The sequence below is a fragment of the Xenopus laevis genome, chromosome 1S (genome assembly GCF_017654675.1).
Source record: "Xenopus laevis strain J_2021 chromosome 1S, Xenopus_laevis_v10.1, whole genome shotgun sequence".
Classification (NCBI taxonomy): domain Eukaryota; kingdom Metazoa; phylum Chordata; class Amphibia; order Anura; family Pipidae; genus Xenopus; species Xenopus laevis.
This window is the reverse complement of record NC_054372.1, coordinates 93,275,591-93,336,538: the sequence shown is the minus strand read 5'-3', so window position 1 is coordinate 93,336,538 and position 60,948 is coordinate 93,275,591. Positions and strand designations below refer to the sequence as shown.

At 39.9% G+C, this 60,948-nt stretch overlaps 1 protein-coding gene across 1 annotated transcript; it reads right to left on the bottom strand.

The window, feature by feature from the left end:
* Positions 1–656: 656 nt before the first annotated feature.
* On the bottom strand, positions 657–57,363 carry lingo3.S (leucine rich repeat and Ig domain containing 3 S homeolog). The gene is made up of 2 exons (XM_041579921.1): positions 57,024–57,363; positions 657–2,714 (listed from the first exon to the last, which is right to left on the bottom strand). The coding sequence occupies exon 2, from the start codon at positions 2,680–2,682 to the stop codon at positions 865–867; it is 1,818 nt and encodes a 605-aa protein (XP_041435855.1). The 5' UTR covers positions 2,683–2,714; positions 57,024–57,363; the 3' UTR covers positions 657–864.
* Positions 57,364–60,948: the final 3,585 nt, after the last annotated feature.

The window sequence follows — 60,948 nt, the reverse complement described above, 5'->3', positions numbered from 1 at the left end:
TCACTAGCGCAATTACTCCAGCGCCCGTTTGTAAATTGGCGAAGCGCCGAAATGACGTCATGCTGGCGAATTTTCAGCAGCGTTAGACACTTCGCCCTTTAGTAAATTTGCCCCTATACGTCTATGTCAGCAAAAGCATTCACAGATAAAAATCTGAATATATAGTGGCTATTTAAAGTAAGACAAGATTATTTTGAGAGTGGTAGCTGCAAATCACTGATGTATCACAATTAAGGTCACCCTCGCAGTATATACTGAAAATTAGCTCTATTCTGCCTCTTTCTTTAATAAACAATACTGCAATTTTTTATACAACACACTCCACCCCTAAACATTTTAATTAAAACAATGCTTCTATTTAAAGTAAGTTTTCATTCTTTATAACGGAATTGTTATACTACAATTGGCCCCTGTATAATGAGCGAATATAGAGAATGTTTTATACCCATGTCATACTACTTTGTGGAAAATAAATGATGGTTGTTTTTATTAATTCTGTGTGCCTTTGCTTAAAAAATAGCTTAGCTAACACCCCCTACCAACAATTTAATGTTAACTCTTGCATTCAACAAATGTTGAATGTCATTTGACGTCTGGTATCCATTCTGTACATCTTCTTTTAAGGAAGAGGCACAAGGCTTCTGGAATGTTGACTAGTAACTACCCCATTTTGTTCCATGTAATGGGTAGAATGGCAAAGGCCTGTTCATAGCCCTTTTGGTTGGAAAAAAAGCAGATATAAAGATATCAAATGGACTGGACTTGATGTTTTAGTATCTTCAGGCACTCCTTTTAACCAACTATATTTAATGGGCAAGTATCACAGTGTCCAAGTCATTTAAATCTCTTTTGTTATAAATTGTTTCATATCATCTTCATATTAAATTTTCTTGTCCCGCCTGGTCCAGCAGCAGAGGTAGGGCAATCAACTTTACGGAAAGAATACTCCACAGAGAAATTGTTTTTGTGCTGTCCTCTTCCTCTGCTCCAGACAAAGAGGAGAAGGAAGCAGAAAAGAACAACCCCTAGAAAAGTAATACAGCCCATGGCGGTGGACACTAATATTGTTTTCAGATCTAGAGTGAATTTCAAGAAGACTTGTGTGTCATTGTGGAAAGTATCATTGTATTGTGATAAGTACATTGTTCGGTTAGAGTAGGGGGAATTATCACTTTTAACTGTTAATGTAGCAAAATAGGTGTCATTACCACCAGCATTAGTTGCAATGCAGATGTATGTTCCACTATCTTGCACTTGTGCATATCGGATCTCTAGTGTTCCCTCTGGTAATACAGTAGATCTCCCCACACTTTTACTGGTGATCATTCTTCTTTGTGGTGAGACCCATACAATAAGTGGGACAGGCTCTCCGTCTGCTCGACAGTGGAAAGACACAGGCTGCCCTTCATGTGCTGTGATGTGTTGAAGCTTTCTGTCCCTTATCTTGGGCTTTTGGCAGGTGAAATGTTCAAAAAGTATGGAGTCAGGGAAGTCACGTAGGGCATTACCTTGAATTTTGGCTGGAGAGGCGCAAACAGGTTGGTGGCTATCAAAGTTCAATGTTTTTCTGCGCTGCAGGATCCAAAGTAAACGACAATCACAAGCAAGAGGGTTATCATCCACTCGTAATGTTTCCAAAGTGTTGACTGACTGAAAAGCATTTTCTTCCAGTGTTGCCAACAAGTTATTAGATACATTGAGTAGGCGTATTTGTCGAAGCCCTAAAAATGCTTGGGACTCCACTGTACTTAGCGAGGCCCCAACTATGTGAAGCTCACGAAGTCTGACAAGGTCTTTGAAGGCGCCTCGTTGAATGGTTCTGATTGGATTATAGGAAAGGTTCAGGTATTCCAGATACACCAAGTTCCTCAGGGCAGCTGCTGGCACTGATGTGAGATTTGTGTAGGTGATAGAAAGAGAAGTGAGGTTAAGCCCTTGAAAAGCTGTATGACAAACATTCTCTAGTAATGGCCAGCCTTCCAACTCTAGTTCCTTGAGGTTGTAGAGCTTCTGAAAATTTTGCTCCTCCAATGAGTTTATACCTAAGTAACGAAGCCTCAAGACCTCTAAACTCTGCAAGTAAGACAGTGACTCTGGGGATATAGAGGTCAGATTGCATTTTTCAATGGTCAATTGATCCAGAGACACAAGTCCATAGAAGGCCTTCTGTGAAATATAGAGCAAGTCATTGTCCCCAACTTCAAGGCTTTTCAGAGTTCGCAGATCTTGAAACATAAAGTCCAGAAGAATAACAATCTGATTCTCACTAATATCCAGCAAAGTTAGGTTGCTAAGTTTTGTGAAGACTCCAGTTGGAATCAACTTTAGCTGGTTACCCTTTAGTTTAAGTATCTGAAGAAAGAAGAGATTGGCAAAAGCCCCTGGCTCAATAGTGGAGATGATATTTTCACTAAGATCCACTTCTTCCAGTAGAGAGTAGGGTGAGAAGTCACCAGGATTCAGGCACCTTATGCGGTTTTTACTGAGGTCCAAAAGCCTTGTTTCAGAGGGAATACCTTCTGGGATTGTTGTGAAGCGCTTGCGCTGACAGATGACTGAACGTTGATGGGGTGTGCAATCACACCTGGCAGGGCATCCCAGCACCTTCCATTGTGGATATAGCAGAAGAAGATGGAAAACAAGGAAGGAGTAACAGCATGATGACATTATACGGGGCATCATATATTCAAAGTAGCAAGCATCTTCCTAGGCACCTGGTAATCAGAAACATGAAAATCAAAGTTAGTCGTATGCCCTTAATAGAGCCCATAACAAATAAATGACATTCAGACATAATAATAAATACATTTAACATCTTAATCAGGACTTCACATCTAAGGCACCTCCTGAGGCAATTTACATTGGCTGACATTTTGCTAATATAACATTTATTAGAAATTCTCTATCACAGTTGCCTACACACAATATTCAATCTGCAGTTTGCAATGTTTCCATGCCATCCCACAGCACTCCATGACATTATAGCAGTATTCAGTGCTTATAGTACAGAATCAATAGCATAGACAAGTACATAACCTTTTATACTGAAGAAACTAGGCCTCTGAAACTGACAAACAAAACATTTTTGTAATGCTAAACATATTCACCATCTACAAGACATAATATAACTACTATATTTTCTGCTTAACGATGTACCGTACCATCACCTAAATCTTCAAACAGGAATAAATACAGATCAATTAAGGATCACAGAATGCAGTTTTTATCTAATATTTAGTAATGTTTAGTTTTATTGAGTAATACAAATAAGTCAAATGTAAAAAACTAATTACAAATACCAAGTAATTTTCACACACAGATTTGTATCTTAATATCGCTTTAATTACATTGCATATGAATATGTGCTTACAATGTACAAGAAGAATGTATAATTTCTCCCACTATTCTGTGCAATTTTCATGGAGTATGTTAAAGGGGAACTAACGTGAAAATGAAAACTTGATATAAGTTGGAAAATGACGTTAAGCAGATAAACATTGTCTTATGGCTATCAACCTTATGTAGTATTTTTGAGAATCAGCCACACACAGTTTTGGAATACAATACAACCTGAATATGGTTATACATTCTTCTACAAAAACTAATATAGTTATATAGTAAATGAGATTGAGAAGTTAAACTTTTCGTCCAAGTGAAATCTGCTTAAGGGCTCTTACACACGAGTGACTGCTCATGTGTTCACCTGCCATGACTTCTTTTAATGGAGCCATTCATTCCAATAGAGGCTGTACTCATGGGGCTACGATAAACTTCTGAATGCAAATGAGAGATTATATTTTGCATCTTACTTGCATTTGGTGGTTCAGCACAGCCCCATGAGTACAGCCTCCGTTTGAATGAATACACCCAATTTACTCATACTTTACCTTGCAGTGGATCACATAAAAGCCAATACAGGGGAACACATCAACAAACGCTCATATGAAAGAGCCCTAACTTCTATTTTAGTATGAAAAATAAACAATATTTAAAGCCATCTTAAATACCCTGTTGAAAAAAAAACAGACCTTGAGATATAACCTACTGTCCTCTAAACTTAAACCTCTAGTCTACAAAGGAAAAATTCATGTGTCTTTAAACCCACAAATGAAGGATTTGCAAGCTATTACGTGGGCAAGATCAACAGAATAGTTGCAGTTAGACAAAACGTGCTCAGTGATGTAATCTGCTTCATGTAGAGTGAATTGAATAACATTTAAGAGATCAAAAGCCTAGAAAGCAGACCCCTGGTGGAGGATTGCTTGTGTAAGAAGCTAAGATAAAAGCTTCTTATATGAGAAGAATGGGTCATATTCTAAAGTATTACAGGCTCAGAAGTGATGTGCAAAGTATTATTCTGAGTGCAATGCATGTATGAGTTCTGATTGCTGAAACGCTTTTCTAAATGTGCGCAGCTCATTTGGAATTAATCCAGTGATACCAAACCATACCCCACACTGACTTAAAACAGACACTACACACAAAGAAATAGGAATAAAAGGTTTCAGTTGTATGATAGTGTTTATATTTAGTGGACATTTTGTTTTTTATCACTTTATATCAGGGCTGTCCAGCATGTGTCCTCTATCTGTTGTTGAACTAGAAATTCCACAATGCCCTGAAAGCCTTCATTATTTTTATTGAAGACTGGAGATCTGCTGGTTGTGTTACAAAAGACAATTTTTGCCTTGGTCCCAGCCGCAACTAAGATCAGCCATAGCCATGCAGAATCTGTCATTCCATGTTCAAAAACTAGGTTTTACATAATAATCAATGTAATTACAAGCCTTAACAGAGAGCAGGCATTGAAACAAACTGGTAAGCTTAGGGCAATACATTCTGATAACATTGTTTTCAGCAATGCTTCAGACACAAGTCCTTTGTAAATAAGCACTAATGGCCTTATTTTGCTCTTGCACTTGCATCCACAGCATACATATGAGCTAACTCTTGAATAAACTCTGTATAGTTAGTGCTCAGAGTACAAGGAATTTATTTTTGGAGAAAATAAAAAGACAATAAGGTGTTTTGCAGGGCTTCCCAAGAAATAGTTTAACATGGAAACATTCAGAAGTCCCTGTGCCTGTAGTTTGGCTGTGCAGTACTGTTCTGCTGCACGGCAACATGGAAACTGAAATGCCAAATGCGTCTGTGCCTAAAGGGATGGAGATCAAGGCTGATGACAAAAAAAAAACCATGATGTTTTTGATCTATTTCCTGCATTGTGTGTTGGTGGTCTTTCTGTTGGGTACAGACTGTCAGGTATTGCTGGGAGTCGAGCCGGGGACCTTTGGGTTTCTGGCTCGATACCCTAACCATTTGGCCAGGTGAGCAGCCTGTAGGGTTACTCACTGTGTGTAACCTGGCCTCTGCAGTCCCAGCCCAGCTGCCGCCTGATTGGCCTCTCCAGCCCCAGCTCAGCTGCTGCCTATCTTAATCAACCAATCAGGGCTGCCTCTTCCCTATTTAAGGGCAGCTCTCAGACCACTCCTTGCCAGAGCATTGCATGGTTTTCTAGTACTGCGGCATCGCCCCTAACTAGGTTTCTAGCTCTTGCCCCTTCTCCCTTGTTAGTCTGCCTTGTCTTGTCCTGCTTACCTTTCCTATCTTGTACCTTTCTAGCCTCGACCTTGTTCCAACCCTACCTTGTACTCCTCTCTTGCTATCCAGCTCTCTAGCTATCCTGCTCCAGTCTCCCTCTCTTGCTATCCTGCTCCAGTCTCCCTCTCTTGCTATCCTGCTCCAGTCTCCCTCTCTTGCTATCCTGCTCCAGTCTCCCTCTCTTGCTATCCTGCTCCAGTCTCCCTCTCTTGCTATCCTGCTCCAGTCTCCCTCTCTTGCTATCCTGCTCCAGTCTCCCTCTCTTGCTATCCTGCTCCAGTCTCCCTCTCTTGCTATCCTGCTCCAGTCTCCCTCTCTTGCTATCCTGCTCCAGTCTCCCTCTCTTGCTATCCTGCTCCAGTCTCCCTCTCTTGCTATCCTGCTCCAGTCTCCCTCTCTTGCTATCCTGCTCCAGTCTCCCTCTCTTGCTATCCTGCTCCAGTCTCCCTCTCTTGCTATCCTGCTCCAGTCTCCCTCTCTTGCTATCCTGCTCCAGTCTCCCTCTCTTGCTATCCTGCTCCAGTCTCCCTCTCTTGCTATCCTGCTCCAGTCTCCCTCTCTTGCTATCCTGCTCCAGTCTCCCTCTCTTGCTATCCTGCTCCAGTCTCCCTCTCTTGCTATCCTGCTCCAGTCTCCCTCTCTTGCTATCCTGCTCCAGTCTCCCTCTCTTGCTATCCTGCTCCAGTCTCCCTCTCTTGCTATCTTGCTCCAGTCATGTCTTGCTATCCGCTCCTGTCTCCCTCTGCACTCTATCCCCCAGTTTGATCTACGCCCGCACCGTCCTGTCCCATCCAAGCCGTTCCACTCCTGCCACGTCCAGTCCTTTCCTGTTGAGTCTTCGCCCTCATCTACCTGTTCCTGCTTCCCTTCAAGTTTCCCCTTGGCACATACAGCCCCTGCCTTAAGGACTCGCCCTTTCCCTTCTGACTCTACAGCGCCCCCTACCTAATCCTTGACAGAATGCTCTGGCCAAAAGAGTCTGCAAGGGCTGTTCCTGTGCCTTCTGACCGGATTCCCAAAAAGACTGAATATTCTATTTTGACCCGCAGATACTGTGATGGCTCCCCAAGTAAAATTCCTATCTTTCTAGAGGAAGTCCTGCTCCTTTCAGAGAAAAAACACTTTCTAAGTGCTCCTCCAGTCGAGCAAGTTTCGGAAATCATTTTCTTCCTGCTAGAAGGTGAAGCTCGTTACTGGGCCGAGAACTTACTGTGCAGTAAATCCCCTATAATCTACGATACTGCTCAGTTTCTGTTGGCATTCCTAGATAAATTTGCTCCAGTTCCAGGGCCGGCTATCCCTCCGCAGTCTGTTCCAGGGCCGACTATCCCTCCGCAGTCTGCTCCAGTTCCAGGGCCGGCTATCCCTCCGCAGTCTGCTCCAGGGCCGGCTATCCCTCCGCAGTCTGCTCCAGTTCCAGGGCCGGCTATCCCTCTGCAGTCTGCTTCGGTTCCCGGGCCTGCCACCCCTCAGCAACTGCTTCCCCTGCAGCCTCGGCTGCCCACAGCTCCAGAGGGGCCTACCCAGCAGCATCGGCTGCCCACAGCTCCAGAGGGGCCTACCCAGCAGCATCGGCTGCCCACAGCTCCAGAGGGGCCTACCCAGCAGCATCGGCTGCCCACAGCTCCAGAGGGGCCTACCCAGCAGCATCGGCTGCCCACAGCTCCAGAGGGGCCTACCCAGCAGCATCGGCTGGCCACAGCTCCAGAGGGGCCTACCCAGCAGCATCGGCTGGCCACAGCTCCAGAGGGGCCTACCCAGCAGCATCGGCTGGCCACAGCTCCAGAGGGGCCTACCCAGCAGCATCGGCTGGCCACAGCTCCAGAGGGGCCTACCCAGCAGCATCGGCTGGCCACAGCTCCAGAGGGGCCTACCCAGCAGCATCGGCTGGCCACAGCTCCAGAGGGGCCTACCCAGCAGCATCGGCTGGCCACAGCTCCAGAGGGGCCTACCCAGCAGCATCGGCTGGCCACAGCTCCAGAGGGGCCTACCCAGCAGCATCGGCTGGCCACAGCTCCAGAGGGGCCTACCCAGCAGCATCGGCTGGCCACAGCTCCAAAGGGGCCTACCCAGCAGCATCGGCTGCCTACAGTTCCAGTGGGGCCTTCCCTGCAACCGCCATTGCCTTCAGCTCCAGAGCCGGTTCCCCAGCAGCCTCCGGTGCCCATGGCTTCAGCTAGGCTTCCCCGGCGACTGGCTCCCCACTGGCTGCCTCCTGCACTTGTGCCGGCTCAACAGCAGCTGCCTCCTGTACCCATGCCTTGTCCTGTGCCCCCAGAAGTGGGGCTTCTGCCTGATCCTGTGCCCCCAGAAGTGGGGCTTCTGCCTGATCCTGTGCCCCCAGAAGTGGGGCTTCTGCCTGATCCTGTGCCCCCAGAAGTGGGGCTTCTGCCTGATCCTGTGCTCCCAGAAGTGGGGCTTCTGCCTGATCCTGTGCTCCCAGAAGTGGGGCTTCTGCCTGATCCTGTGCTCCCAGAAGTGGGGCTTCTGCCTGATCCTGTGCCCCGAGATGGGGGGCTTCTGCCTTGTCCTGTGCCCTCAGAGGTGGGGCTTCTGCAGTGTCTTAACACAGTGACTGTACCAACCCTTAAAATAACATTCAAAACCCAGGCACTCATGTGGAGGGCACCCGCGAGGGTGGAGTTGCCTATACTGTTGCCAAGTCGCAGGGCACCCGCATGGGTGGCTCTGCCAAACACCAGAGCACCCGCCAGGGTGGCTCTTCCGAGTCCCAGAGCACCCACCAGGGTGGCTCTACCAAGTATCAGAGCACCCGTGAGGGTGGCTCCTCCAGGTCCCAGAGCACCCGCCAGGGTGGCTCTACCTAGTATCAGAGCACCCGTGAGGGTGGTTCTACCAAGTATCAGAGCACCCGTGAGGGTGGCTCTTCCGAGTCCCAGGGCACCCGCCAGGGTGGCTCTTCCGAGTCCCAGGGCACCCGCCAGGGTGGCTCTTCCGAGTCCCAGGGCACCCGCCAGGGTGGCTCTGCCGAGCATCAGGGCACCCGCCAGGGTGGCTCTGCCAAGTTCCAGGGTGGCTAATACAATAGCATTACCTTCTAGTTGGGCACCCATGTGGTTAGTTCTGCCCATAGCATTGCCAGTTCCCCAGGTGCACGAAAATGTTGGTCACTGTGGCGCCTGGGAGTCGCCTTGTGAGGGGGGGGATACTGTCAGGTATTGCTGGGAGTCGAGCCGGGGACCTTTGGGTTTCTGGCTCGATACCCTAACCATTTGGCCAGGTGAGCAGCCTGTAGGGTTACTCACTGTGTGTAACCTGGCCTCTGCAGGCCCAGCTGCCGCCTGATTGGCCTCTCCAGCCCCAGCTCAGCTGCTGCCTATCTTAATCAACCAATCAGGGCTGCCTCTTCCCTATTTAAGGGCAGCTCTCAGACCACTCCTTGCCAGAGCATTGCATGGTTTTCTAGTACTGCGGCATCGCCCCTAACTAGGTTTCTAGCTCTTGCCCCTTCTCCCTTGTTAGTCTGCCTTGTCTTGTCCTGCTTACCTTTCCTATCTTGTACCTTTCTAGCCTCGACCTTGTTCCAACCCTACCTTGTACTCCTCTCTTGCTATCCTGCTTCCAGTCCCTTCTTGCTATCCTGCTCCAGTCTCCCTCTCTTGCTATCCTGCTCCAGTCTCCCTCTCTTGCTATCCTGCTCCAGTCCAGTCTCCCTCTCTTGCTATCCTGCTCCAGTCTCCCTCTCTTGCTATCCTGCTCCAGTCTCCCTCTCTTGCTATCCTGCTCCAGTCTCCCTCTCTTGCTATCCTGCTCCAGTCTCCCTCTCTTGCTATCCTGCTCCAGTCTCCCTCTCTTGCTATCCTGCTCCAGTCTCCCTCTCTTGCTCCAGTCTCCCTCTCTTGCTATCTTGCTCCAGTCCTCTCTTGCTCCAGTCCTCTCTTGCTCCAGTCCTCTCTTGCTCCAGTCCTCTCTTGCTCCAGTCCTCTCTTGCTCCAGCCCTCTCTTGCTATCTTGCTCCATCCCTCTCTTGCTATCTTGCTCCAGTCATGTCTTGCTATCCGCTCCTGTCTCCCTCTGCACTCTATCCCCCAGTTTGATCTACGCCCGCACCGTCCTGTCCCATCCAAGCCGTTCCACTCCTGCCACGTCCAGTCCTTTCCTGTTGAGTCTTCGCCCTCATCTACCTGTTCCTGCTTCCCTTCAAGTTTCCCCTTGGCACATACAGCCCCTGCCTTAAGGACTCGCCCTTTCCCTTCTGACTCTACAGCGCCCCCTACCTAATCCTTGACACAGACACACTGGGCAAAATGAGAGTCACAATGTGTTGCCTTGTACTGAAGTTAAATGAACATCACTGCACAGCATTGTGTGGTCATTGATCTCCTCTCTTATAGGTGAAATATGTGCACATGGATTATAAATGAAAGCCCCTTCATTGCCATAAACTACATTATATATATATATATATATATATATATATATATATATATATATATATATATATATATAGAAACTATTAACCATTTTTTTCACAAGTGCTTACAATCATGACTAGCGGTGAAAGCTACAGCAAGAAGCAAGACGGTGGCCTCAATATTGATTCCCCTGGATACTTTTAATGAAGCATTGACAACCTGCAATGTGTTCCATTTAAGTGTCAGATCTGTGGTGTATCAGTGAAGGCGAGTAATACAGGTCGAGACATGAGAGATTGTTCTACAGACCTGCGTTATAGCACCAGCGGCTTTAATGGCGGCACACATGGAGTCCTCCGGCATCGGGTGAGATATATAACATTCCCCAGTCCATATTGCCTAGACTGTGTAATGCGAGCACTCTCGCAAATGGATCTTATATGCAGACTATGTGCACGAATGGTTAGCCGGCGAGTGGGTGCGAGTGGGCTTGATGTCTCTGAACCTGTCTACACTGTCTGTGATAAAACCCCATGGGAATACAGCAGCAACTAAAAGTATTGAGACCGTGATATATTGGCTTTAAGTAACTCTAACCGTATCTTTCCTACTCACTATGGAGGAAGTGTTGGGAAACCTCAAGATTGACTGACTGGCAGTATGTTCCCTGATTTGCGGGACTTTGGAACCACGGAATACAGTTCCCCTTATTATAATGAATACGGGACATTGCTTTCGCTCTATATTGGATTGCAAAGGGACGGGTTCTGTGGTTTATACATCTATAGCTATTAAGAGATATAGGGGTCTGTGAGTTTTTTTTATTATAGTTTAATAGGCACTTTATTTAATATATTATATTTCTTTTCTAACATGTTTGATATGTGGGTCTTCAGTTTCACTTGTTTTTTCTTTTAGATTTAGAGTGGGATTACTCCTTTGCTGATCATTATACATTTTTTCTTTAGTTTATTGGGGGAAATAAATATACATAGTCCAATGGGTGACACTCACTCGATCTTGGTTAACTATTTATTTGTGTATTATAGATAGGTGTATTTTAGGGAGCACATCGATTTTATATATTTATTTTTTTCATTTCATTAATTATTTTTTTCATGTTTTAATTTTTTAGTTTTACTTTCTGTAATTTGTATGCCTTAGTTTGTCTCGGGTAACAGTACCTAGGGTAACCTTAAGATAGTATCGAGTTAATACTGCCAGTAAGCGGTGACGAGCAGCCATATGACAACGGGTTGCAGGTATGAGATAATTGGGTATACGCTACACATCCTGTGGAAGAATAGGTATCGGGTTACTGGGGAGGCTCATCTCTTGCTTTCACTCTAGGAACTTCCTCAAACTAAAACATTTAGTAACACTTAGAACAAAATCAATTCAATGAAACAAATGTGTTACATTCTTGCTTTGTTTTTAAACTTGTTAACCTTTTTAAGATCATGATAATGATTAACCGTTAGGTGTGATGTAGGGGTATAGGTAATTTTTGGTTTTATCTTTTATGTGTTTATGTGTTTATATACATAGTAAACAGCTAACGTGATTTATGTTAATGATAATCACTGGGCATTGACGTGAATTATACGTCATTAAGGGTGTTGCTGTCTTTTCCCGCCATTTCATGTATTTAAAGCACGTATTTTGCCATATTCTGTACCTTGAGAAAGGCCTTGGAGGAGGCCGAAACGTTGGTCATATATATTTTTAAATAAATCTATTTTTTATTTTTAAGTCCTGTGAGTGCGGCTCATCTTTTGTTCTCTATTTGGATTTTTCTGATTCTGCACCCAGGCATCTTTAACGCTGCTGTCGAGAGTGCCGGTATCTTTGTGCATTATTTATATATAGATAGATAGATAGATAGATAGATAGATATAGACACATACAAGAGTCCTCTGCACTCAACCCATTATCAATATATTTAAGACAGAGACATTTTGTGCATACTGCTACTAAAAAATGCCTTACCCTTTAAACAAAACAGGGATTGTTTGTCCATATATTGCAATATATTTAAGCTGGCCAACTACGTCAAAGTCATCCCATATCTGGCCAGTCCTACGCTTAATTTTCATCTGATTCATTAAGAATTCTATTGCTTCATTATACATTTTACAAAGGGACTAGGTTTTACCTGCAACTTAACTTGCTGCTTTCAAAGTAAACCTCCATACTTGGCTGCCCTTTTATTAGACACCAGTGGGATCACCTGACTATAGCTGGGAAGGGTGGGAGCTACAACATAGAGCTGGTCACTGCTCTTGTATAACTATAACAAACAAGGGAAAGTTGTGCTCACCACTATTTTTTAAAAACATTAGGCGGGGGTGCAATGAGGGTGTGACCACAAAATACATATAGACACATACATATTTTGTGGTCACAGCCTCATTGCACCCCCGCCTAATGTTTTTAAAAAATAGTGGTGAGCACAACTTTCCCTTGTTTGTTATATATATATATATATATATATATATATATATATATATATATATATATATATATATAGTTACATAGTTAAATTGGGTTGAAAAAAGACAAAGTCCATCAAGTTCAACCCCTCCAAATGAAAACCCAGCATCCATACACAGACCACTTCCTACTTTCACATAAATTCTATATACCCATACCTATACTAACTATAGAGTTTAGTATCACACTAGCCTTTGATATTATGTCTGTCCAAAAAATCATCCAAGCCATTCATAAAGGCATTAAAGGGGACCCGTCACCCAAAAAAAATATTCAAAATTCTATTTTATCACATTAGTCAAGCAAAATGAACTATAATTACACAATATAAATTATTTGAATCTTGTTTCCTTTAGTCTGGGAATTTATAATTATGGCAAGTAGGCAGGAGCCATTTTGTGGACACTGTTATTAAGACAAGCCTTGTATCATCTCAGAATCTTGTTTGTGCACCAGAATGGGGGACCCGATGTCCATCCCCATGCCCTGGTTACACAATTAAATGGTAAAGAGAACAGGGAAATATGTAGAGACTGAGAGCAGTAACAACTAAGAAGTACTGAATGGAAAGTGAAAGTAATTGTCTGCCCCGCCTCTATGCCACGGGCATAGAGGAGGAGCAGACAATATTTGATTGACAGCTGAGATTTTTAAATGAGCTTACAGCAGCTATGAATGCTTTAATAAAAAATAGAAATTGGATTTCATGTTTAATTTGAAAAGGACTTTTATTATACAGATTTTGGTGTCTGGGTGACAGGTCTGCTTTAACTGAATCAGCCATCACAACATCACCCGACATTCCACAACCTCACTGTCCTGACTGTGAAGAATCACCTACGTTGCTTTAAATGAAAGTTCTTTTCTTCTAGTCTAAAGGGGTGGCCTCTGGTACGGTGATCCACTTTATGGGTAAAAAGGTCCCCTGCTGTTTGTCTATAATGTCCTCTAATGTACTTGTAAAGTGTAATCATGTCCCCTTCGCAAGCGCCATTTTTCCAGAGAAAACAACCCCAACCTTGACAGTCTACCCTCATAATTTAAGTCTTCCATCCCTCTAACCAATTTAGTTGCAAGCTCTGTACTCTCTCTAGGGTTGCCACCCGGCCGTTTTTTTACCGGCCTAGCCGGTAGCCGGGGCTGGTATTACAAATTTACCGGCAATGTAGCTGCCGGTAAATTTGTAATACGATTAAAAAGAGCCCTCGGCCTGCCCCCAATCCCCTGGAACTTATCTTTTCTTATGCTTCTTTTAGCGTCCGTGGCGTGGCCTGCCCCTTTTGACATCATGGCCAGCCCCTTTTCATGTCACGGCCCGCCCCTTTGTGTCCCCGCCCCCCACCAGCTGGTAAAGAATTTTTAAAAAGGTGACAACCCTAACTCTCTCCAGCTCATTTGTATCCCTCTTAAGGACTGGAGTCGAAAACTGCACTGCATACTCCAGATGAGGCCTTACCAGGGACCTATAAAGAGGCATAGTTATGTTTTCATCCCTTGAGTTAATGCCCTTTTTTATGAAAGATAGAACTTTATTTGCTTTAGTAGCCACAGAATGACACTGGCCGGAATTAGACAACTTGTTATCTACAAAGACCCCTAGATCCTTCTCATTTAAGGAAAAAACCAACACACTGCCATTTAGTGTATAATTTGCATTTATATTATTTTTGCCAAAGTGCATAACCTTGCATTTATCAACATTGAACCTCATTTTCCAGTTTGCTGCCCAGTACAGAGCCCGGTGGTACTCCACTAACAACACTGGTCCAATTGGAAAATGTTCCATTTACCACCACTCTTTGTAGTCTATCTTTTAGCCAGTTCTCTATCCAGGTACAAATACTATGTTCCAGGCCAACATTCCTTAATTTAACAGTTTGTGGCACTGTATCAAATGCTTTAGCAAAGTCTAAGTAAATCACATCCACTGCCATCCCAGAATCGAGGTCTCTACTTACCTTCTCATTAAAAGAAATTAAGTTAGTCTGGCAAGATCTATTACACATAAAACCATGCTGGCACAAACTCATAGTATTATGATTTGCTATGAAGTCCAGTATCTTATCCTTTATTAACCCTTCGAAAAGCTTTCTACCACTGACGTCAGACTAACTGGCCTATAGTTTTGAGGCTGATTTATATATATATATGTAGTCAGCTATGTACTGTGCTCTCGCATCGGAAAATAAATAGCCATGCAGCATGTGGATTTTACTAAAATAGAATCTTTCTTCTGTTACTGGATAAGAAGCAGCTAATAAAACTATCTTTATAAAAACAAAGTAAATAAATGCATATGAAAAAAGTTTGCCTCAAGGAGAGCATAGTTTGTATGGCAGATATTTTTCCATTCAGTACTAGCCTTTGCTCTAAGAAGGGTCTTTCATAATTACTGTATGGTTAACATTTGAGGGAAAATATCAGTGTATATTGCACTAGACTGCTGAATGTCTCTTTCTTATTATTAAAGATGAAGGCTGGCCAAGTCAGTTATGGACAGGGTTCCAGAAGAGGGTACCAGTTATATCAAGTGGATCAAATACAACTAAAAGCCTAACCCTAATAATAAACTACAGAAAAAATATTAGATTCTACTCTGAAAATCAATTTGGCTAGGCTTAGCCCTAATATTACCTTGTCCTGGCAGCAGTCCCTAAGTAGAAAAATGACATCTACTGCTTAATGCAGAAGATGAAAGCCACAGCAATGCCAACTCAGCAACATCTGTGGAGAGTACATGTAAAGACAATGAATAAGTGCAAATTATAAGCAGTCACAGCATGGGAGATGCAGGCAGGAATTGAATTGTAAAAACATCAACAACAATCTGCAATAGATTTAAACACTACAGCTGTATGTAGATATTTATTAAATATGTATTCACATTACAGCATTAATGTGCTAATCATTTTGCATACACAGAACCAGATGATTGAATAAAACTGAATATTTTGCATTACAAAATATGTGTTATAATAAGGGAAATACATGTAGAAATAAAAAAGCTAAATGGTGCTTAACCCTTTTAGTACCACTCCCTTTTTGATCTGATGCTCCCCTTGTTTCAAAATAAACATTGGTATACTCTACATCAAAAAGCTGAATAGGGAAATAGAATTGATATCACTGGCACTGTGATCTTATTACAGCATGTGCCATCGATTTTATGACCGACGGCACTAATAGGGTTAATAACCGGTTTGTTTCATGTTTAATCCATACATAGCCTAACAGATGCTTTATTTACAACAGACCATCAGAGTTAAACCAAGATAAGTTAATTAGCAGTTATCAAGCTTGTCAACCCCCCCCTGTGGATACAATATGTTGCTAGTCGCATGATGTCATTCATGGTGGCGCTTCCAGGCAGAGACCATGCATAAATAGACGCCAGCTAGTTTGCTTATCTTGCTGCAGATATGATGGGCATCTTTCAGACTAGCCCTATGCTTTTTTGATATATCTGCTGTCTTTAATACTGGACATAAGAAGGCAAAATAGTAATAAGGGTCTGGCCACACGAGCAGATTTGGGGAGATTATTCGCCCCAGCGACAAATCTCCTCTTCTTCTGGAAGACAATCTCCCTGAACTGCCTTCCCCCTACCACCGGCTAAAATGAAAATCGCCTGCGGCAATGCACGCATGGCGCTTCATTTTCCGAAGTCGCCCGAAGTTTCCTTGTGAGGCAACTTTGGGTGACTTTGGGAAACAAAGCGCCACATGTGCATTGCCGCAGGAGATTTTCATTTTAGCCTGCGGAGGGCAGGGGGAAGGCAGTTCGGGGAGATTGTCGCCCGGAAGAAGAGATTTGTCACTGGGGCGATTAATCTCCCTGAATCTGCTCATCATAGTCAAAGGGATTGTTAACCTTCCAAACACGTTTTCAGTTTATGGTAGCCCAGTACAATTTAGAGCTTTTATAGTTTTATTTGAGTGACGCAGCATGTTTGTGTTTTTTTTACTATGGCACATTGTTCATAGTATTTCTAAAATATAACAGGACTTTTACACAATTGCAGATCTCATTTTATAGATTGCTTCTTTAGATCTGCTGAAAACCTTCTTTTGTTGTTCGGCAAAACTGTTTCACATGAAGCGTGCGAATATCTCATCTTTCACACTAAAGAAATGTCTGTACATTTATTGCAGCATATTAAGTTTACTGTTGGGAATGGAAATGTAATACATTATTAGGATTGTATTTTGAAAAGAGTATTACAGCTGCAGTGAATGGCATATGTTGCGTCTTGCAGATCCCATGTAATTTCAGAAAATCTGCACTATTATGTGAGATACAATCTTAAGAGATATAATCTGCACAAAAGTATCTATCAGAATACAATTGGACTTCTGTTGGCTGATATAGGAGACTCCTGCACTGCCAAAGCCTTGCATTTCAATGTGATGTTGTAATTGTTATTTACTTATAGGCAGCAGTGTCATGTAAAGATGTTAACGGCATACATTTATTGACATTTACTGACTGTGACATATTTAGTCTTTTAAAATAGCTTTTTTGGCTATGTTTTCTAATGTTCTGTGAATCACATTGATTCAAATGAAGATCAGATATTCACACTGGGTCAAATAAGATATCTTGTAATTAACACAGCCGTTAAAATTGTCCCTATAAAAGTGAGGGGGCAGGGGCCTGGCAGAGCCAAATCCGAATCCTAAAAATCTCACGACTTTGCATCACACAAACAAGGAAGTAAAAAAAAATATTTGAATTTTTTGAACCTTCCTGGGTTTAATTCGCATATGCAAATTAGGGTTTAGATTCAGTTCGGTATTTGGCTGAATCTTTCACATAGGATTCCCAAAACTGTGGATTCAGTGCACCCCTAAGAGTTCATTTTGAAAAAGTTTTTTTAAAGAACATTTTGAACATGTTCTGATTGTATAAAAAAAGTAAAACTGATTGGGTATGTCTCAGGTATGTCTTCCTTCCTTCGTGTTCTATGGTTGAGCTATTGACGTTCTTAGGCTGATGGCACATCCTTACCCCTCTAGCCACTGTGAACTATGCAGAACACTTTGGCCATTCATTTAAATATGCTGTAACATAAAAACAGAGACTCTATGTTGTTGGCAGGGGGTTAAGTAGGGCTGTGCAAATGCTATCATGGGAATTATGAACAGCAAACTGGTGCACAGCAGTATATGTGCAATTTTCATATGAACTGACAAAGCTCCCTGATTTGTATCAAATTCAGTGTACTTCATGTGACATTAGCAAATGTAGCTAAAGATAATTCACCCGTGCAGGAAAAATAATTGAGGCTGCATCAGAAGCAGTGTTAGAAATGTTATATGCCTGGTTGACATGAAGAGCAGGTTTAATTAGTGGTTTCATAGAGAGCAACTGTATATATATATTTGGGAGGCATACCATCTTCCCTGACCAGCAGCATTAACAATATCCTCTTAGAAATTCACTGACTCCCCCCTCATTCATACTAGGCATTCCAATTACTGTATCTCTTTCAGATGAGGATTAAAACGTGGCAGTTTATTTGCTCCCAGCATCTGGATGTTCTGTGTTACTGTACAACTAAATCCCCCAAACCATTGCAGACCTTATCTCCCTGGCATTAGTGAGTGCTAGCATCATCACGCAGGTCAGGATTTTTAGGAGGGAGGGAAGGTTGCTTGAATTAATGAACTCTCTGTTCAGATTAACCCATCACACTCTTATTTTACTAAACTCCGAATGCAAAAATCACGAAAAATTTGTAATTTTTATTTAAATAAAATCGGACTTTTAAAAAATCAAGAATTTTTCGGAATTTATTAAACCCAGGGGATAGAAAAGTCTGAATCAGAAAATCCGGCATATCATCTGGAGGTTGCATCTAAGTCAATGGGAGAAGTCCCAATGATATTTTGATGTGTGCTGGGTTTCGTGCAATAGCCCGAAGTTTTCGGGCAAAACAGCATAAGAAATCAGAGTTTTCGGGTGAAATATCTAAAAAAATTATGAAAATCTGATTTTTTTTTCCTGCAAAGCAAATTTTCGGGATAATGTAATAATAAATAAGCGTAAAAAAACCAGAGCAGATTTGATCAGAGTTTGTAGCAGAAAATGTTGAGATAAAATCAGACTTTGATAAATAACCCCCTCAAAATAAACCATACAATGAGACCTAGTACAATGAAATTTGAGAGCCACAGTAACTTACTGAATATTTATCCCATAAACAACACAACCTAATAGGTATTACCCTTTCATGGTGTTTTTCCTGCGCTGCTTCTGATTTTAAGATGAATATTCAGCATATTGTGTGATGTTACAGGGGCTCATTTATTAATATTGTGCAAATTTTCAAATTTTCACCTGGGTAGTAACCCATAGAAACCAATCAGTGATTAGTATTTTTTTCAACTGTACCCCGACTGTATGATTCCCTGCTCCTGTCTGTAAATGATTAGAGTACAGAGTAACTGACAGAAATTAAGAAATATAATTAAGACATTAGCAGTTAGAATTACATCAAAATGAATGGCCTAGATTGGCAAATTAAAGGCTGTTACTATGGATACAGAAGTCATCAGAGGGCCAGCCAATAATAGCAAAAGTAGCAGGGAAAGTTTATGTAGCATATCAATAGTTAGCAGTGAGCAGACAAGGACAAAATAGAGGGGAAGGGAGGGGGAGGGGAGAGATTTTGCTTTAAGAGGTAGAACAGAGCTGAAAAATGTCATGTACAGAAACAGCCATGAGAAGGGGGAATCAGTAACTGGGTCAGATGACAGGATTTCATATGGAAAAAATCAAAAAATCATGTGCAGTTCCACTGTAAAACCCAGTTGATAGAAATTGTATTAAAATAGAAACATAAGGACAGCATATTCTGCATTCCAAATCTAATACTCAGCCCCATGTGTTAAAGAAACATGAAACCTATAAATTCACAAATATATCAGCAAATATTTCAGGAGCTTATCAGGAATATGTATGGGATAAGCCTTTGATTGTGGATAATGTCTTTTTTTTATACACATCATACATCTTGCACTAAGCCTACTCAATGTCACCGGACTTTTTTCCAGAAACTCTAATTGCAGCTTCTACTCATATTGCACAGTAGAGATGTCGCGAACTGTTCGCCGGCGAACTTGTTCGCGCGAACATCGGGTGTTCGCGCTCGCCGGAAGTTCGCGAACGTCGCGCGACGTTCGCCATTTTGGGTTCGCCATTGTTGGCGCTTTTTTTTGCCCTCTCACCCCAGACCAGCAGGTACATGGCAGCCAATCAGGAAGCTCTCCCCTGGACCACTCCCCTTCCCTATAAAAACCGAAGCCCTGCAGCGTTTTTTCACTCTGCCTGTGTGTGCTGAAGAGATAGTGTAGGGAGAGAGCTGCTGCCTGTTAGTGATTTCAGGGACAGTTGAAAGTTTGCTGGCTAGTAATCGTTTTGATACTGCTCTGTTATTGGAGGGACAGAAGTCTGCAGGGGTTTGAGGGACATTTAAGCTTAGGTAGCTTTGCTGGCTAGTAATCTACCTTCTACTGCAGTGCTCTGTATGTAGCTGCAGTGGGCAGCTGTCCTGCTTCTGATCTCATCTGCTGACTGCTGCAATAACAGTAGTCCTTGTAAGGACTGCTTTTATTTATTTTTTTGTTGTTTTACTACTACTACTACTACTACTACTATAAGAGCCCAGTGCTATTAGTCTAGCAGTGTTGGGGAGTGGGACTGGTGTGCTAATCTGCTGCTCCTAGTAGTTCAGCAGCACCAACTTTAATTTTTTTTTTTTAATATTCATTTTTTTTTATTTTACTTTTTTTTATTTTACTACCGCTGTAGTAGTGTATAAGTTGACCTTTTAGGCATTATTTGCCCTGTAGGCATTATTTGCACACTGTTTTCTTCAACCCGCCATCTAGCTGTGTGACCTTGTTCACATTCTGTCTAAATATCCATAATATTACCGTCTCCAGAAAAAACACCGGAGTGACTTTTTTCAAGCAGCCATAATATATTTTACGTAATCCGTATCCACCGCTGTAGTAGTGTATACGTTGACCTTGTAGGCATTGTTTGCCCAGTTCTTTTGGCCGCAGCCACTGAAGCACAGAGGCCAGAAAAAATATGCCATATAAATGCTGAAAATAGTCATTTTTTGCCATACGTTGACTCAACGTATATGGCAAAAAATGACTATTTTCAGCATTTATATGGCATATTTTTTCTGGCAACTGTGCTTCAGTGGCTGCAACCAAAAAAACTGGGCAAACAATGTCTACAAGGTCAACGTATGGCGAAAAATGACTATTTTCAGCATTTATATGGCATATTTTTTCTGGCAACTGTGCTTCAGTGGCTGCGTCCAAAAAAACTGGGCAAACAATGCCTACAAGGTCAACGTATGGCAGTTGTTTAAAGAGAACAGTAGATTACTAGCCAGCAAAGCTACCTAAGCTAAAATGTCCCTCAAATCCCTGCAGACTTCTGTCCCTCCAATACAGAGCAGTATCAAGCAGATTACTAGCCAGCAAACTTACTATCATCTGTCCCTGAAATCACTAACAGCTCTCCCCCTACACTATCTCTTCCAAGCACACACAGGCAGATTTTTCAGATACATTTTTGCCCTTGATCCCCCTCTGGCATGCCACTGTCCAGGTCGTTGCACCCTTTAAACAACTTTAAAATCATTTTTCTGGCCAGAAATGTCTTTTCTAGATGTTAAAGTTCGCCTTCCCATTGAAGTCTATGGGGTTCGCGAACCGTTCGCGAACCGCTCGCGTTTTTGCGCAAGTTCGCGAATATGTTCGCGAACTTTTTTTCCGACGTTCGCTACATCCCTATTGCACAGTTTTTACTGGGCCAACCTGTGTTTTCTCTGCTGGCACAGGGTGTAGCTTTTGTATAATATACTTAATCATTTATAAAGCGTGTGAAGATGAAATAAAGGTATCAAAGGACAACTGCCCTGCAAAATTGCCTCTGACCTACCATAACACAGATGATTGTAGACAGAAAATATCGTGTTGGCCATGGATGGTTGGATGTGACCCTTCTGTGGATTATTTTGCTCACCAAGCTCACCCAAAATGGTGCATGTGTAATATCAGCATGACTTCTTTTTATAAATCTCAGTAGGCCAGTATGTGGGTTTAGTCTGGAATTAAGTCCACAGAAGATACTGTATAAATAAATCTGTTCCAGCAGAATGGGAAGATCATAAATTCAGTTTTCCTTTAAAATAGTGGTCAACAAGCTGATACCTTGTACAAATTAACAAAAAGGATGTTTGGCAAAAGATTCTCATGAGGTTCTGAATAATGCACATTTATAGGTCTATATGTTCCATAATATATAGGTCTATATATCACAAAAGGAAGAACCTACATGACATAACATTTGTGCAGATAAAATGCTATATGAATCAGAGTACATTGTGGCCACAAGCAAAATTATTGGAGGTATTCCATGTCTGCATTTTGGATTCAACATATATAGTACAGGGTTTGTTTTAAATAATTTACTGGGCCCACCTACATATTTTTTGCACCCAAACCTTGGTTCTTAGATTGATAATAGCATTTTGATACATTTTATAGAATCATTAATTCAGACTTCACATTTAGTCAAAGTAAGATATAATTTAACCAGTTAACTCTTTTCTCCCCTATAAAGACACCCACACACCTTTGCTTTGACATGATTTGCATAGGCTTGGATATGAAGCCCCTGACATGGCGGTTAAAACTAATTGGGGTGCTTAAACCCAACACTTTTTGCAATGCTGTGTTGAGGAATATGTTTGTATGCAGGCATGAATCCAAGCTGTTTATTCGTCTGCTGTATGCAATATGTTCTCCCTTGTACACACAATCAGTGATTGTAGATATATGGTCTGTCTTAAATCCTGCTATGCAAAAAGGAGCCCTAAAAGCTGCCTCTGACTCATTTAACTGAGTTTTATGGCAGAGAAAAAGTAAAGTCAGACACTTATTTGTGATATCGTAGTAGGGGCTGTCAGACACAAGATACATTGATGCACATTACCAGTAATTTTTTTCCTGATGGATGCAGTCAAAGGGGATTTAAAGTCACAATGAAAGTCTACTTATTTTGTTACAGTAGAACAAAGTCACTTTATAATATACTTTCTGTGGTGATTTACAAATACAAGAGCTATTTTTTTTTTTTGCTAGATAAAACAAAAGAACTACTTTGATCCTCTTGCTGGAGGGCCTGAAGCATTCCTACTTATCAGATCAGAAGCTATAGGGAAACAAGCAGTTGTTTCTGACCAAAAGCCTGCTCATATCTACTGTAACATCACTACTAACATCAAGTTATAGACACCGCATTTAGGGAATTGTGCTCCAGAAGGGTCAACTCTCCATTTTTTGACTACCTATCTGGTCTTCAGTCTGAACCCTTCCACCCACTGCACTAGCCCCCCACAATTTGAGACTTATTGCTTTAAACTGTTTGTGCCTTCCTGCCTGTCCATCTTCACATAATTGGTGGGTTCTAATCTGGTGTCAGGTCATATAATATGGCTGTGGGTAAATGCCAGTAAACATGTAGCAATATTACTTTCATGCAGATTCTACAGTGGACAAAACACAAACCCCTTATGTAATAAAAGGCATAAAAGTTTTCCCAGCAGCAGTAACCCACTGCCCTCAACCAATCAGTATGTAGTATTCAAACACAAGATCAGTAAATGCTATCTGCAAACCTAGTGCCTTTTATTACATATTGAAATATAGTGTAGCTGGGCCTAGCATTAGAAAGCTCCGCTATACAGAAGCGCTGTTGCCATGAGGCGAGTAGAGAAACTAGCCTTAGGCAGCAAGAGGCCACAAGTTACCAGGCAAAAAAGCCACTTCTGGTAGCTTTAAAGGGGACATGTCACCCTAAGAAATAATTTCAAATTCTTTTCTATCATGTTAGTTGAGCAAAATAAACTTTACTTACACTGTATTTATTATTTAAAATGTGTTTCCTTCTGTTTTGGAATTATACAATCACAGCAAGCAGGCAGCTGCCATTTTGTGGACACGGTTATTAAGGGAAATTGTGTATCACCCCAAAATCTTGTGAATGAACCAGAATGAGGGACCTAATGTCCATGTGCAGTGCCGTACACAATTATAGAGCCTGAGGAGGGAAGTGACATCTAGGAAGTGCTGAATGGAAAGTGAAAGTAGTTGACTGCCCCTCCTCTATGCCACGGGCATAGAGGCGGGGCAGGTAATATTTGATTGACAGTTTAGATATTTAACACCTTTATAACAGGTATGGATGTTTTAATGAAAAAATTTTTGGGGGATCCATATTTAATTTGGAAAGGACTTTCATTATGCAGTTTTTTATGTGCAGGTGACAGGTCCACTTTAAGATCCAAAATACCATTTTTAAAATCTGCATTTCAGCTCTGCTAGTGCAACTGAGCTCCCCGCACTAGTGATGCGGCCCCCCTAGGCCCACTCCATCGACTGGAACAGCAAGCGCCTGGTGCGAGGGGGGACTGCTTCAGAAAGGACTCCTTTAGGGTTAGTCCACATGAGGAGATTCAGGGAGATTTAGTCGCCTGGCGACTAATCGCCTCTTCTTCTGGGCGGCAATCTCCCCGAACTGCCTTTGCGTGTCTTCCCATCCGCTATTATGAAAAGTCTGACGCACACGCGGCATTCGTTTTCCGAAGTCGCCTGAAGTTTCCTCGTAAGGCAGCAAGGACCCCCAGAACCCTGCTGCTGTTATAAAGCAACCTGCTTATCATCATTAGGACTGTGAAGACTCAGAGTATCATTAGATTATTTCCTTCAATTCCATTATTCATCTTCCAGTCATTCTTGATTAGACATACCTCATTTAGAATTGTCATCAACATTCAGCGCAGGCAAGGCTTTGAACATTACTTTGAATATCGTATGCATCTTGCTTTTGTTTGTTTGATTCCTTACTGTTATGATTGATTGAAGCTTACTTCTGTTAGTTTTGCATTTGGTCATTTTAAATACAGCTTCAGCTTTAGGTCACTGAATTTACATTTAATTGATTTGGTTTGTAGTTTCCCCAGAGTTTTCAGTTATGTTTTTTAATTTTAATTTCTTTTCATATTACAGATTTTTGGAGCCTTCATGAGAGACTTAATAAGACCATAATACATGTACTGTATATTTTGTTTCATTAATCTCATAAAACCTATTTCAAAGAAATCTTTGCTCACATAGTTACTGTATTACATTGCTTTACAATGATCCAAAGAAAGTGTAACCCCCCAACACTGCAGCCATCTGTAATTTGCCTTTGCATATAACAAATTCCTTCCTGACTCAGAAATAGCAATTGGATCAGTCCTAGGATCAACACCCTCTTATATATATATATATACATATATACATAAAACACAAGGTGACCTGGCACCATATTACATATGTATGTAATTGGGTATATATATATATATATATATATATATATATATATATATATATATATATATATATATATATATATATATATATATATATATATATATATACACACACACACATCCAAGTCCAAAAGGTGCACTCAGTAAACTCAGGAGATGCCCGGGTGCCCACAAAAATTAGGTAAGTGTATATGCAGAAGATAGCGGCACTCACGGAATTGTTTTTAGTGCAAGCAAAATTATTTTCTTGAACTTATATATATATATATATATATATATATATATATATATATATATATATATATATATATATATATATACAACTATATAAAAAGAGATATTGCCGCACAACCCTCTTGGTTTCTGGGTGCAAGTAGTCAAAAAGGCACTGCCAAAGTAGCCAATATCATAGAAAAAATAAAAACTGACACAGAACTCCAAGTTTTGTATGCAAAAAAAGATATATATTGTAGAAAAACATACCAAAGCCCATAGGGCGACGTTTCGGGGTATACAAACCCCTTTCTCAAGCCAAGGGCAGCATTCAAGTAACAAGCATTGGTTTACACCTATTTATACAAGGTAACACAGGAAGTTACATATGGAACATGACATCATTATGTCATAAAACTCGCTCTGACATCACAATTAAACCCTCAGACAAGGGAGGGGCGATTGTGGTATTAGACACTGGATACTATGAATCTGAAATACTAGGACAATTGGCAGACAGTTCTGTATATCTGGAATTAGGGTATGACCCTGTGTTTCGTATAAAGCGCAAAATTTGGGATTTTCTATCCAAGATGGTTACTAAGGGGACCATCTCCATTGAATTAAGAGATTTTTTAGTGGTTGATAAACCGGTTACCCCAGTACTATACACGCTGCCCAAGATACACAAGGATCCTGTCCAACCACCTGGTCGGCCTATAGTGGCGAGCATAGGTTCCTTGTTCTGCCCTATGGCCTCCATGTTGGACAGGATCCTTGCACCATTGGTACAGCAAGGGAAATCATGTATAAAAGATAGCAACCATTTCTTAGACAAATTGAGGTCTGTACAAGTGGAAGAAACTGAGGAATTGTTACTAGTTACCTTTGATGTGTCCTCACTTTATACGTCCATACCACATAGAGATGGTGTTGAAGCTTGTGCTATATTATTAAGGGAAAGTAAACAATATGGGGAAGAGGAAGTGGAATTCTTTTTGAAACTTTTGGAAATTATCCTGTGTGAGAACTATTTCAGACTTAAGGACAAGTATTACCTACAGCTCAGGGGAACCGCAATGGGTTCAAATGTCGCCCCTTCATATGCAAACTCCTTTATGCTTAGGCAGGAGGAGGATAACATCTATCGTGGTATATCGTTCACCATACACGTTGTGGTGTGGTGGCGCTATATCGATGATATATTTGTGATATGGAGGGGCGACACGGACTCACTCGATCGGTTCCACCAAGAGATTAATGGAGCACATCCGAATATTGCATACACTATACATAAAGATAGGGGATCTATACAGTTTTTGGATGTCACAATAAACAGACAAGGGAGTACATTTACCACAGAATTATACTCGAAGCCCACAGATAGGAACCAATTACTGCATTATACCAGCTATCATCCAGTGCATACTAGGGACTCTATCCCCATCAGCCAGTTTACTAGGGTTGAGAGGCTAGTTAGCCAGCCAAATAGACGTGATCAACAGTCAAATGACATGTATAATAAGTTTCTTGTACGTGGGTACCCGAAATATGTCCTGGATAGGGCCCAAGCTAGGGCAAGGAAAACTAAGGTTCATCGTAAGGATAAAGAACAGTCTATACCATTTGTCACTCATTATAATGATCGTAGTAATATGGTGACTAACATTCTCCGTAAACATTGGGGGATTCTTCAATCCTCATATCCTGAAATTCAAGAATTTGGATGACCCCCATTAGTGTCATATAGAAGGGGGAGAACGTTAGGTAGTCAGTTGGTTCATTCTGATACGAAAGAAAATCAGGTTTTGACACAAACATATATGGGTACAAAATCACGGGGGATGTTCCCTTGTTTAACATGTTCCCAATGTTGTTGTGTACATAAGGGTACAATATTTGAGCATCCGACCACGGGTCGTAAATATACACTAAGGGGGTACTATACGTGTTTGACTAAATTTGCTGTTTATGTGTTAATTTGTCCATGTGGTCTCCTCTATGTGGTATGGTGGATACACCAATTAAACACATTGGCCCCAAATGGGCTTAATAGAGACTATAACCTATATGTATTTCTATGATGGGATAAACATTGGTCTCATTTCTGTTTTTTATTCTTTGTTTTGTTTCTTTTTAGCTGGATTTGGATATGCAGTGGACTAACGCTGAGTTGTTATATGCCTGCATGGATAACATTAAGCAATTAAGGGGTTAATGTGTGAGGATCGTTAATGATGTCATGCTCCATATGTAACTTCCTGTGTTACCTTGTATAAATAGGTGTAAACCAATGCTTGTTACTTGAATGCTGCCCTTGGCTTGAGAAAGGGGTTTGTATACCCCGAAACGTCGCCCTATGGGCTTTGGTATGTTTTTCTACAATATATATCTTTTTTTGCATACAAAACTTGGAGTGCTGTGTCAGTTTTTATTTTTTCTATATATATATACACATATATATACATACACACATACAGGTATGGGACCTGTTATCCAGAATTCTCAGGACCTGGGGTTTTCCAGATAAGGTATCTTTGATCATGAATCAAACGTGTTTATTTTTAATGCATATCCAACGTTTTGGCCCACCTTAGGGCCGAAACATTGGATATGCATTAAAAATAAACATTTGCTTATGCTTATGCCATTTTGTCTATGTTTTGAATTCTGTTGCTCAACTAACACTTGGCACCCAGGCAGATTCATATTTTTTGGAGAGTGCCTTCCATACTATGGTATGCTATTATTATGAGATATATATATATATATATATATATATATATATATATATATATATATATATATATATGTACACATTATTATTGTAAAACCACAATGTTACCTGTGCTAACTAAATAAAGAGAAAATACATCCCAAAAATGCTTACACAATATGTAAATAAAAGCTGATCTGGGCTGATGCTTCTTTGGTCCCTATTAAAATATGTTTATGAGTGTGCAAGTGTTATACAAATGTGTATTTTATACTATTTCATATATATCATGTGTGGTGTATTCAATCCAGTGCCCTTCAAATCAATCAACAACACAAATGCTCAGCAGTGCAAAATTTTGTAAGCCACACGCACACATATAGATATCTATGCAGATCTGTATAAAATGACAGTAATTATCATATATATATATCTATATACCGTATATATAGATATATAAATATATGAACATATATTGTAACTCAGCTCTGTACTCAGTTTCCTAACTACAGCTGATTTTATAGAACATGGCAAATTTTAACTCTTTAGGCTCTAATAAGGCTTTGATATATGGGAGAGTATTAATGGGGTGTTTCACCTTTCATTTAACTTTGAGTATGCTATAGAATTGCTAATGCTAAGCCTTCATCTTGTCTATATTATAGTTTTTTTTATTATTTGCCTCACTCTCTGCATCACACTAAAATTACCCCTTGTCAGGAGCGCCCGTTGGCGCTCCCGTCTCCGGTGGGGTCCTATCCAAGATGGCGGCTCCCATGAACCACGGCATGATGACATCAAGCCCCCAGGGCAAACTTTAAAAATATAAGGACTTCCAGGTCACAGGTTCAAGTCCTGATTATAGGAATTCCTGTCTTGTGTTTCTAGGTTCTTGAATTTTTGCCTGGATTTGATGATGATTTCTCCTGATCCCTTATTGATACTGTGAAAGCAGACTTTAACCCCTGAGCTTCCTCCTTGGTCCTGACTTCTCCTGTGGGAGCCGATAGGCCCCCTGACAGTATAATCAGGCCATGGACCCCACTGAGGAAGCTATGCCTGATGTCGGAAGAGCTATCTGGGGATTGGCGTCCCGCATGGAAGCTTATGATGGTCAGAAGGTCCACATTGGGCAAATACTGGACACTATCTTTTCTCAGATGCCATTCGCCTCTTCGGTCGCAGAAAATCCTGCCGCTGCAGTGACTCTTCCTTCTGCTGCTGGTGAGTCCCACATTCCTCCACCGCCCTGCTATAATGGGGATCCTCAGGCCTGTAGAGGCTTTGTGAGCCAATGCCTCATCCAGTTCGAGTTTCAACCCTCGCAGTTCTCCAGCGAGTGGGCTAAAGTGGGGTATGTGATGAATAGGATGGAGGGTAAACCGCTAGAGTAGGCGACCACTCTCTGGGAGAAGAATTCACCCTTGACCTTTGATGCCAAGGCTTTCCTGCAGTCTTTTCGAACTGTCTTCGATGCTCCTGGTTGTGTCGCTAATGCCTCTTCCTGTCTCCTACAGATCCGACAAGGGAGCCGCAGTGCCAGTGACAACGCAATAGACTTTAGAACTTTGATGGCAGAAACTAAGTGAAATAATGAGGCTTATGGGAAAGTTTTCTATCAGGGTCTTTTGATCAGACTTAAGGATGATTTAGTCTCGAGAGACCTACCGAGCATTTGGAAGATTTGACTGCTCTTGCGATCAAGGTCGACACACGACTTTGAGTGCACCAAGCCGTCAAGGAACGCAGCAAGAGGTTCCAGCCAATATTAGCGGCAAGCTTTCAACAACCCCTTTTGACTGCTCCATCCCAGCAACCTCATGTCATTTCCCCAGAGGAACCTATGCAGATCAAAAGGGCACGTCTCTCTGAGCAGGAAAAACTTCGGAGACGTTCAGCTGGCCTGTCTATATTGTGGTGGCCAGGCTCACTTTGCCAACTCCTACCCATTGAAGCCAGGAGGTTCCTCTCGCCAAGGTAAAACTAGGCTGTCTCATGTGGGGAGTGCACCTGTTCCTCAAGGGAATTCTCGCCAGTTTATCCTACCTTTACAGATTCATCTGACCACTAAGACTATTGACGGTTCTGCCTTCCTTGATTCCGGGGCTGGAGGGAATTTCATGGACGCTTCCTTTGCCAAATACATGGGACTTCCCCTATACCCCTTATCTACTCCCTTGCAGGTTACAGCCATTGATGACAGGCCTCTAACCTCTGCTATTATCTCCAAGATGCCAGGGGAATTATCTGTGCAGGTTGTGACTTTGCATAAAGAGAGACTATCATTCCTGATTATTACCTGCCCATCCGCTCCTGTGGTGTTGGGGCTACCCTGGCTCCATCTGCATAATCCTACTATTGACTGGTCTGCCAACCAGATATCTCATTGGACTCCTTACTGTCAGAAGAACTGTTTACCTGCAAAGTCCATTCACTGGGTGTCCCTTGCTGCTGCAGACCTTCAGTCTTTGCCCGCAGTGTACAAAGACTTTGTGGATGTCTTCTGCAAGAAGTCTGCTGAGACTCTCCCTTCTGATCGTCTCTACGATTGTCCCATTGAACTTCTTCCTGGTACCATTCCCCCCAGAGGCCGTACCTAACCCCTATCACCTGCCGAGACTTCTGCGATGAAGGAATAAATTCAGGATAACCTCCAGCGAGGATTCATTTGAACTTCATCTTCACCTGCAGGGGCGGGGTTCTTATTTGTGGAGAAGAAGGATAGCGGATTGTGTTCCTGTATTGATTACAGGGGCTTGAACAAGCTCACGATTAAAAATCATTACCCTCTGCCCCTCATCTCTGAACTCTTCAATCAACTCAGAGGGACTGAGATCTTCACTAAATTGGATCTTCGAGGAGCATACAACCTTATCCAAATCCTAGAGGGCGACAAATGGAAGACGGCATTCAACACCAGAGATGGGCACTATGAATACCTGGTAATGCCCTTCGGCCTTTGTAACGCCCCTGCTGTCTTCTAAGAATTTGTAAACTACATCTTCAGAGATAGTCTGGGCCAATCCGTAGTGGTGTACTTGGACGACATTTTGATCTTCTCCAAAGACTTGGAAAGGCACCAAACCTGGGAAAAAGAAGTTCTCTCCCATCTGAGAGTCCTGACCTCTGCCCCGATTCTGATTCTTGCTGCCTGCCTCTTGAACCTTTTGCTTGGACTTGACGACGATTTCTCCTTATCCCTTATTGATACCGCAAACTCAAACTTTAACCCCTTAGCTTCCTCCTTGGTCCTGACTTCTTCCGCTGGGAGCTGATAGGCCCCCTGACACACCTTTAAGTGATACTTACAGATGCACAAATGTATGGTTTTGATTATGTATGGTTAACAGTGGTTATTGCTGTGCAATGCATTCTCCCTCGGTGGTCTTACATATGGTCAAGGCTTGTGTCTAGTGTTACTTTTCTTTCCCATTGGTAGAAGCCTACTGTGCAATATTAGATCAGTATTATTATGCATTCTACCACTTGACAAAGTATATGCTAACTGATCCTTTTTAAATACATTAAAAATACTTTAGTGTATGTAGCCGCAGGACTGACAAGTTATATTACAATCAACTATGTTTCTGTTCTGTTGAAATAAAAGGTCCATCATATAAACACCACTGCAGCAAAATATTTCCAAGCTACTGGTTGAGGCAGAATGTCATCTTATGAACTGACATCTGAACAGCAGAGAGAGACGAAGGACACTGAATATATTTGCACATAGAATAGGCCCATAAAGCGCATTATAAGTATGAGGACCATGGGAGTAAACTAGATTGCAATTCAATTTCCTTTATATAGCCACACACCAAAATGATTTCTGCTAGACTGCAGAACAAATTACCTACAGGATATATTTTTTTTATGAAGTACAGAGACAGTAAAATGACACAAACTGTTTTGAATCAATTTAAATAATGTATTCTGCAAGGGTATTGCTTTGAAATGCTTATGACTTACACATTATACATCTCAAAACTCCCAGAAGAAAATTTATAACCTACTCTAAGCACACAACCATCTAATGGGTCATGTACAGATCAGGGTGCTGCAGGTGCAGGTGCAGAGTGAAACATGGCCCCATACCCAAGTACTTACCTAATAAGGAGTGTGATTTTGCACTCTTTAGTTCACTTACCCTTTATAAATGAGGCCTGTTGTCTTGTACAAACATAGAAACCTGCAAACTAAGTAACAAATTGCATTTATTGAGACGCAAACACAAAAGCATATATGTAGATTGTATGCTGGATTGTATAATTCCAGCAAAAATAGATAAATTCATACATTAATTTAGATTCAACCTGCACACAGGCTTATCTTGATGAGTGAGTCATCTTGGAAAAGGGGAATAACTTTCATCTGTAGATTTGTAAGGCTGAAGACCACTGCCAGTCAAGACCCTTCACATTTCGTGTATGTTTTGTATGCCATTAGCCTATATCTCCCTCTGTTATTTTAAGTGCTTAATGTATACATGAACAACATCAGAAAAACATATAAATATATTAAAGGGGGCATTTAGATTTTCATATAGGGAATGATACACAATATATTAGTGTGAATAATTACATCTTTAGATCCCTATAGATCCTTTTTGGTCTGTGTTCCAAATGAACAGTTAGGGGTACATTTACTAAGCTCGAGTGAAGGATTCAAAGTATTTTTGACTACATACTTCGGCAGTTTAAACCTACCGAGGTACAATGTTAGCCTATGGGGACCTTCCCCATCACTTTTCTAAGCTTTTTTTGATCGAAGAAAAATCCTTCGATCAATGAAAATCCTTCAAATCGCTCGATTCAAAGGATTTTATCGTTCGTTCGAATGATTTTTACTTCGATCGTAGGATTTGCGCAAAATACGTTTCGAATTCGAAGGATTTTACTTCCAGGGTCGAATTCAAGGGTTTATTAACCCTCGATATTCGACCCTTAGTAAATGTGCCCCTAAGTGTGTCATAATGGTCCTTCAAAGATGCACAGCAGAAACATGAACTGTTCCCTGTCAGGTCCGTCATGCAGCTGGCTCCCTGTTCTCTTTGTATGGCTATTTGCCACCTGCCCACAAAGCAAAGCAATAAGTTCTGCTTGCTTTCCTGAACAAACTTGGGTAAGAAGACAGACAGAAATGCAATCTGTCTGTTCTTTGCCCTATATGTCACCTTAAATTAGCAGACAACTGACAACCAATAAAAACATTGCTTTCATTGTTTTACCTGCAGCTGGCTGAAAAAACAAATTGGTTGCTATTGTTTACTTTCCAGGTGCAAATTTGCCCGCTGTTGATAAATGAGCCCCACTATTTTGAATCTAGCTCGTTCAGCAAGACTAATGAAAGCATGGTCTTATTGGCTATTGTTTATTACTGCACTGCCACCTAAACTGTATTACAAAATTAAATGATATAAATATATATAATTTCGTACTGGGTTGACAGATTTCTGTTTAGGTCCCAGGCATACATTGTGCCAATGTAGATTTAAAATAATCCTCTTAATTTTCTTAAAATGTAGCATAAATAATATCTCTACTTTGTACTTTTTTTTTTATTTCAAAAACATTTATAGCTGTGCAGTATTGTAATTGGAAACAGGATGGTAAACCGTTAATTCTTTTGTCTAAGGCTGCTACAGAAAACCTGCAGTAACTCATCCATATAACAACACACCACAGCATGAAATCCGTCATCATTACAGTCTTTGTTAAAAATCAATGATTTTAATAGATTCAGCCTCTCTGTCCAAACCTACTAGTAGGCTTATTATACTTTCTCCCTGAAAGATCACAACCAAGCAAGACAACTTGATCTCTGAGTTTGCATCAGCTTCTGGCAAGCTGCACAATATGTCAATGGGGCTTTTTTATTTTAAACACTGCGGTATTAAAAACATGAAATTTCTCAGCAATACTTCTAATGAACATAAGAATAGCTACGTAGAGTTTACAGATTCAGAATAGGAAAGGCAATGTTTTTAAATTAAAAAAATATATATCTGTCAAATCCCGTTGCTTTAGTGGCAGTACAACACCCACAGTGGTCATAAACAGATGTGGCTGTTGTTTGACAGAAAAAGGCATACATAACTAGTTCAGTACAGTTGCAATCACGCTTTCGTATTTTAAGGCATGTTCCTCAATTGCACCTGTGTAGGTCGGGCAAAATGTCCAAACCACACTTTATATTTTGGACACCAAAGTGGGAAAACAATATGCATGACTTCATAAGGTGATTTGGTTGAACACCCAGGCAACTTAATAGTACAACTACTATACATTAACATTTAACTCTGCTGTGTAATGTATCCCCTTGACCCATAGCTCTAAGAGGTGACTATTTCATGTGAAGTTCTTGTGTAAACAACTGTGATCCTAACATGAAGGCATGGCTGACTTCAGGCAACACATAGAAGGAACCTCTTGGCTGCAAACTAAGGAGAATGAGATGAAGGATACAATAGCCGCCCATGTTTAGAAACCTATAAAAATTCCTTTGGTGTAATTTAAGAAAAAAATCATGCAATCATTATAAGAGCATTTTATAACATGTCCACACATATAGAAACTTTTTCCATGTCTACATTAATACAGAGACATTTGGAACTGCAATGCAGGTCCTTCACAAATATTCGCTCCGTGTCTACATGCAGTTATTTTCTGGTTATGCCTCAACACACTATAAGGACATGTTTTAGGTTGTTGGTGACAGAAAAGAATAGTGACCTGCCAGCGATCTGAATAAGTGATTTAGTCCTACTATGTTTCCAGCTCAATGCCCCCAAGTCCTTCCATCAAGCCTTGACACCAGCATTAAAACTGAATGTTTGCAGTTGATGGATAGCAGTGAGTGATGCAGAGGAAAGTTGAATAGTGCTGTTAAAAAATAACTTACATTCATTTTCAACATTAGTGGGGAAAGAGATAGGCTTGATTAAAATACAACAAAAAAAGGCATTACTTTGTGCAACCTGGGTTTTTAAAAATGCATTGTGCACATTATTTCCTGTTAGTTATATGACTACCTACTTCTTCAGACAGCTTCATTAAATCAACATGCAACAAGGAGCATCTCTGTCAAAAAACAACTTCCTGGCACTTTTTTACAGTACTGACATATTTTTAATGAGATTATTGGAAACATGCTACTGTAAATTCTCTCTGCAATTTAACAGTTTCATATTATCCTGTCCTTCATTTGACTCCACCTTTTCCAATATCTGCCATTTTAGTTGGGTAACTTTATGGCCTTGTTCAAAAAAATGCCTAGCAAGTGTGGTTTCCCGTTTCTTTTTCTCATTTTCCTCTTTTTGCTTAATTCCTGGTTGATAATTACGAATGGTTCTCATGTGTTTATTAAGCCTGGTTTTTATTGGTCTACTTGTCTGACCCACATAGGCCATGCCACAAGGACATTTTATACCATAGATGACAGCCTTAGAATCATGAACCATTTTCTGTTTAAGGTTTAAATTAATTGAACATGCAGGGTAATCCCCACTTGCATGGAGTCTTGTGTGCTGTTATTTTCTTGTCCAGTTTACTTGGGGAGGGTGCCGTTCCCTCATACTTTGCACCAGACCAGCTTATTATAAGAGGCATAGAGAAAGAGAATGTGCTGTACAGGGGTCCTCAAACTTTTTAAGCAGAGGGCCAGTTCACGGTTCCTCAGACTGTTGGGGGGCCGGACTATAGTTTAAAAAAAAAAAATGAACAAATTCCCATGCACACTGCATATATATCTTATTTGTAGTACAGGTAGTGCAAAAAAATCATGAAGAAACAATACACTATTTAAAAAATGTACAATGAAGAACAATTTTAACTAACATAAACTTACCAGTATTTCAATGGGAAGTGTGGGCCTGCTTTTGGCTGATGAGATAATCAATATCCGGTTCCATGTTTGTCACTGCAAGTCGTAACAAGTGATGCAAGTGTGCATCAAATATTGCCCCCAATCTGTACATGTGCCAGCCAGCAGCACCCAAAATATTGCCCCAAATCTGTACCTGTGCCAGCCAGCAGCACCCAAAATATTGCCCCCAATCTGTACATGTGCCAGCCAGCAGCACCCAAAATATTGCCCCCAATCTGTACATGTGCCAGCCAGCAGCACCCAAAATATTGACCCCAATATGTACCTGTGCCAGCCAGCAGCAACCAAAATATTGCCCCCAATCTGTACATGTGCCAGCCAGCAGCACCCAAAATATTGCCCCCAATCTTTACATGTGCCAGCCAGCAGCACCCCTGAAAATATTGCCCCCAATATGTACCTGTGCCAGCCAGCAGCACCCAAAATATTGCCCCCAATATGTACATGTGCCAGCCAGCAGCACCCAAAATATTGCCCCCAATATGTACCTGTGCCTGCCAGCAGCACCCAAAATATCGCCCCAATATGTATGTACCTGTGCCAGCCAGCAGCACCCAAAATATTGCCCCCAATATGTACCTGTGCCAGCCAGCAGCACCCAAAATATTCCCCCCCCCCAAATCTGCACCTGTTGTGCCAAAAAAATTCATTGCCCCCAGCCCCCCCCAAATCTGTACCTGTTGTGACAAAAAAAAATGCATTTCCACCCCCCAGCCCCCCCCAAGTCTGTACCTTGTGTTGTGTGTCCAATATCAGCAGCAGTTCAGTCGCCACTCACCAGGCACAGGCAGCCACCCACAGTTTTTCAGGAGCCAGGAGGAGGAGACTTGTTGTCAGACGAGTCAGAGGCGCCTCATGCAAGAACGCCGGCCGCACCCATACGACGCGCCAGGGCCCAGGCCACACTACACAGGCGCACAGGTCCCTGCTGACGTCACCGCGCACGCCAGCGCGGGGGCGTGCCTCTCTTTATGCCGGCGCATCATTGGATGGATGCGCAAGTCGCTGGGCCGGTTTGCTGCTGCCCTGCTGCTTCTAGACGGATCCAGCCAGCAGGACAAGTAGAGACTGCCTGGCTGGGTCTCGGAAGTCGGAAGCAGAGCGGAACTCTGCAGGGGGCCTGGGGCAGCCGCACAAAGTTTAAAATTTAAAGAAAAATAAAAAAAAAATTCCTTTTGTATATTGCGCCCCCCTATGACTGCGCCCTAGGCGGGCGCCTACTCTGCCTACCCCTAGTTCCGGCCCTGAGCGGGAGGCCAGATCGAGCTTTCTATATTTTTTTTTTAAAAAATATGGGGCAATTGCCAGCGTGGGCCGGGTAAATGACATTGGAGGGCCGTATCTGGCCCGCGGGCCGTAGTTTGAGGACCCCTGTGCTGGTAGGTCACTTTTTTGAAACCAGGAGAAAATACATATGTTTTCATGGCTAGGTGGTATAGCCATAAAAATGGGCTAATACCAAAATTTTTTTTATTTTTATGTACTATAAACTTTTTTCCAGAATTATCTCAAAAAATTGAAAACACTGTTTACCAACTGATTCTAAGATCAAGAACACGATTTCATAAAGTCAAGTCAAATATGAAATCTTCAAAAATGTGCAGAAATAACTGCTGCACCAAAACAATAACTATGTGGACCTGCATAACATGTTATTTGAGATACATTTAAGAAAGAAAATGAAAATGTTTAATTTTAGCTTCAGGAGTCATTATCAATGTCTCTGATCCTATATTTTATATTGGCTGCAGTTTATTCTCAGTAGAACGTGGAAGTCATTTTTTTTGTGGTAGAAACTGTAGTTATTTGTGGTCTCAAAATCTGCCTGCAGTGAAGCTTTAGGAGCATAAAAGTTTCAGTAGGCTGCCTGGTTCTTATGCTTCTGCTCAGACCCATAACAGTTAAGGTCTACAGAATAAAGCCACAGGAACCCTGCAGATCAATCGGAAGACATGTTGCAAGTTGTTAGTCTGTGGTCATTGGCGTGCATCCTGAAAGCTCTGCTGGTAACCATTGCTAGAAGCAAAATGCTTATTATTGTTAATGTTTGTTGTGCCAACCTAGTTAAGCTAATTACAACACTCACACTGGCAGCTATACTGTGTAGTAAGATAGATACAGAAACAGGTATAGTTACCAGCTTGCACACCCTGGCTCTCCAAATCGTATATAGCCCGGTGCCTGGCCGAGAAGGCTTCGGAAACCCACAAACTTCAGAGTAAATAATTCCACCAGCACGGTGGAATTATTTACTCGTAAGATAGATACAGAAAGATACTGGCAGCTATACTGTGTAGTAAGATAGATACAGAAAGATAGCAAATTGTGAACCACTACATCATGAATAAATAAAATTCTCAAGGACACTTCATCCTAAATGATTACCTGTGGGATAAAACACCCATGTGTAAACCTCACAGGCACGGCAGGTTTATCCCCCCATTAGACCTGACCAGGTAATGGAAAATGACAGCCAGATGAGCAGCTAGTTAATTGTAATCCAGCAGCCAATTATTATAATATTATATAATATATAACAAAATGTCCAAAAATGACAATTTGCTTTCATTAAAAAAATATATAGCTTAGTTAAGAAGAGAAATAACATTAACCAAAACTTGTCTTGTAAGCTGTGAAGTCACTAATCACCATAAAAAGTCCTTAAATCATTCCTGCTGAATTGTAATCAGTATAGGAGAATACAGGACTGGGAACTAGGAGTAGGCAGGGAAGGCACCTGCCTAGGGGGCAATCACTGGGGGCGGACTTCCTAGGAGAAATTTTTTTCAGAAAGGCACATGCGCAGTATATGCATTCTGCCGTCATTACAAAGGCTCGCGGCAGTGGCAGAGGCCGAACTTGGTGTACTGGTGTGGCTCGTACCCATTGGATAATGGAAACTCTGTCTGGACCAATTTTACTTAGCTGTCTGCTGGCACAGGTACATGGAGCAGGAAGTGGGGCCTAAATAAATGTTTTTTGTGACTGCACAGGTGTTGCCACATATTCAAGGGGGGCCTGGTTACATCTTTATGGGATGGCTCCTGGCACAGGGCTGGGAGTTTTGGGCCTGGTAATTAATATTATATGTGGCTGTGTTGAATCTGATGCTGGCACAGGTTTAAGGGGGGTCTGGTTAAATATTTTATGTGGCTGCACTGATGCTGGATGCTGGCACAGGTTTGGGGTGCAAATCATGAAAAGAGACTGCCTAAATTTTTTATTTGGCTGCACTGGATGCTGGCACCGGTTCAGGAGGGAAAACATGACGGGGGTTGGGTAAATATTTAATATGGCTTTACTTATGCTGGACTCTGGTACAGGTTTAGGGGGGCAATCAAGAAGGGGGGAGGGATTGAAAAATATATAGTGTGGCTGTACTGGATACTGGCACACAGGGGCAATCAGGAAAATGGGCTCATTTTATGTGATTAGCTGCTGACACAGTTACAAGGGGCAACTGGAAAGTTTTTTTTATTTACTGTTTATTTACATAAAGTTCAAGTTACATTCATTAATGTGTTGCAAGATTTATTTATTAAAAATGTAAATGTTACAATTACAAGGTGGGAAATGGTAATGTGTGACTCCTGTGGAGTGCCAACTGATACACTTGCCTAGGGTGCCAAAATACCTTATCCCGGCCCTGGCAGAATACCAGTGCATTTTGCTATTACTTTGTGAAATACAGTAAAACTCCTCAGGGGACCACAAAAAAGCAATGTAAAATAAGGGAAAAATCAGGGGATATAAAATTGAGCTTTCGCTGTATTTAAATGATGACCATGTTGGGCAAGGTGTCATTCCACTAGCGTCTACACTATTCAGGCAAACAAGCCTTAAACAATAGTGGAGGCCATGAGTGGTAATAAGTCACTGACAAGCTTAAGACAAAGGCAGCTTAGTCAAAACTGATTGCAAACTAAAAGTAAAAGGAAATAAATTCTCCCCTTAATATTTTAATTAGACAAATACAAAAGGACTAGAATAAATGAGAACAATATAATTCTGCAGACAGGAAACAAGCTGCATAATTCACCTGGAAGTGTGACATTTACATTCTACGTGACACAAAATAATGATGTTCACATATAACTGAGAACATTTCAGTGATGAGAACCATAATAACTTTGCTAGCAAATACCAAGCCTAGAGGCAAGAAGCATAAAAGAGATAACATCGTTATGGTCTATAGTTATAAAACTATTGCTTCATTGATGAATATCAGATGGATGAGTTCTACTGAGTGCTGCTGGCAAAGAACTAATGGGAAAGATAATACTGATGATAATCCTTGAGGTAAGCTTTCCATCCTCCAAAGAGCCTAATGTACATAGCATTTTGCATTACTTTATAAAAAGAAATCAACCATTTGAAATCAGAATAGAAAGCAAACATAATCTATATGAGTTCTAAAGATGTGGCTCCCTTAGTCTTGGGGAGGCCTATTTATCAAAATTCTGATCTGTGTAATTTTAGAGGTTTTTTTTCTACTTTAAATAAACTAACAATTTAACCCTTCAACTGCCAAGCACATAGGTACTACATGCTGGCAGGAAAATGCTCCGATTGCCAAGCACATACTACCTTAACATCTATGGCCACTTTTAGGGGCCACCTTTCTATTGTTCTGATTGTTTAGCTGACATGGTTCATTGGCAGATGACATTTCCAAACTTGACTTATCCCCAATTGATTGATAATTATAGTTCATGGATATCTGACAAGATTAGACAACCTCACTTATCTTCTGCAATTATTCAGTTGCAGATGCTTTGAAGCAGTACATTTTTCAATAAACATATTGATTCCATTATATGTTCTAAGCACAAATTTACCTGCTGGCTATTGCCAAGTTCAATGCAAACTTTTTATGCAGAGATTTAACATTAAAGTTGGCACATTCCCTTTCTTACCGTAGATACCCCTCTGTTTCTCACTAATGGAAAAACAGTTGTGAAATGATGGTAGAATGGCATGCACATCTGCTCTCATTACACCAATGAGCATCCAGACAAATGAGCTTTGATTTAATATCTTCGTCTGAGATCTCGATTCACAGACTGCACGAACTAATTGCCATCATGCTGCCAATTAGGCTTCCTATTCTTAAATGTGCAGTAAAGCTGATATTTTATAGTTGGCTCAGGAGTCCACTTGATTTTTGCACAAGAATTAACACTGGCTTAATCCAGAATCACCCTTATAGTTCTACAGATGAGTCCTTGCTAAATGCTGCCACTATTATTTACAGTATCATGTTTTTTAAATGTGACCTTAAATATTGTCATTTAGCTTTTTACAATAGTCCAGTTTTTATTCTTATTTTATAGGAACTTTTCAAGTCACAACAAATACTAGGATGTCATCAAGACTGGAACACAGCGTTTTCTCCACAAGTGTTGAATGCAGGTAGAGAAAGCAGCCATGTACTCCAAATCCACATGTTTTGCAGCAGCACTGACAGGCATAGCCTCTGCTATTTGCACATGGGGGGATTTTGGCAGGTGGAAAAAACAGGAAGCAACAACATTCACCCTGCCTACACATTGGCATCAGACAGGTAATGTAAAAGCATTGTACAAATACTTTATGGCAAAGTTATAAGTTGCTTTTAAAGGCAATATTATGATAGATGTAAAAAAGAGTCATTTCTGGTGTCAGTTCCTTTTTAAGAACTTTACCATTATGAGCTCACAGGTGCCAATTCTCACTAGAGTTATAGGATAGCTCTGTCTTTCTAGGAAACAAGATCTGGATACATGTGTTGCCCTGAAATCTTTACTTGTAATCAATACACAGACAAGGATTCTTATAACAAAGAATTAACAATTTGGAGAAAGAGAACAGGGACAGATGAAAGACAGGAGATGGAGGTAACAAGAAAGCGAGAAAGGAAAAGTTTGAGGGATAAGGGCAGAACTGATGGGGGAAAGATGGGTTCAGATAAAATGCAGATTAGTACGATTGAAATACAAAATAGTAAAAAGACAGACCGTCTTTTGTGGCAACAAGATGGTATGGACAGATTGCAACACTGATTAATGGTTATCTAAGTTAAATTTACCATCATTAAATAAAGATCTGGATTTGTGCCTGTGTTTGTTTAGGTTAGTCCAGGAACAGACAGACAGAGAGGAGCTGGTAAAAGAACACTGATAATAGTAAAGAAAATGGCATACCAATTCTTTTTTTATTACAATAAAATGCATTACACCAGCTCTTGCAAAACATTACAATACAACATTAATATTGTTTTTTCAAATACAAACTGGTCAAAAAAAAATAATTCTGTTTGGTATCAGGAACATAAACATCCCATGCTCAATGAACAAAGTCATGCAATATATCCATGGATAAACTAGAGCACAATAATGAAAATGCATGGATATTTTGTGATAACCAAAGTATATGAGCAACCAATGGGAAACAGGACTCTCTTAGAGACATGCTTTGCATAGACCTCTGGCTGGGCAGACCTATGTTAGGGTAATTGGTTATAAATTTAGATGAACTGGATGAAAAAACTCTGTCCATACCTGACCAGTTTTTTCGATTTAAATGAAAACTATGCCCCCAGAATGAATACTTAAGCAACAGAGTTTATATCAATGCTGTCCAACTTCTGTGGTACCGAGGGCCAGAATTTTTGTGGTATACATGGGGGAGGGCCAATAATGGAAGCCAGTGTTATCCACCCACTGTTTTTAGACCACACCCACTTTAAACCACACCCATGTTACCCCATGTCCACATTATAGCACACCAAAAAACCAAATGGTTGATGCTAGCTGCAGAGATATCACTCATATGTGAAAAAAAGTTAAGTCATATTAAGATGTACCCTTAAATACAATAAAAACCCCAGAACAAATACCAGGCTTATGTTCCACAGGTAGAGCAGGGCACACACAGGAAGCACAGGGAAGGCAGAGTATGGCAGACACTGGCAGAGTATGGCACACCCAAGCACAATAGGGCAGGCAGAGTATGGCACCCCCAGGGAGCATAGGGCAGACATAGACTGTCACACACAGGGAGAATAGGGTGAACAGAGTATGTCACACACAGGGAGCATAGGGCAGGCAGAGTATGAAACACACAGGGATCAAAGGGCAGGCAGAGTATGACACACACAGGGAGAATTGGGAAGGCAGAGTATGACACACACAGGGAGAATTGGGAAGGCAGAGTATGGCACACACAGTGATTGTAGGGCAGGCAGAGTATGACAAACACAGGGAGCATTGGAAAGGAAGAGTATGGCACATACAGGGAGCATAGGGCAGGCAAAGTATGACACGCACAGGGAGCATTGGGAAGGCAGAGTATGGCATACACAGGGAGCATAGGGCAGGCAGGGTATGAAACACACAGGGATCATAGGGCAGACAGACTGTGACACACACAGGGAGCATAGGGCAGGCAGAGTATGGCACACACAGGGAGCATAGGGCAGGGAGAGGATGACACATACAGGGAGCATAGGGCAGGCAGAGTAAGGCACCCACTGGGAGCATAGGGATGGCTGAGTATGACACACAAGGAACATAGAGCAGGCAAAGTATAGCACACACAGGGAGCATAGGGGAGACAGAGTATGACACACACAGGGAGCATAAGGAAGGCAGAACAGAGCAGGAGACAGGGAAACCCATCAGGACCAGTCTAAGATGTACTACATACAGTGACACAGTGCTGGTGCTCCATTAGCATTTTGAATAAGGTGTAAACATGTGAACAGTTTCAGTCTGGGTCTCAGGTGTGAACAGTACAGGGGTTTAGGATGTGAACAATAGAGGTGTCACAGATGTGAACAATGCAGGGGGGACTACATGGGTGAACAATACAGGGGATTACAGTCTGAATTTAAGGTTTAAACAATGCAGGGGCCAGTTATCTCTGTTGTGAAACCTTTGAAAGTTTACACATGGTAAGCAGACACAGCAGGCAGACTTCACGTGGGGCCACACAGAGGGGGGTGCAGCCTGCGGGCCTCCAGTTGGACAGCCGTGATTTATATCATATGAAGAAGCATATTAAAGAATCGTACCAAACTGGAATATATATATTTAAGTAAATATTGCTCTATTATATCTCTTGCCGTGAATCATCATTTTGTGATGGTCTCTGTGCTGCCTCAGAGATCAACTGACCAGAAATACTATGCTAATTATAACTGTAATAGGAAGAAGGGTGGAAGCAAAAGGCAGAACTTTGTCTGTTAATTGGCTCATGTGACCAGTATGGTTTGTTTGTGTGCACAGTGAATCCTAGGATCCCAGTCCTTAATTTTCTATTTATGATTACCCAATGGCACATACTACTAAGAGAGTATATTATTATGAAAATGGTTTATTTACATGAAGCAGGGTTTTACATATGAGCTGTTTTATATATTTTTAAAGAGAGCTAAATTGTTTGGGGGGGTATAGTTTTCCTTTAAGGAAAGAAACAGCTGATGTATGAATGCACCCCTTAAGTGGGATCATAATCCAGCCATCTTGCTCTGCTAAACCATTTGCTGGCTTTCATCATTTATCATTAAGAAGAAAAACGGTCTTAAAAATGTCAGGAATAGATTATTATCTCACAGCCTACGTGCAGCTAACAGGTCTCTGACATGCACAAGGATAAAATAGATGGGCAATGTTTTTGTAGTTACTGAGCACTAAAGGGGGTGTGTCACTGTAAATTTATGTCACATGAGAAGCACAAAGCCAGCTGGTAACTTAACTCCTGGCTGCAACACAAAAGGCCTAGTGAGGGAAGCGTAAAATAAATTATTCATGTTTGACAGGCAGGTTGCTCTAGTGCCAATGCTGTATTGTGCGAGCAGCCAACAGAAAACCAGAGATCATGTAATACATGAATTAGATTGAAACTGTATATCTGCCCCTGCAGTGTACCTTGTACTGAGACACATACAGTACATATAACCTACAAGAACTGTAAATATAAAGCAATAACAGTTGGTATGCAGTCGGTATGCACATGCATTTACGTGAGAAATTATCTTAACTGGGATTCATATCTAGCATATGTACCTATATACAATTTATATAAATCAGATTTAAGATTTATTTTCTGTTAAAGACCATCTAAAATGCTTTGTAAACTGCCAATGCCATACTCAACCATGACATTACAAAGATTTCAAACTGGTTCCAGTGCTTAATGCATATTTACAGCATGTGTGTTTGGGATCTACAATAAAAAACAACAACAAATATGCATTAGCAAAAATTAAAGTTTTATTTGTGTTACATGTCATTAACAAGCCTTAAAATTGTCTGTGGTATGAGTTGCTTCTTTGCAGGCACATATACTGTATACTAATAGCCGTTACATGTTCATGGACCAATTACTTCTAATGCCAAAATTAACTAATGACAATGGGATGCTTATTGAATCAGTTGTTCCTAATAATTTAAGTGTTCTAATGTCAGTAACATGTTTATGGCTCAGCTCCTCTTAATACTAAAATGCACTAAGGCATGACCCAATAAACAAGACATGTTTATTAGGTAGTACCCCTTAGGGCCAAAGATACAACCTATTGTATTTCTCCTCAACTAAATGTTGTTTATACATAATCCTTTCAACAATAGTTCCATTAACATTGTCAACTGTTCATAGTGGCCTTCCCATTAATCTTTCATCTTCACTTACATCCTCATACCCATTGTAGTATGCTTTTACTGCAGAGTTTATATACATCAGAGATTTATTTGACCACCTATTCCTTATGCAACCCACACTGTGATTGACACTACGACAGGGAGAGCAAAACAACTGATACGGGGATAACCATGTATGTACACTGCCTATAATCCCCGTAGCCTAGTGACTTCATATTTTGATTTCTATTCTAACTTCACATAATTATCTGACTTGAGTTCCTTTATGGAATGAAGAATAAAAGTGAACAGCGTAATCATCAAGAATTAAAAGAATACCTTCCTACCTTCCAGTGTTTAGTAAAATATATTTCCCCAAAAAAATTGCTAAAATTCTATCCAATTTCTTTCCCTTTCTATATTCACTAGATGATGTTTATTTTGGGTATCTTCTCCATATTTTCAGTACAGACAAGCCAATAGGAAACACAATAATTTATTGCCATACTTTGCCATACTTTGATGAAAAATCACATCAAAGAGATGGACGCTCCTTAGATTGTAAAAATAAATTGATGTTTATTTCATAAACAACATGTCTCTTTAAGAGAGACTCTTAAGAAAGGAATAAAGTGTCTGAAACATTGAGGTAATAAACATAAACCTAGTTTTAAGCTAAGGAGAGTGGAACTTTGTGCTTCTATATATATATAATATATGTATTACTTATTTAAGCCTTTAAGCACAACTAATTCTTCTCTTACTGTTCTTCCATAGTTCACATTTTCCTTTACATCACCTCCTCCTCCTCCTGCATTCATTTCTAATCTTGATTCTTGCCTCAGCATCAACAACTTGCAAACCTCTCCCTGCACTTTACTGGACAGCCAATTTTAACCTGTACATTTAACCTTTATAGAATCATCTTTAAAAAAATAATAATGTTTTTGTCCGCTACAGATCCATTAGTATGCAAATTAAAATCACATTTTTTTTTTATAGTTCGCTATACTGTCTCTAGGTTTGCATGCAAGTTTCCCCCATTAGTAGAATCCTACTATTTCTTTTTTTTGTGTAACCAGGAACACAAAATATATTGTTGTTGATTACATCACTGCATGGCTTAAGAAATAGCTGAGAAATTACATAGGAGCAGCAAGCACTCCAGATCATAACACTGTCATATAAAATAAAGTGCATATGAGCTAAACCAATTAAACTTCCATATGCTCCCAAGTTACACCCTTATCCCATTCCACCTGACACATTCACGGCACAATAAATGTGGTTTACAGGAACGTGTCATATTCTATTTAGGAACTGACACTGACAGGGGGCCTAGTTTATCACTCACTGGGGAATTCCGAAGACTCATCTGTAATCCACTGGTCTGGACTGGTGGATAAGTTTGCAACTAATTAGGTATAGCTCATACCCAGTGGGGTTTATGACAGATTCTATTATATTTTGCATCACTACTTTATGTTTTCATGTTTTATTAGACATGTACAAATTAATGTATAATGTAATTCAAATGTATTTTGTTTTTGCGTTCTATATAAGTCTTTATTATGCAATTAATTGATTGCATTTTTCAGTAAGTTACAATAGGGTAGAATTATGTTTTTGTTTTCAGTGTTCTAGCAAACTCTTGTTTAAGCAATTTTCTTACTTTGACCTTTTTCTGTTTAATTAATATTGACAGTGACACTGATGTGGTGTTGAATGCATAGCCATAACACAATACTGACCTTTAATGTGTTAAAGCACTGTTATAGGATAAAAACTATAAACAGGAAAGCAGTAGAAATAAGTGACTTATACACCAGAGAATATAGCCTTCTGCATACGTGCACATTTGCTATTAGGAATTAGCAAATATTTTCAGCTATAATGGATTTGCAACAAAAATTCACATTTTTGAGAGTGACAAACAATTTAATGCATCTGCACAAGAATTTCATAACGAGTTTTGTTTAGCCAAAAAAAACCACCTATTGACTCCAATGCATTTAATGCAAGAAAAAAAAAACACCCATTGACTCCATTGCATTTGGTGCAAAAAAAAAAGCCCATCGACTCAAATGCATTTGCTGAAATCTCTGAAATTTCCCATGGTCTTGCTAAATTTTCAGGCAAATTTATGTTATGTCACCTATATGGATGTAAGTTTGTTTGAAAATGGCATCAATTTATGCCATTCTTGGTTTGTAAGGGATGCATGACCTAAATACTATATGCAACTAGAGGAAGCAACCAGAAAAGCAGCAATTTATTGTTTTCTTCATAAATACATTTGGAAATAAACTTTAAATGGGGTTTGGCTTTTTTTGTTTACTTCTAATGTAATTTAACACTTGCCCATATGAAAAGATCAAATAACATGCACATAATTACTGGCCCAGTCTTCAGCCCACCTTGGTTGCTGACAGCTTCTGGGCTGCAGAGCTGCTGAAGAGTCTGCTGTAGAGGCTGCATTGGGGATTATTGATTTAATAACAGTTTTTAATCAAATATTTTGAGAAATGAAAGGTGGGAGTACAACTGAGCTATATACAGCTTGTTTATATGGCATTTTTAAGTTAATGAAATTTCCCTTTTCTTATCTGATGTCTCAGATTTATTGGATATTCCTTTTGGATTTTACTCTGAGAATACATAAAAACTACCATAAAAGCATATGAATACACACATGCATACACACTGGGGCAAATTTACTTAAGGTCTAATATCGAGGGTTAATTAACCCTCGATATTCGACTGTCAAAGTTAAATCCTTCGACTTCGAATATCGAATATTTGTTCAATTGAATGAAAAATCGTTTAATCGAACGATTAAATCCTTCGAATCGTTCGATTCGAAGGATTTTAATCCATCGATCGAACGATTTTTGTTCGACCAAAATAAGATTGCTAAGCCTATGGGGACCTTCCCCATAGGCTAACATTGACTTTGGTAGCTTTTAGGTGGCAAACGAGGGGGTCGAAGTTTTTTCTTAAAGAGACAGTACTTCGACTATCGAATGGTCGAATAGTGGAACAATTTTTAGTTCGAATCGTTCGAGTCGAAGTCGTAGTCGAAGGTCGAAGTAGCCCATTCGATGGTCAAAGCTAAGTAAATGGGCCCCACTGTGTTATACATAGAATTCAAGCCGTATAATGATATGTACTGTTATTTTTTAAAAGTCAAAATAAATAATGTGTATGTTAATTTGTACTTAGAATAGATTTACAATATATATGATGTAATACATAGAGCTCAGTCCATTTATAATGTTAAATATAATGTTTTTTTTTTAAAAGACTAGCAGGGGAATGTAATAAAAGTCGCAAAGAGCAAAACAATTCGCACCAATAAGACTAAAAATCCACATCTCGCAATGTAATATTGTTCCTTAAACTGTTATTGCATTGCGAATTTTAATTGCGCATTGCGAATTTTAATTGCGCATTCATAAGAAGTGCTTGAAGGTGTCGTAATCTTTTGGAGCAAACATAACGACTTTTTCAGTAAGAAGTTTTATTACATTGACTGCGCATTGGCGCAAACTATAAAATTTGCAAACGGTCTTTCACTGTCAGAAGTGGTCGCTAAACTGTTTCCGGGCTCGCAAAAGCTATATTAAATTCGCACAAAGCAAAATTTGTTCGCGCAAAGGCATAACTTTTCGCATTGCGAATAGTTTTTCCGTTAGCGATTTTTATTACATTCCCCCGTAAATATATACTGCAATTGTGTTATTAGTATAGCTTTACATTATATAATGTATACCGTGTAACATGATACACAATTTAGGGGCAGATTTATCAAGGGTCGAATTTCGAAGTGTAAAATACTTCGAAATTCGACCATCGAATTGAAATACTTCGACTTCGAATATCGAAGTCAAAGTATTTTTCACCGAATTTGGACATCCTGCGATTGAAGTAAAATCGTTCGATCGAACGATTAAATCGTTAGTTCCATGACAATATTGCATTTAACCTTGAATATAGCCAGATAGCATGTGTTAATTTGTCCTTTTATATGTCCAATTATTTGTAGTTCTTAATCCAACAAGTTTGGCTATGGTCAGGTGAACATGCATTTTATGGCACAGACTGATGAAAACAGGTTATTTAAAAGCTATTCTATATTTCACAGAATTATCATGCAGTGGAGCTCATTTATTAACGCAGTGCAGCGCTGAAAATGTTGCACAGGTTAAACCTTTGCCCAGCGCATGCGTATATTAAATAATGTACAGCACAAATGTTTTAAAGTGCGATTAATATGTTACTTTGGATGCTGACATCTGCGTCGCAGGAAACTGCACATTTTTTGACCAAGACATGTGATAAATGATGTGAACATACTAGCATTACTAGCCACAACTGCGCTAGAAGTACGCCACATATTAACAGTCGTAAAAATATCAATGCCGCTGTGTAGGTGCACATTTGCACACATGTCCTAGCAAATTGCCTAACTCCTGCAATACTTGCGCACTGGAGTCATGCCCACAGCAACTCCCGCAAGAAATATACCAATACTTGTGACATAATTGCAGATATTTGCTACCTGCGCATAAAATATAACCCCTTGACAATAATCTTTTACAGGCGATGTAACGTAAATGCATTTGCAGTGCACAAACTGCCGAAAACATTCAGTTGTGTGAGATTTATTTCATAATAAATGTGCCCCAGTATGTTTTATGCAGGAGCATCAGGCTCTAAAATGGGTGCTATCATATTCCTATCCATTAATGTTCTTGGGCCTATGTATATGCGTCTGTACTTGTTTTTTCTCTGATACATAAGGTTTAACATGCTCAGGTGCCAGGGAGCCCTGTACTTTACATTTGCCTTGGCCAGGTGGTATACAAAGATCCCTTTGTCTATTGCACAATAAGAGCTTCTACTTAAATGACAGGAAAACATCCACATTCATGAATTGTATTATTGTTGCCAAAGTTACTTTTTTGTTAAATATACATTCACAAAAGGAATTCTGTGAACTGTTGTTATAAAATGACTTTTGTAAGCACTTATTGAATTCTGCAAACAAAAAAATTGTACTCACAAAATTAATTTTGCCTAGTAAAAAAATGTTGTTATTCTGAATTAATGGTTATATTTCCATAAAGTATTTTGTGCTGAGAACATTCTTGTTGTGGTCTTTATTATTTTTTTCATTCATGAAACACATGTTTAAATCACAAAATATATTAAGGCTTTTTAGGACTAATTTACTATAGTTCGATGCAGTGTGGCATGGCCCACAATGCAATGTTCTTAGCTTTCAAGTGTACTTGTACTTGCTGTAAATCGTGCTTCTTGCTTCTGCATTTGAAAAACTACCAGTTGTGGCAGTATCAATATGAGTATATAAGAGTATATGCTGTTATCATACTTAATTGCAAGTTCATATGTGTAAGATCCAGCTCAAGAAAGTGAAAGAACCTGGAGGTGCAATATGCCAAAGGAGCCCTAAAAATACCACCAAGGCAGATGGTGATTTCAGGCTTCAGTTGCACCTATATGCCCTGAAGTTTGTATGGTGAGTCATATGCATCAAAGCAGGGGGAACTGGTTATTGGTGATTTATGCAAAAGAGACATAGGGAGGCCCATTTATCGTATAATTTTTTCTGAAAACTACTCTGACCAAATCCGCATGGGTTTCTCCTCTTATTTATCAATATATTTTCCTGAAAATTTCCTGTGCAGGAAAAAACCGGAAAAAATCATGAAAAAAATTAATCGTACTAATTTTTTAAAAGTTACAAGTATTTTTTTCCATATTGGATTTTGTCTATGCAAAAAGAATGCTAAACAAATAAAAGAGATATAAAAGATATTTAGACAAATTTGGTGAAATGTAACATTGGTCGTTAATGCAAAATATGTTCGCAATACATTCGCAATGCGAATACATTTTTGCCTTTGCAAACACTTTGCCAAACTACAACTACAGAGGCAGCAGAACCTGCGGCTGCTAGGGGGACCATGAGGTATAGGGGCCCCAAGAGGCCCTAATTCATATACAGTTTCAATAAATATTAGTAAAACAGTAAAAAAAGAATTTGCCGTGGGCCCAGTAACATCTAGTTACACCACTGGCCCCTAATACAACAGTTGGATAGCGATTGCGAATTTTAGTTTGCGCAGTGGATGTAATAAAACTTTTAAATGAAAATATATGTTTGCATAGAATTTTTTGTAATAAAATTATTTTGTGACTTCAAAATGAATTTTGTACTGACAGAATAAATTTTGTGTTCATGAAATAAATGTTGTTATTGTAAAATGATCTTTGTACTAAAAAAACTCATTTTTTGACCTGGATTGTTTGGTGTAAAAAAAGCAATTCTGTCAGCAGAAAGCTAATTTTACTTGTGCTACAGAACACACTGCATACAAAGAGCACCCCATAGAAATGTGCTGAATTTTTTAAAAGAATGAGATAAACCCTAATGCAACTTGTGTCCATTTATATATGGCTTATATTTATATATAATATTTGCACAAAAACTGACACATCAGCTGCAAGTGCTTTGTTAGAACTATTTAAAGGATTATAGGATTTGCTAAGAAGAATGGGAATAATTTACCTTCATTTGGGCATATGCAGAAGTATTTCATATTAACTGCATGAGTTGAAGAAGGGTTTATAGTGAAATGCATATCAAATGCACAACTCACAGTAATTCATATCCAAAAGGTTCTAGTCTATTTAGCTAACTCATTTATCATCATCCACATTCACTCACAATATTCACTCCAACGAGTCACTACCCAAGCGCATCCAATTCACTACTTTAGGAAGCAATCTACAGTGATTCCCTTTTTTTCCCCCAAAGAAAGTTACAGCAATCCAACAGCTATGTCACTGAGGCAGTAGTTGAGATAAATCCATAAACAGATAGTTGCAATACATCAATGCAATAATTGGGATATGAGAGCATTCTCCAGACATCCATTCTAATTTAAATAGCTTCCTCCATTCTATATTGAAATATTTTTCCAGGATATCTACTGGGTTCCCAGAGCATCCAGAATCATATTTAAAATAGTATTGCTAACTTACAGGGGTTTGAATGGAGTTAATATTAAATTATTACACATTAACATATTTACCTTTGTTGGGGTGTGTGCAATTTCAGAGCAGGTGTCTGCTGGTGAGCTAATGGTGTGTTGTCAGGTTGAGTACCTGTGACATTCACTTTTATGCCCATTAAAAAAGAGTCAAATGCTAAACAATTCTAATGCCGCCTACAGAGAGCAGCTCAAAGAAATATTGTATTCATCTAAATAAAACATAGTATGTAACAGCCAAGAAACTGGGTAAATGTTTGACTTGAGAGCAAAACTGAGCAAGATGCTGTAGGTCTTTTCACCCTATTTGTTTTTTAATTACAACTGCTGCAATCAAGGAGATATCTCATTAGGGACCTTAATTACCTTAGTAATTAGAATTGTGTGTAACAAAAACACATAATTCCGCACAGGCACAAATTCTGACATAGTATTTCTCACCCTCGACTACCCTTTTCTTGTTACTAAAATCTCAAAGAAGCAAGCTTAAGTGAAAGCTTAAAATAAATGTATTGCATATCAACACACTGAAATAGAGACATAAACAGCTGTAATTATGTCTCTACTTGCTGTGTATTGTGAAAGAAAAAACAGAATGTATAAAATCCCAGCAGACTACAAGGAAAGCAAAATTAAGCTTTTAGAAAATTCTGACTTTTTGTTTGTTTTATCCAAGTTTTATCATTTGTAATCAGTTTAAAGGTTTAACCCTTAATGTCCCGACCGACACTGAGGGGCAGATTTACTTAAGGTCGAATATCGAGGTTTAATTAACCCTCGATATTCGACTGTCGAAGTTAAATCCTTCGACTTCGAATATCGAAGTCGAAGGATTTAGCGCTATTTGTTCGATCGAACGATTAAATCCTTCAGATCGTTCGATTCCAGGATTTTAATCCATTGATCGAACGATTTTTGTTCGACCAAAAAAGCTACCAAAGCCTATGGGGACCATTGACTTCGCTAGCTTTTAGGTGGCAAACTAAGTGGTCGAAGTTTTTTCTTAAAGAGACAGTATTCGACTATCGAATGGTCGAATATTCAAACGATTTTTAGTTTGAATCGTTCGATTTCGAAGTTGTAGCCGAAGGTCAAAGTAGCCCATTCGATGGTCGAAGTAGCCAAAAAAAATTCGAAATTCAAAGTTTTTTTTCTTCTATTCCTTCACTCGAGCTAAGTAAATGGGCCCCTGAATATCACAGACTTATTGAATATTATTCGGTATACAGGATGTTCTTCAGCTTGTCACCTACAATATGAGATGACAAAGTATTTCACATGTTGTACCCACTTTCCCTTTAGGCACATCTTGCAGCTCCAATTGAATTAAATAGGATAACCAAAAAGATCAAATACTTGTGCTTTTCAGCCCGAAAAAACTCCATTGGCTTTATTGCGTAGCTTAAAAAAAAGTTACCATTTTCCATGTTTTCCCCAAAAATGTGGTATTTGCAAATAGGTACAACATTTGTTATTTATGTTGCAACCTAAATAATAATACATAACTAAAAAAAAACAATTTCTATAATATCACATATTCTCATTTGGGGAAACAATACACTGATCAATTACAAGATACCAGAGGTCATTTATGAACCCTGGGGGGCACAAGTGCAAGAATGCTGGGTTGCTGCTCTTTGCACTGAATGCTGGATCAGTTGCCCCTTCCTTGCACCTCAAGGTAGGGGCGAGAGAGAGTATGCTTACTTGCCTCCCCCGACTTCACTCATACAGCATTGACAAAATGCACCACTCAGTGGACAAACTGCAAAAAATGGCAGATTGTGGCCTTTTTTTGTAGTATACAAACTATGTTGTACATCATAAATTACCCCAACTGTCTTATTACAGAGAGAAAGTGATTCATTTGTAAAAATAAGAAAATTCTATATGGGCTTCATCTCATGGTAATAAAAATAACTAATTATTCTGGAGCACCATGTTTCTCCTAACTTAAACAATGCAGGGGCCAGTTAATCTCTGTAGTGATACCTATTAAAGTTTACACAAACACAGCAGGCAGACTTTCATGTGGAGGGCCACACAATGGGGGGGGGGGGGGGTGCGGGCCGCCAGATGGAGCTAGTATTACATGTTTGTTTTCATGATAGTCACCTTTAAAATAAAAAGGGTACATTCCCTAATCCTGGGCTTTTTGAGTCTGTTCTGAAGTAGTTTAATAGCAGAATTGGTGCAATAACTTTTAAATATTGGTATGAGAGAAGATTCAGACAGTATCAGATACCATGAGCATGCAATAGAAGTAATCACTGCTGTACTATACGCATAATCTTAGGGCTAGTCTAGTTAGGGATGTCTTGGGCATTATCATTTTTGGGATGCCTCTGATTTAGTTATAAAATAACAGGCAGACTTGATTGAGGCTGTATCATGTTTCCAAAGTTCTGAACATTTGTGCAGCACAGCTTTCTTGTGACACAATGGCTGGGTACTACAATGACCTATTTCCTAATATTATCTCTTACTCGCACCAAGAATTGTGGTCGTGAAAGTTCTGTAACACCAAAAGGACCAAATCTTAGCTCCTTCTGTACATAACAACGGCAACTGAAGGGGGATGGATGTAAGTCCAAAATAGAATTGTGCTCACTGAAAAAAGAACACAAACCCCAAAATATAAACTTGACAAGATATGTTCATTACAAATTTCCAGTTATGTAAAAGTTATTTGTAAATGTAACTGCTATTTACAGTTTCTGTCTGTTGATTTCTGTTCTCTATTTGGGTACTGCTGACTTGTACAACAATGTAGCTGATGAGTTCTTTCAGGAGACAGAACTAGCAGTGCAGAAAGAGACAGACAGATACCATTTTCAACAGCTTTAAAACCATTGGCTATGTCTAAACAGTGTATTTCGGGAAATTTATTTTATCAGGCAAACTTTTATTTTTAGGTTGATATTCCTTAGCTGATGAGATTGGGACACACTGTTCTAAATCTTTTTCATGGATATACAGCCAGCTACCTTTTATTTGTTGATGAACTACAGATTCCAGGGTCATCATTTGCAGTTAAAGGCATTGTTAGTACTCATGCACTAATGAATAATATGTAATGCAAATTTAAATATATATATATATATATATATATATATATATATATATATATATATATATATATATATATATATATTATATGTTGTCTTGGGTGTCTGGTACTGTGGGCATGCAAAGTGTCACCTTACAACAATATTTTGTGCAATTTCAGTTTTGTATGCATTGTGTTCATGTCAAATTAGCAGTTTCTAACAGTTTTCCATCAGTAGAAAAGCAATAGAGATTATTGCACACTAAAAAGACGCTGTTGAAAAAAGCAACCCTTGCAGTTAGCCCAGCTTGCCTACTGCCTAATGTTTGTGCTGTAATACATTGTTACGACACATAATAGAAAACACAGTTAACACTTACTGAGTTATGTGTTCTATAAGCGGTGACTGCTTCTTTTTTTCAAAATGTAGTGACAACACCTTTCTCTTTTAATGATGGAAATATAGTGCAAAATGTACTGCAAAATATCATTGCTTTAAGATAAATGTATTTTGCGTAAAATGAGGTACAATTTGATTGGCTATTGCAGGAAGCAGGTGACTTTTTCTGTAACACCTGATGCATGTCTCTAAGAACATAATGACCTTTAAGTCAGTGCCTGTTTCTTAATAAAACTGACTTTTGGCAAAAAAAAATTCAAATGCAGACACCGCTTAAGACGGCAGGTTTTATCCTAGGCAAAGCAGTAAATCAGTGTTGATTGCTCGGTACATTGCCCTCTTGTGTATCACTGGAAACGAAAGATACTCATCAACCTTCCTATGCTGTATAGACTGGCACTGATTCAAAGCCACATGCTTTGTGCAGCTGGTTCTGTCTTCTCCATAGGATTTCTGCCATGCAATCATGTATGTAACACAGCTATGAGAGTGCAGTATAAAGATCTTGTACTTATAACCTAGGCAATAAAAGTATAGTATTTGTCATAAAATACATATCAATATGAATGTATAACATCTAAACATGTTAATTAAAAAACCTGGTTGGAACTACATCTGCAAAGTGGAATCCTCTAATATATGAGCGGCAAATTCTCTGATACACATGCAGAATTTTCATGGCATGCCAGCTATCTTGCTAAACAAACACCAAGGTTACAGCACAACCTATGTATATAATATTCATCCAGATAAATGTGTGTTTTCATAGAGAAGACTGGGGCATCCATGGTGCATTCCATATATGCATACCTTCACAGATATTGTACACAGACATGAGGTTGTTTGCACTGCATTTTAATCAAATACCATTGCAGTGTTTTGTCTGAGATCTGAAAAGAGCTTTAGATATAAACTCCTAATGCTGCACACAGATTCTCAATCACCCAGCATAACCAAAGCTGTACCAATGGACCTCAACACTTTCTGTTGTTACATATACTAGTTATTGCACCCCATCCTGAGCTACAGACTCCCCGATATTCTTGTGTTTCTATCCTACTATAGCCTTCTGATATTTTGTCTACAGGCTCCTTGCACCACTGCGCTAGCTAACATTCCTATATCTCTGACACTGTACCTCTGCCTTGCTTTGCAGGTGATTCTAAAACTCCATCCCATGAACACTCACTGTGGCTGCTTGTCTTGCAGGTTCTTCTTCCTCTGTGTCATTCTCAGACTCAGTCCATGTTTCTGTCTCTCCACGTCCCAGTCTTTTTGCCTTGTGCCCCAGTATCTCCTCTCTGAGTTCCGCCTCCCTGTCACTCTGCTCTTTTCTCTGGCTGCTCATACACAGCACTGGCTTTAGCACATAGCTCAGCCTGACTCCAGCCCTCCCTTTCCCTTCATTCTTATGCTCGCTATCCCTTTCTCTCTCCCCCTCTTCCTTGCACTTCTCTCTTACCTTTTGTCCTCTTCTGCTGTATGACTTACTCTCTCTTAAACACACACTATAGACTTCTTACATTTCACTTGCCACCTTTCTCTCTTTATTTCATTCCTGCTGTTACTTTTTTACATCTGCTTGTTACATGTCATCATTTTTGGCTTCAGCCTATCCGTTCTCCTTACCTTTTCTCATACTCTGTAACTTCACCTTTCTCACAAACAATGCAAGTCTAGGTCTTACTATTTTCTTTCATTGTAGCCCGTGGGATTATATGAACTTTTCTTTTGTTATCATGTTGTTCAAGCTCTCCTTAGCACATGCATACAGTATCTGTATTCTCTTATATTAGTTTAGGTTGCTGGGAATCTGGCTATTTGTTGTTTTCACCAGCCCACTCAGAATAGGTTTAGATAAATGGTAAACTTATAAATGTTAAGCAAAATGATCATTCGATTGTCCTATGAGTCTGTTATGGCAATTGAGAAAGAGGAAACCCCAAAATGTGATGTACCGTACTCCTCCTATACTGCAATATAGTATGTTTTGTGACACCATCTCTATGGCTAATTTTCTGCTTTATGTATATAGTATATAGGGAAAGTTAATTCCCCACTTATTTTCCTTCTACGTTTATAAGGAGATGAGCACTCCCTTTTATAAGTAGCTGGTTCATATAGTTGTTTGTGTTGTGCCATTTTTGCACCATACACAAGGAGACATACAGTATCAGGGAAACACTCCCTTGATCACATTCAACTGAGTGATTCATATTTATGTTTTTTTAACTTATTCAATTACGCATCTTGAAAAAGTAATTGCCCACGTATATTATTGATTAAGGATATCTTTACTAAAAAACACAGTAAACACAGCACAATGAACACAATGAATGCATTATCAATAGAATTACGACAGACTAGGGATGACCTAGAGATTTTTTATAGCTCATACCTCATCTATCAGCTTGAATGTGTTAAATGGAACAAAAAGGCAAAAGACAAGGGGAAACGTGCAATCATTTAGTAAAGCCAATTCCATCTCCAGGAAAATGCTGATACTGGATCTGGGGCCAAGCTTGAGCCTGCAGATTCTAAGAGAGCTTAGTTCAGTTTTAGATCAGCCCTTATTTCTGATTTTCTCAGATTCACTGTCATCTGGTATGGTGCCTATGGATTGGAGAAAAGATGATGTTATTCCAATATTTAAAAAGGGATTACGATCTCAGCCTGGCAATTATAGGCCAGTAAGCTTGACATCTGTGGTAGGCAAATTATTTGAAGGCTTGTTAAGGGATCACATTCAAAATTTTGTCCTAATGAATGGCATTATGAGCAACAATCAGCATGGCTTTATGAAGGATAGGTCATGTCAGACGAATTTGATTGCATTTTATGATGTGGTAAGTAAGATTCTGGATAGTGGGGGGGGGGCAGTAGATGTGATCTATTTGGATTTTGCCAAAGCGTTTGATACTGTGCCCCACAAACGACTGCTTTATAAACTAAGGTCTGTTGGGCTTAATGAAGTCGTTTGCACGTGGATAGGAAACTGGCTACAGGATCGGGTACAGAGGGTGGTTGTTAATGGGACATTCTCTACTTGGAGTAAGGTTCTTAGTGGGGTCCCCCAGGGTTCAGTATTGGGTCCACTTTTATATAACTTGTTCATTAATGACTTAGGGTATTGTAAGTAGTGTATCAATGTTTGCAGATGACACAAAACTATCCAGCCCAATTAATTCCATCCAGGATGTGGCATCCTTGCAACATGATCTTGACAAACTGGCAATCTGGGCAGCTAAGTGGCAAATGAGATTCAATGTTGATAAATGTAAAGTCATGCACCTGGGATGTAAAAATATCCAAGCCACTTATACCCTTAATGGGACTGCACTAGGCAAATCCATTATGGAAAAGGACCTTGGAGTCCTTGTAGATGATAAACTTGGCTGTAGCAAGCAATGCCAGTCAGCAGCATCAAGGGCAAATAAGGTCCTGAGCTGTATTAAAAGGGGCATAGAGTCAAGGGAGGAGGGGGTCATTCTTCCACTGTATAGAGCACTTGTAAGGCCCCATCTAGAATATGCCGTACAGTTTTGGTCTCCATCACTCAAACAGGACACTATTGAATTAGAGAGGGTACAGAGAAGGGCAACTAAGCTGCTAAAAGGTATTGAAAATCTTAGCTATGAGGAAAGACTGGCCAAATTGGGGATGTTCACGCTGGAGAAGAGGCGCTTAAGGGGTGATATGATGACTATGTATAAATATATATGAATATGTGGAATTCTCTCCCTGAATCAGTTGTACAGGCTGATACATTAGATAGCTTTAAGAAGGGGTTGGATGGCTTTTTAGCAAGTGAGGGAATACAGGGTTATGGGAAATAGCTCATAGTCCAAGTTGATCCAGGGACTAGTCCGATTGCCATTTTGGAGTCAGGAAGGAATTTTTCCCCCTCTAAGGCAAATTGGAGAGGCTTCAGATGGGTTTTTTGCCTTCCTCTGGATCAACTGGCAGATAGGTAGTTAAAAAAAAAAAAAGGTTGAACTCGATGGACATGTGTCTTTTTTCAACCTTGCTTACTATGTTACTATGTAGATGATCCACATAGCAGTTATTGTTAAAAAATGTATTTTTTTTAAATATACGCCTGAAAACAATGTGCGATGTTCAGAAAATTAGAGCTTTGTTGGAAAAACTGGTGTGATTTAAAAGTGAAAAGGTTATAGCCACTTTTTCTAAATGCAGGGGAATGTATTATTTCTTATACTCAGCCCGGTTATAGTGAAGACTATAATAGTAGGAGCTACTTGTTGTGGATATCAAATACTAAAAAAACACCCTGCCATAGACAATACTGAGAATTGCCTCTGCTAAAACTGTCTGAGCAAAACCAGTTATCACTATTTTTTTAACTGTCTATTTTGTAGCTTTGAAAAGTGGCTGTTACTAGTAGCTCTGTGTGCCTTCACCCTTAAATTCACATTATTTCACTCTTTTTAATTAAAAAAATGGTGTTTAGTAACAGTAACAAACTACATCCAATGACAGATTTTGTTATTCTACTTGCATTAGACAGTTAGCAAAAGCCAGCTGCTGATTGGGTCATTTGCTTTAATGACCAGGACAAGCAATTAGTCAAAGAGTAAAGCAATTATCTTAACTGTGAAATTAATCACTTGTAATTTGTTACCTTTGTAAGCAAAACCACCCTGTGCCTGAAAAGATAGGCCAGCATGCATTACATGCCACTGCAGCCTGGGAATAGAAGAAGAGTTCTATCATCACATACTGTATCTTGCCTTCTGAATTAATATCTTTAAACATAAAAATTAGTAGTTTCCATAGTGTTTTTTTTATTTTAGAATAGTGGATTTGGGACTGAATTTATCTCAGTATTTTAATAAATAAAGCCGACTAAACTAGAATCCACGATTTGACCTAATTTATTATTAAAAAATCACAATATAAATGGATCGGGGAGTTTTTTCAGGCTTTTTCCCGAAAAGCCCAAAACTCCGAAATAGGCAGATTTTCATGCTAATTTTCGTGCTAATTCCAGAGCAGACCACAGAAACTTCCTAATAAGGTAGGTACCTCTCCCATTTATATACAACCTCAGTAGGTCTGAGCTGCCGGATTTTTGGATTCTGACTTTTTCCATC

Bases quoted from the DNA above. Each gene is read 5' to 3' on its own strand.
- lingo3.S (XM_041579921.1), bottom strand. From the start codon at position 2,682: ATGATGCCCCGTATAATGTCATCATGCTGTTACTCCTTCCTTGTTTTC.